Source organism: Drosophila grimshawi, unplaced genomic scaffold, assembly GCF_018153295.1.
Source record: "Drosophila grimshawi isolate 15287-2541.00 unplaced genomic scaffold, ASM1815329v1 contig_311, whole genome shotgun sequence".
Classification (NCBI taxonomy): Eukaryota; Metazoa; Arthropoda; class Insecta; order Diptera; family Drosophilidae; genus Drosophila; species Drosophila grimshawi.
Window position 1 is genome coordinate 20028181 of NW_025063098.1, and position 65492 is coordinate 20093672.

The following is a 65492-nucleotide window of genomic DNA, read 5'->3' on the forward strand; positions in this document are numbered from 1 at the left end:
TCGCATATCAACAGACACACACAGACACACACACACATACAGACAGATATACACTCGCAGAAATGAAATTTAATTTCGACGTGCAGTTTGATGGGGCAAACGGAGCAGAAACACAGCTAACCCAGCCAGCAATCGAACTGATCCAAGGCAAGTTGCACTAGCAGCCAACAAAAATAACTGCTAGATATTAATAAAGCAAAAAAATGCATATGAAATTTTAATATGCAAACGAGCGAAAAGCAAAAGGCAAAATAATAAAACGTAGAAAAATACACACTAGCGAGAGTGAGGGAGAGAGACAGAGAGTGAGTGTGAGAGAGAGAGGGAGAGGACTGGCAACAGAATCAAAAAGTATCGAAGCACATAAATCGAATGTGCAGGCATTTGGACTTAGCCATGGGAAGCAGCTTGCCATAAACGCATATTACATTACGGACAATCGAATAGACTGAGGGATAGACAGCTAGACACTTGGACAGGCGGACAGGCAGGCAGACGGACAGACGGGCTGAAGAAAGGGAAATTTGCTGTAAGGATTTTTGGGCAGACAACGCAAAAAAATGGCATGTATGTGTCTGAGTCAATATATGTATGTGTGTGTGTGTGTCGTTGTTAAAAAGGATACTGCAGACTTAAATTAAAATGAGCAGCAGACGATATAAAAAAAAATGGTTTGTGCTTACGTTGAAAGTGCAGAAGCATAAGTTGCATAAGTAAAATCCAATTGGGATGCAATCCAAAATAAATATAAATAATACATGACGTGTATCTAAACCTGTAAGTAGCTTTAATCTGTACAACGTTTAGATAATTTTATATAGTATTTTAATATAGTATTTTAACCACTCACCTGTGCAGCAGGTGTTTTATTTATACACTTTACCCATTGGAAATGGCTAAAAGAAATACTCTCGAACCCTATGAAGTATATATATTCTTGGCCAGAATCAACTGCCGAGTCGATAGAGCCATGTCCGTCTGTCTCTCTTCGTATTACGAAAATAATTTCTTTGTTTTTTACTTTTCCGATAGCAATAAAAGCCAGCAATTTAAATGCAGAGCATTACAATTGACATTTAATGTACACTGGACGAATTTCATCAATACCAGATGAGAGACCACCAAGTCATACTCCAAAATGTATTTTCATATTGATCTCATTGCTATCAGCGGGCGCAAGCATTTTCAGTTCAGGTTTGTGAATAGTTTTCAGTACATTCAAAGAGTATTTATAAATAAAAAGCCTGCCAATCTGTGGAATAATATTCACTGTATATTTCAAACGAAATTTGCTAAATCTTTCGATTATTTTATTCAGAATAATATGCCACATTGAAGTGCAACTACTAGAAACTGTGATTATTAGCTGGCAATGCTTACTAAAGCAGCGTCTGTTTGCAGTGTGAACTTTCCTGGAAGTGATTACAGCAGCTGCCCATAGCTTATGATCCCATAAGCGCATTAACGCCGGCAACATGAATCACCGAATTGCACAAACAAAAATAGAGTTGTGTGCGCGATACGTATACGCAGCGTGGCACCATTTGCCAAACAGCAAACAGCAGACGGCATGCCAAAAATACAACAAAAACAAAAACAACAACAAAAACAACAAGAAAAGCCGGCTGACTGCCGGCTGCCTGGTGCCACACATTTACCCAATGCCAATGCCACAGCGTGGAGGATGCAACAAAACGACTTCGAATCTGACGCTTTTGCTCTTTTTGTGTGTGCGTGTGTGTGTATGTGTGTTGATATGTTTGTGTGCGTGTTGCCATCATCGCCCCAATGCCATAGATATACATATACAGTTGCGATGCCGGCCTGGGCACGTTTGCGCCAAAAATAACAACCGCCAGACAAGCAGCCAGACGAGCAGCAGGGCAGCCAGGGCAGCCTGGCAAGCCTGGGCATCCGGCTCTGTGACCATGAATGGCCAACGGTTTTGGGCGTTTTGTTTGACCAAAAAGTGCAGCTAACGAAGGCGAAGGTCGAAACGCAGTCTGCCAACTGCCAAACAGCACAGAATTTCATTAGACAGACGCAATGCAAATGTGCAGCAGTTGCTGTTAAGTGGCTCTACAACTGCTGCTGCTGTTGCTGTTGCTGCTGTTGCTGCTGTTGTTGGTGTTGCTATTGTTGGTGGAGGATGTGGCAAGGGACGAGTTTCACTGGCCCAAAAGCGAAAGCGAAAGCTGTTGTCGGTGGCACGATGTGCGTGGGCCATGGAACCAGCCGCCGCGTAATCATATAATCTTGTCTTTATCATTGTTGTTGTTACTGTTGCTGCTGGTGCTGTTGCTGCTGTTGGTTATGTAAGTGACTTACTTCAATTAAGCATTGCTTTTGTGGGGCCAGGACAATCAAGTTGTCAACGCAATGCGCGTCCTTCTCATGGCATTTTAAGCAGCAAGAATGCTAATCGATTTATGTACATTAAAATAATCCAATTGAGTTGATATGTATTTATAGGACAGTTACGAAGAATGTCTCATAGGTGAGCATTAATAATTATTATTTAATTATTGTTTAATTATTTTTTGATTAATTCGGCATAATAATTATGTAATCAGCCCGAACTGTTCACTATTTGGCAATTCTTTCTTTTATTTCTGAGTAAAACACCTTTTAGTTTCTGTCATCCTGTTTATACGAAGAACTTTTATTATTATTAAGTAGTTCAGATTTGATCAACCAGGGATTATTTAGTTTAAGTTCCATATTATCGTTAAATACAAATTTCTAGCAAAATTCCGTATAAGACTAAATTTCACAAAAATGTTATTTTTGTTGGGCCAATGTTGCTCTTCTTATTTTCTATAAAAAAACAGACTTGAACTTACAATTTTACAATTTACAATGGCATTTTTGTTTCTCTTTTATTTGGCTGATTACAATCTGCCCAAATTGAAAGTTACTGTAAAGTCTAAATAGCAATTGTTTCGCTCGACTTTCAAAGTATAGCGAATAATGGTGGCAAACCGCTTTGAGAAGAGCAGTGGGACTATTTGCATGCCGTGTAAACGTATTTCAACTGCTTATTCGTACATTGCACAGTCACTTAACCCCACAAACACAACTGTACCAAAAAGAACAAAGCTACCCAAATGAAGGGCATATAAAAATGGTGCAGGGTACGAGTAAAAAACACACACACACACACACACGCACACACACGAAAACAAAAAAATGAGAAGAAAAACATACTTAGCCGTACGAAACGATAGGAGGATACGTAAAAAAGTTTGCCACTCAACGGCAGACGCCAACGCAGAGCCCAGAATGCAACTTGGCACACGTAGACAGGGGCCATGTGTGTGTGTGTGTGTGTTAGCGAGCGAGGACTGATAGGTGATGGGGTGTATATGTATTCAAACATGGATATATGCAAGCGGAGGCGGCAAGGTAGACAACTGGTAACAATAACGGCATTTTCGACGATGCAGAGCAGAGCAGCAACGGCAGCGACGGCAACGTTGACGAAAAGGACGCGCAGGATGAGAGCTGGTTGTCGTCGACGAGTTGCCAACAGCCACTTGACACTTCCGTCGTCACATGAATGGAGCCGTAAAAATGTGACGCTGCATTCGTTCCCCTCTCTCTCTCTTTCTGTCTCTCTCTCTCTCTCTCTCTCGCTTACACATTTTGATTTTTTTTATTTTCGGGCTAGTCGAGGGCAACTTTTTATTTGGGCAGCAATCTGAATAGAAGCGCTTTGCACACACACATAAATAAATGCATACGTATGTGTATATGTATATGTGTATGTGTATGTGTGCAAGTATGTATGAATAAAGCAAATACATTCGTGCATAATTTTTATGGCACGTCTATGGGGACTTGCAACGACTCTTTACATGTGTACATTTGGGATGCCAAAACGTTTTATGAACACGTTTCATATTTCGTTCTTTTTCTCTTTCTTTTTTTCCTTACACTTAATGTGGGCTTACAAGCTCCAAAGAGAAGTGTGTTTGGGGGTAGGGGGAATGTGTGCGGCAAGTCATTAGCGCAAATCCAAAGTGATGATTAGTTGAGGTGGCCAGGGGTGGTCAGTGGTTAGTGGTCAATGTACTACGCCCAAATGTAAATAGGCTGGGCGCCAAGGTAGGTCAGTGTTTGGGGTAATGGGTTATTGGTAAATGTGTTGAGGCCTGCTTCTTTGCGCAGCACAGCCAACAGCGAGAGTAGCAGCCAAGTAGCCAAGGAGTAGCCATTGTTTGTCTCGGGGGGCAGGCTATTGGGGTGCTATGTGCAACGTTGCATGCGGCACAGCACGCACTTGCAGCCTGTCGAAGGGGGGCAGCAAACAAGCCGAGCTGAGCATTTATTTTTTTATTTGTACTTTTCCTGTACTTTTTGGTTATGATTGACTGATTTCTGTTGAAACTTTGGCGTCTGCGGGCACGCATGAATTACAATTTTCGAGTAACGAAAACCACATGCACCTACACACACACACACACACACACATACATATACGCACACACACATACACAGAGATAAACACAGGGAGTGCCACAATTAGCACTTTTTGTGCTGGGCTGGTCGGATATTTCAAGTGGCTCTGATAAGCTGCAGAAACGGAAACTCAACCACATTCGCCTTGAGCCAGGCGCTTGAACTCAAACGCCCCCCCCCCCCCCACACACACGCCCTGCTTTTCGTTTCTACTTTCCCCTTTCGCCCACACTCTGTGGTGTTGGAGCGTCAGTGGCCTGGTAGCAAATAGTTTTGCGGCCTAAAAATGACACTTTCCGCCTTAGTATATTTTCTTTTTCTTTGCTTCTACGTTTTTTGTTGATAACAAAGTTTGCTCGAAAAATGGCGCTGTCATAAAAAAGTAAAGCCCAAAAGCAAAGCCTATTTGCGCACCGCATTCTGTCCGATCCGGTTGCTAGAACGAAGCGCACGGAGTGCGTTATAAGATAAACATTCGTTTTTACTTTTTTCATTTGGCAAATAACATAAAATCGTTGAACTCACTGCACGGCAGACAGATACGCATGGAGACAGAGATGGATGGGCCAAAGGGGAGCAATGAGAGCACTACGAGTGTAATACAAAATGGTTTAATACACACTCGGAAAAGAGTCGCCATCAAATTATGATAATCGCAATAAAATGATATGAAATGGCTACAAAATAATATTTTAATTGACAAAAAGTTTAATGAGAGAGTTCTGTCTACACAGACTACATTTTTCCAATAATATACTTGAAATATGTCTAAAGCGCTGAAAATTACAAATATTGTTTCTCAATATTAATTAATTAATTAATATTAGTAAAAGTGTACAGCGACACTTTCTTCTTATTTTCAATATTATAACATATTACAGAGCTTCTCTTTTTTGTTACTTATAATATTATCTTTTAATATTTTATTCAGTTCATACTCAAATAAAATTTCTCCAATATCCTGGAAGTGATACAAATTTTTTCTTAATTTTAGAAAGACACAACAGAAGAATTATACATCCTAAATAATAGGTTAAGTTACGCTTGGCGCGATTTCCTAAGTTTAACTGATTGTAAATCAAAAAATCTTAAGATTTAAGAAATGACGAACAACACTTTTATGAGAATTATATTAAAGTACTAATTTGTTATATTTCCTTTCTTATATTGGAAACCCATTTCACATATTTTTTTTATTATTATTTGTTTGCTTGTTTTTGGCTTTACTTCAATTCAATTAGAATTGTTTTAATTTATTAAAAAAGAGAAAAAACTAAAAATATGTGTGCATATCGTAAAGTCGCACATTAAACCCCTAAGCTACTCCAGTAATAACGAAATTATCACATTACTTTCCTAGAATTATATACACACACACACACACATACACTATACACATACAGGGACACACTTCAAACAAAGAAAGTCCCACCAAACCGTCGTCAGTCGGTGGGTGCGTCAGTTGGCGATTTAGTCGCCGATCTGAACCCCAAGTGCTGAAAAGTTGATTGCACTGCATGTCTGACTTATGCCAAAGTAAATATTGTTTAATAACAGTTTTAAAAATAAAATTACTGATTACACGACGACGACGACGACGAAAGCGACAACGACGTAGGCAATGGCATCGGCAGACCTATCACAATAAAGCAAGAAATATGCCAATCGGAGCGATGATCGGCAAGGCGAACTCGACAAATGTTCGATCCCTTTTGACCCACAGCATGGTGTATTCATCGCCCAGCGTATCCTGAATGCAGTTCATATAGATGCCCGGATAGAGCAAGGAGATCCCAATGCGCCACATCAGTGCGAAAGTTCTACGAAAAGTGAAATGGAATGTCAAAGGTCAGCAACTTAAATAACAAATGATTTACGCCATTATCTGCCCAGGCTTGCAATTTCCCCACTTAAATACTAATATTTATTGAGTTCGCTGCTTTAGTCAACTGTGACTGTTTTTATACACAGAACACAGAGTTTGCTTAGAATTTCAAAATTTCAAAATTGAGAATATTCTGCTTAACATTTAAGAATAAATCTCAGAAACATATTTTTAGCTTTTTTAAAAGAAAACTGAAAGCTGGTTTGAGTCTTGGCTAACGTATAAGCAAATACACAAAATGCTAGAATGAGCCGACTATACACGCAAAGTGCGTGCCATAGCAGCTAGCTTTAACATGTGCACACATAGAAGCGTTAATATTTTAAAAAGTCAAAATTCAATGCACATATGAAAGTTGAAATAATCAATCAAAATACAGATAAATACAAAATTGTTTTAAGACATAAAAATACGTATTTACTTAGACAACATAATTAATGTGGCCCAAGGACCACAAATCACATTATAATCGTAATTTGCAGGTGCATCGTAAATGGCTTCGAATTTGTCCAAATATGTCCGTTTTTCGAGCTGTTTGCCCAACTGACCATGGATTGTCCAGCCACTGCCCCAAACCCGACCACAGCTGCGCACCAGCAGCGTGTGCCGCGAGCCAGCACATATCCTTAAGGGTGAGCAGACAGCATCAGCATCCGCATCTTGAGCAGCTTCACAGCATTCGGGCAAATCATGCAGCTGAGGCAGTGGATAAACCGTGGGCTCCTTTAGCAAGCCACCGGGTTTCAGGACGCGCATACCCAGCTGACCATTGCAATTGGAGCCCCACGTATAGAGATCGCCAAATGCTGAAATTGCCGCACTATGCCAACCACCAGCGGCAATGTGTGTTATCTACAAGAAAAGTAGACAATAGATAAGGAGTGACGAATAATTGGCTTTGTTTACCTTAATGCCGGCAAGCGCGTCGATGAGTCGAGGCGTTTCTTGCACGCCCAATGCCTCGTGACCCAGTTGGCCGCGCCTGCAAGAAAAATCAGCATGAGAATTACACTCATATTTAAGGGTCCTCAACTCACAGGCCGTTGCCCCAGCTGTAGACATCTCCATTGCCGTTGAGCAAGATGGCATGCTCATTTCCACATTCCAGCTGCTGCACTCGCCACTGACGCACCGGAAACTGGTGCAGGCAACTGGGTATGCTGTAGATGGCATTCCCAGCACTGATGGCCACATTGATGTGCGAGCCACAGGCAATGTGAGTAATTTCACCTGGCGACCCACAAGCAATTCTCTTTGCATCTCCAAAAATAGTCCGCTTGGTGGCTGCTGCAATTGGAGGATTTTCCAATTTGATCTGCACCAGTTGCGCCCGTAACTTGGCTGCCAGCTTGAAGAGCTCGCCATTCTGCAGCAGCACCAGGCAATGGTTGTCACAGGCAGCCAGTGCTTTAATCCTCACAGCTGCCTCCACTTCCAGGCATTCCCCCGGCTGTGAGTCGAACAATCCTTGCAGAAATAGCCTTTGACCCACAGCATAAGCCGTGTAACGCCAGCATGGAGCAATTATCATTGGGTACTCATTGCTGTCGCGTGGAGTACATATTTCTAGAAGTAAATTGAAGGAATTTGGTGTGCGTAGGAAATTCGAACTGTTTTGCACTACGAACCGGTTAAGGCAACAACGGGACCGGAAGTGCGACAACTGTTGTTGTTTTTGTTGATATTATGCTGCCCAAATGCATTGAAGCCCGTAAATAGAAACTGTCGCATCTTCCGCTTGTCCAGAGAGCGGTTGCGCAGCGACGAGCACAGCGGGCAAGTGAGTGGTGAGGGGTAGGGGTTCCCCTCTACCTGCGGCGGTTGCTCTATTGTTTGGTCGACCGTTGTTTAGTTGCTAGCTAGCATTGCACCTGTAATGTTGTCTTTGGTGGTGATTTCTAAATTTCCAACTCGAATCGTGTTCAAATTGAAGTGCTAAAATTAGTGCTCGTATTTAACTGATCGTGCTGCATATTTATTTATTGTTATTTTAAAAAAATGGTAATTTTGCCAGCTTGTAAAACTGATTATCTAACATGTGGCTATAACCGTAATTAAAATATTGAAATTGCTTCTTATTATCCAATTTAATATTTGTTTATTATTTGTTGTTGTCATGGAAACTCGTGCAACTGCTGGTATCGATAACTTTTGCATGTACAACAGCTGAGTACAAAAAGTGTGACCAGCTGAGTAGCACTCAAAATAGTATCGATATTTAAAGTTTACCCGCCAATTGATAAGATTTTAAAATACAACTTTTTTCTTGTTTTTCTTGTGTGCAATTTTAGGGACTTTTATCGCTGTTGCGCAAACTTCGCCCGAATCCTGAGAAGGAGGCGCGTATTTTGCTGCTTGGCTTGGACAATGCCGGCAAGACAACAATTCTCAAACAACTGGCCTCTGAGGATATTGAAACGGTGAGTATAATGGAGCAGATGCGCTTTTGCTTTCCTAATAGTCGTTGCAATAATTCACAGGTGACGCCTACTGCGGGCTTCAACATTAAATCGGTAGCAGCAGATGGCTTCAAGCTGAACGTGTGGGACATTGGCGGTCAATGGAAGATACGACCATATTGGAAGAACTACTTTGCCAATACAGATGTTTTGGTAATCCAGAAATTTCTCCAAGTTTCATAAACAATTGAAATATTAAAATATTTCTGTAATTTAAGATCTACGTCATCGACTGCACGGATCGCTCACGTCTTAAGGAGACGGGCAGTGAACTATTTGAGATGCTGATGGACAACCGATTGAAGAAAGTGCCGCTTCTGGTCTTTGCCAACAAGCAGGACTTGCCCAATGCGATGACCGCCTCCGAAGTGGCCGAGGCACTGGGTCTGGTGCAATTGGAAGAGCGCACTTGGGAAATCAGAGCATGCACAGCTGTCGATGGCACGGGCATCAAGGAGGGCATGGACTGGGTGTGCAAAAATATGAAAAAATAAAATTGTAATTATAAGATTAATGCAATCAACGTATACCTTTGGCCAGTAGAAATTAATGCAAAATATGCATATTGTGAACGAAACCAATGATTAGTGCACATATCAATGCTTAGTTATGTGAAATAAAATAAATAAAAGTAGCGTAAGCATTTCAGATCTAAAAGTTTAAGCTTAACCAGTTTTTAAAACTCAGTAGTAGCACGTTTAAGGCTCACACCTAAAAAGTAAGCAAAACATTCAATAAATGTCCAATTTAAGCAAAAGGGTCAATTCGTTCCTCGCCTTATTCCGAAAGAAGCCAGAGCAGGAATTTAATCTGCTAATCTTGGGCCTTAACCATGCCGGCAAAACAACTCTGGCTGCCCGCATAGGTTCAGAATCTGAGGAAGCAGTAAGAACATAAAAATTATAAAATATCTATCGAAAATGATTTGCGATTTCTTTTCCAAGATAAGGAGCATTACTCCCACAACCAATCAGACCGAAAAGCATTTGAGATTTAAAAAGTTAAAGGTTTGCATGCGTGACGTGAGTGGTCAATGGAGGATGCGTCAGACGTGGCATACCTATTACCAAGAGGCCAATGTCCTGGTATTAGCCAAAATTTGTTAGCAGTTCCAAAAGTCTAAGCAAATATATTCCACAGATCTTTGTCGTCGATAGCACCGATGCGTTTCGCTTGGCCGAGGCACGCTGTGAGCTGTGCGATGTGCTGCTGGACGAGCGACTGTCCGAGGTGCCACTGCTGATCTTGGCCAACAAGCAGGATGCACTGGGTGCTCTGCCCAGTGCCATAATAACGGACTTGTTGGGCCTCAGACAGTTGGGGGGTCGCCTCTGGCACATACAAGAGTGCTCTGCGCTGGGAAACGATGGCATCGATGTAAGTATGAAATTCGGAACTGAATCTATCTATATATCTTCAAATTACACATTTCCCATGCCAGATCATCAATAATTGGATATACACAAGACTAAAACAACTACGGCCAAAAAGCTTATTTCGAAAACTTTTAATCCCTAGTTTCTAGCCAACATAAGTTGTTCCTAGCTTAAATTAATTTATGTAACTGGCACGAAATAATCCATTCACGTCGAATAGTATTCTACAAATGGGGCGTGACACAGAATAAGCCAGAGAGACAAAGAACAAGAGAGAGAGAGAGAGAATTCCAGACGAAATATATAAAGTGCCTCATCCATTTAATTTCAGTTAAAAAATTTGCATCAAAAACTATAAAAGCAGAAAAGAAAAAAAGTTGAGACATTTTTAAAGAGAAACTCCACTTGACACAACGAAAGCGAAATACACTTTGAACTTTTCGGAAGAACCACAATGAAGATCAAACATGATTAATTACTTCGTATCGAAACTCGTTATAAATTGAAGCTGTGATATTTATAAAAAGAAAGAACAATATATAAATATAAAATAAAAATAATCATGATCAGTTAAAATTGTAGTAATACAAACAAGTTGACAGAATGTTAATGCCCGCGACTGAGTAACTTTTTAAGGCACAGTCTTTTATTTATATTTATTTAGACTTGTAAGTATTGTCGTAATATAATAACTTTCTGCGTGATTATGTTTGTATTCATGCACAAAGAACCAATGAAGCTGAAGATGATGGAAAACATTGACTTTGACCACGCCATGCCCCCAAGAGTTTTTTCAAAGCTACACACAACATGAGTGTGTGCGTTAAAAAGAAAGTGGGTAGAAAATATAAACAAAATGTAATCCTACAACAGTGCCATAGAACAGCGCAAAAGCATTTCTCATGAATACACTTACACACACACACACACATTCACATAGTAGTAGATTCAGGTACATATTTTACATTAAATTTGTATGCGGGCAGCAAACTGACGTGGCCATCCCGCAAAGTGCAGACGTAAAGAATGACAAGATGGAGAGAGAGTGCGCAAAAGAAAGATGGAGAGAGAGAAGGAGAGAGAGAAAGAGGAGCGCAAAAAAAGCGATCACAGCTGAGCAAACACACAAATCGTTGCAACATGTTGGTCGGGCTCACAGACGGGCGACTTAAGAAGTGTTACAAACTGTCTCCGAGCCACAGAAGAAAGAAAGTTTTCGGCTGAGCTGGCTGTGCCTTACACGCTGCGCTACGGCTTTATTTTATATCCCACTCTGTTAAAAGAACAGCAGCGCATTTTGCCGCTTTGCCTTGCAATTTTCAAGCGGTTTTTATTTTGCGCAGTGAAGCGTCGTTCGCGTTACTTTTGTTGTTACTTCTGTTGTTGTTGTTGTCGCTGTCGTCGTCATCGTATCCGTTTTCGTCGCTGCGTTGCTTAATTGGCCCAGCAAAAAAGGCAATAATAGCAAAGCAAGCAAGCTAAAAACAAAATATAAGAAAAAAAAAGTATCTCAAGTGTGTGATTGTGAAAGTTCCTGCCCAAAAATGTACATGAAACGAGCGGTGTTTCTGCTGGCGCTGCTCTGCGTCCAGCCCTATGGCCATTTGGCCAGCGAGGATGAGTCCAATCCGCTGCTGGACATGGCCTCCATGTTCATACAGGAGGCTTTGTCCAATCAGAATGGCGGTGGCGGTGGTGCTGCTGCTGCTGGCGGCGGCGGTGGCGGTGGTGCTGCTGGACTGGCAGGTGTCGCCTCCCTCATTGGCAGCTTTATGCAGGCGAATGGAAAAGGCGCTGCTGGCGGCGGCGCCGGCGGCGGTGGTGCCATGCAAATCCTTGCCAGCCTGGGCAGTCTGTTGGCCAACAATGCACGCGGCGGCAATGGTGGTGGCGGTGGCTTCGATCCATCCATCATTAGCAATGTCCTGGAAATGTTCACACAAGGCGATGACGAGGATTCAGGCACTGCACAGAAACGTAGCAACGGCAACGGCGGCGGCGCCGAATCTGGCATTGGCCTAGACACAATTCTACAAGTAGCATCCGCCTTCATGAACACCCAAGGCGGTGGCGAAGCCCCGGCCACACAGAGCCATCATCATCATCAACAGAAGAGATCCTCGCCCGAGGAGCCGGAGGCGGAAAATGGTTTCATGAACCTGTTACCGCTGATAATGCAGGCAGTCAGCTCATTTGCCGGTCCCGAGGGTCAGATTACTCAGGAGAAACACAAGAATCATGCCTGGGTGTTGCCACCCTTCCTGGAGCATATTCATGTGATGTGGGATCACTTCTCCAACTCGGAACTAGCCGATGCACTGTATGAAAAGTCAGGCGTTAATAAAATAATGAAGGTAAATACTACGAATTATTTGCCAAAAAACTTATGAAAACCTAAAAAAAAAATTCATAAAATGATTTAAAGTTTCAATTGAAATAATTAATCGATTCACTTAACTTTGATATATTTGTCATTTTATAGGGCTTCAAGGGTCGCGATGGTAAAGTGGATTATGACAAGCTATTCGAGTCTCTGAACAATCAATCCTTCCGTCGTCGCTGGATCAAGTCGGCCACATTATATTTGGCTGATTGGACCAGCTATTTAGCCAATCCCGAAAATTATCTAAGGTGAGTGTGTGTCGCAGCTTTTTACATCTATTGAAATTCTTAGACATGTTGTGGCAAAGTCGTGAATTGTGAATCACGTTGTGCTTTCTTAACGGTTTACGGCTGTTTAGCACCTGGCTGTGATACGATTCGGATTCTGAGCGTTACGTCTAAATGCAATACAAATGCGAGCAACATTGGCTCGAACAGCTGCCACTTATTGTGGTTGCTGTTGAGTTACCGTTAACTACTGCAACCTGTTTGGCATCGAACATGTTTGAAGCTCTCTTGCGCTGCTTACCTTTTGACACACTTTTGGTGCTGACGCTTTTAGAACATGTCTGTTAATCTGCCTGGTCAACAAGAAGTTAAAAAATAAAAATCCAACTTCAATTCCTGGGTTCAGGTTTTTGGGCTTTGAATTTGGCTTTAGCTTTGTGTGTGCTGTGTGTGTGTGTGTGTGCTTTAGATACAAAGTTGATGGCATCATTAAAACATACAAATAAACAAAAACATGGTACGGCCAAGCAGAACGGTTCATTGTGAATGCGATGTAAGAATGTAGTTGGGAGAACCGGTTTGATCAGGAAGTGTGCCGAAGGCAAAGTACAAGTCGAATGTTTGGGCTATTTGGGTCAAGCCAGCAAACCAACATCAATATATAAATGCATACATAAATAAATTCATATATACATTTTTCGAATTTTTCGCATCTTGTACGCCTCATCATTATTAGACAACAACAACAAATAACTTCCACTTTCTAGCGGCCCTTTCACTTGACAATGCTGCGTCATTATGGCCAACAAACAACAACTCATCAACTCAATTGTTAAATTCTTCTGTTTATTCCACTTTCCACAGATATTTCCAGACGGCGCAAATCATGTTTAATGGCCTATTAAAGTCTCAAGGTTATCCCAAGCAAACCTATTTCGATCCGGCACGCCCCAGCGAAACAATATCCAACCTATTGAACCATGTGGCCAAGCATCATTTGAATGTGAAAATCGACTCGCGACAATATGTGAAGCCAGCCGTCGGCTATGCCAAGGAGCTGCTGAAACTGGGCCAAGCACGTGGTCTGCTGCAGTTCAATGCCACCGAGATCAGTGATAGATTAACGGACACGCTCAACCTGGAGGTAAGCATGCTAACAGAATTGTATTCCTAAGCAATTAACACGCCACTTGCTGCTCTACAACTAAAGCAAAAACAAAAACAAAAAAAAAACTAAACTAAACCAACAGATAGCACAAATTAAATTAATTACGCTACAATTTTCTCTTTTGTTTTCCATGGCGCACGCATCCATCCCCAACAACCAACGAACCAACCAAACAACCCACAATACAAATCGACAAACAACAAACAAACATTCAACATTCAACATTGAACATCCAACAGGTTATCGAACCGGTGCTAAAAGTCCATCGCGCCTACAGATACATCTCGAAGTCGCCGCAATGTGATCGCTATGTGCTCTGCCAGCTAAATGCAGCTGCATTGGAGCAGCAAAAGCAACAACAAGAGCAGCAACAGTCCAAGAAAATATCAACTAACTCTTCGGCTGCCGGTCTCATTGCCGGTGTTAGTCCGAAAATTGTTAAGATCGGCAGCATGGGTGCAGCGATCTTCATTAGCACAGAAACCGGTACACCATTCTGGACGCTATTCGGTGTAATCAATGCGCCATATAATTGCGAGGTGAGTCCACAATCACAGTCACATTCACATCCGCTTAACCAGCAACATTCGAATTGTAACCGTTACTTTTCTTTCGAAATTCATTGAAAACAGGAGAAATATCCAGTGGACTGCATTGGGTTCCATGAGGGCGAGGCCAAGGTGACCACGGAATACGTACACAACGAATTGTAGTTAAACTGATACTGCCAACAGGACTGTTAAGAGTGCTTCTTAGGACGAATTAGTTGTAATTGACTTAATGATTTCATGTGTACATAGTATTACGGATCGCAATAAATTTTAATTTAATTGATAATTTCAGCAATTGAGTGATTTAAAAGGAAACTTCATTAAATCAAACAACTTTCTCTAATAAAATTCAAAAGTATTTATTAACCAGAGAGAGAGAACGCTTTGCCTAATCTAACCTAATTTTGAATTCGTTTCTTTTGGAATCGATTGTGATTACAATTGCATGTCCTATTTATAAGTCCAAGGAACTTGTGAATAATATATGAATAATTACGTTATAGGCTTAAATATAGGATTCATCCAGCGACAACCTTACAACCAAGGAAATTCATTCGAAAATCGATTTCGTTTTGACAAAGTTATAATATAATCCTTTCCGTATTGATAGTTAATAATACAACTCTTACCTAATCCTTCCCATATGTGCACTTCATGATACAACGATGTGAGGCTTTACATACTTTTTGCTTTTAAAATGGGTCGTTATAAATTCGGATTGGTTGGTACTCAAACTAATTATTGTCTGTAAGGGTCTGCAATTTACTATCATCTTTTTCAAGCAATTTTCACCTCTCTGTTTCCACCAAAACAATCAACTTTACGCTTTGCTAACGTCGATTTGCCGGTTGTGTACAATGAAGATATGAAGATAATAATTGTAAATTATTCCGCTTGGACGTAAATAAAGCCAACTGAGCAAAACTTTACAGTTTGAGTGAGGAAAGTTTTGGGAAAATACAGCACTCTTTTTATACACTGAACCCATTGAAAATGGGTAAAATGGCTATAATGGTTTTATGCGGCTGAAAAAAGAATCTGCATTATTAGAAGGTATACATTTGTGATCAGGTTCAATAGCTGAGTCGATATAGCCATGTCCGTCTGTGCGTCTCGGACACTAAGAACTGTACCATATAGGAATATAATTTACTACATTTTATCGATAACTGTCTCCATTACTCGAATATATATTTATATTTTGATTTCCGATATCTAAAAATCCCAAAAATTTTAAAGGCAGAGGCCTATAAATAATACCTCTAAGCAGACAACATCAAGAATATAAATAAAATTCAATACTTGTGCAAAACAAATGAGAAATGAGATATGAATTTTTCCCGTGTCCAAACACTTTCTTAACATACTGTATATGCACCCGTTTTTCAGTTTGTCGACAGTCAGTTCGGGTTAGCTCGGGCGCTGCGCTGCCTTTGTTTTTATTTTACTTTTCAGTGGCAGTGCCAGCCATAAGAAATGAGTGCACTTCCAAGCATGCTCACATTTGGGTGGAAAACTTTTTAAAAGGAAATATGACAATAAGACTATAATATATTTAACAGGGTATATGGTAGTCGAGCCCACTCGACTACAGCATTCTTACTTGTTTCGTTGGTAGGGTAGATATTTAATGCACTTTACAAAAACAAAGATTGCATTGAGCCGGTTTTGGCACAAGCCCATTCAAGTTGCGGAACTCTTAGATGGATTCCCGTCGACGTCACTTTCACCGCACGTTTGGGCTCAGTTTTCACTTGAAGTTTGGTGTTGGAAGTCAGTAGACTGCAGCTATTGAAGGCCAACGGTAGCAACTCCAATTGCCATGCAGCTCATCTATCGAGAACTGGATGCGGATATTGTGCGTCGCACAAATGCCGTATTTCCTGCGCAGAATTGCTTTGTGGAAGTGTTGCCCGGTCATCTGATCATTCCACGCAAATATATCGAGGTAGGTGAATCAATCCGCAGTCTGCCCGTCTACGAGGACGATGTGTGGATGGTGTCGTATCCACGCACCGGCTCGACATGGGCCCAAGAGATGGTCTGGCTGCTGGGCAATCAGTTGGACTATGAAGCTGCCAAGCAGGATCTACGTATACGTTCGCCATTGATTGAGCTGTCCGCGCTATTTAGCACCGATCATCATCAGTGGGTGGCGTACGTAAAAAGTTCAATATTTTTCTTATGATTTAATCTAAATAGATATTTGGCATTTCACAGTGATTCTTATGGAAGTACAGTTGAGCAGGTGCGCAATTTGCCACGTCCACGCTATGCCCGATCCCATCTATCCTGGCAGCTGCTTCCCGAGCAATTTGAAACCGTCAAGCCCAAGATTGTGTACACAGCTCGCAATCCTAAAGATGTGTGCGTGTCTTATTATCATTATTGCAAACTGCTGCATGGCATCAATGGTGACTTTGAGCAATTTGTGGAACTGTTTTTGGACGGTCACACACCCATCGGTTCCTACTGGCGGCATGTGCTGCCGTTCTGGAAGCGCAGCTTCGATGACAACGTCTTGTTCATCAAATACGAGGACATGATCCGCGATTTGCCCGCTGTGGTTAAGCACTGTGCCAAGTTCCTGAACGTCTCCACACAACTTGACAATGCCCAATTGCAACGCATTTGTGAGCATTTGCGATTTGACAGTATGCAAAGCAATAAAGCCATCAATCTGGAGAAGCATCTGCCCCAGCAGGACATCAAATTTATACGCAAGGGCAAAATTGGCGACTGGCGGGATTACATGACCGATGAAATATCAACACGATTTGATTCCTGGTGCGACGAACATTTCCGGGGGAGTGGCTTGACATTTGATTACGAATAACCCATTTTGACAACAATGCTATACTTTATGCTTCAATATATGACTATCACAAGTAATATTAAAAGAGTTCGCCTTCCAACAAACTAATCAGTAACTCAATATCAAATTTGCCGGATTTTTGTCCAGCTATTCTGGGTGTCTTGCTTCATTGGATCATAAAATATAGTTAGTAAATACAACAAATATTTGCATTTGTATACTATCTATCGGGACACCGAAAATTTCATATCATTGGAGGCAAGAGTCAAATTGCTGTCATCTAAATTTGGTTATAATCCGACTGATTATTTCTCGGAAAGCTGTTTGATATAGTAGCATGATCCCAATGATTTGTTGTGACTGCCGCTTTCCCTTGTGACAACAACTGGTTCTCGCAACTTTCCAATTAACAAAACTTTTGTAAATAAAAAAAGAACAATGAAGAGTTTTTCGCATTTGCAGCACGAGCATGAGGCTTATTTTTAATCACGAGCACTTCGTGGAGTCCACACTGAATCCCCGTGGACTGAGAGAGTTTGACACACGTGCGCAAGCACATCATAAAAAATAGTATCTGAATAGAATTACCTTTCAATATTCTAACAGTTTGAAGCCTGTTTTCAGATTGTCCGTTGGAGTCAAGAAAGTTCAATTTTTTTCAGTTCGAAACGCATATATCATTGGAATATTCCAACTTTATTTTTCCCGCGAATTGTTTTAAGTGATCAGAAATTAGCTTAAAATAATTTTAAAAACATTGAGTTATCGATGTTACATCGATGTTTCGTCCACCACTAGTTCTCGCAAAGTGCGAACTATTAAAATTTTGCTAACCACAAAAAGATAAGAAGTTTAACATTTTTCTTCTGTTTCGCATCAAAAACCACGCAGTTCAATTTTACAATTGAGGCCAAAAACAACTGAAGCAATAAAAAAGATATCGAGTCCACCGATCAGGTTGGGACTAGAATCGAAGACACAAACATGGGCGACACAACCGATGCTCTCGGATCGCTCGTTACACATCACAATGCCTTAAACACACCCAGCACCAGACCTGACTATGTGACCAAAATAACCACCAACCGATTTGCATCCCAGTACAATATGACGCACAAACATCGAGGCATGGCACTCATTTTCAATCACGAGCACTTCGATAATAACTTGCAGGCGGCCCGTACTGGCACCAACCTGGACTGTGCAAAACTGACGCATGTGCTGGAGCAGCTGGACTTCGATGTCACCACGTATAAGGACTATCGTTATGAGGAGATCTTAAGTACCGTGAAGTATGCGGCAGCACAGAAACACGATGATAACGACTGCATTCTGGTGGCCATTCTCTCCCACGGCGGAATGGGCTACATCCATGCGAGGGATGAGATATATAAGCTGGACGAAGTTTGGACTTGCTTCACAGCCGAAAATTGTCCTTCGCTGGCTACAAAGCCGAAGCTCTTCTTCATACAGGCCTGTATGGGTGATCGCTTGGATGCAGGAGTCAAAATGCAGATGAAGCGTATCGAAACCGATGGCGACTCCAAAATGAGCTATAAGATACCCAATCATGCGGACTTCCTCATTGCCTACTCGACCGTACCGGGCTTCTACTCGTGGCGGAACAAAGAGAAGGGCAGTTGGTTCATACAGAGCCTCTGCGAGCAACTGGCTTCCAATGGCAAACGTCTGGACATACTCACCTTGCTCACCAGAGTTTGCCAGCGTGTCGCCCATGACTTTGAGTCCAACAATTCGAAGGAACCTGAATTCGATCAGAAGAAGCAAACACCTTGCATTAACACAATGCTAACGCGCATATTGCTGTTCAACGATAAGAAAAAGACCCCTGTAGCTGCAGCTAACTGATTGTCTTGGGGATTAGTTGCTGCGTGGACTGACTAACTCATTAGCATTGTGATATATAGAAACGTTAGCCATGCGACAGCCAAACCAAGATTTTTAAAGTCAAATAATACTCAAGCATCCAAAGTCTGTTTCTAACTCGTTACAACTACCAAATAATATCAACAGTGATGCATTTGAAATGACCGCCTGCTGCCACATAAATTTCAAAGTCTATTTTGTGATAAACAATTAATTTAGCTGCCCCACTTCACAGCTACAGTTAACTCTGGAATAACGAACAAAATCGGCTATACTTAATATTTTACTATATAGTATTTTATATATATATATACTACATAATATTTTACTATATAGTATTTTATATATATATATACTACATAATATTTTACTATATAGTATATATATTCATTCCTCAAACTGTGAACAATAAACAAAAACACATATATATTTTATATTTACCATTATGTATATTATCTGTATTTATCTGGGACTTCGAACTGTTACCCAGTCACGGTTAACCAGTCACGGTACTTCCTTTACCTGCGCATCTCTGCTCAGAACATTAACATAACCACAAAAAAATAGCTGTACTCTGTAAAGCATCTAGTATGAACCTATTTAAAATTTGCATATCTTCAATCTTAATACCGGCGCCGTTCGACGTGTCCAAAAACCTGGTCGTCGAATCAAACACTTTTTCGTAGTATACCACGATATGTTAATGTTTTTAGAGTGTAAAGTTGTCAACTGCAGTTTACCGGTAAATAAAAATACTGCAGGCTGTTAATAACAGTGCAGCACGATGTTAAGTTGTTGCTTGCAAAAACCATAACATAATACAAACAAAGAGAGAAAACTAGCAAACTGCAACAACGCAACTGCACTGCAGTTTTACGTCGCTTTCCTTTGTTATCGCAACGAGATCTCGCAACGTACGCATTTTTAACAAACTTGTGAACTCAAATTAAATAAGTGAAGAATTTTCGTATTTTTCCATTTGCCCATTTGCCTGGACATTATCAAACGCCTTGTGTGACTCATCAAAAATTTCACAATGGCGGCCAACAACAACAGCAGCAGCAACAACGATCTCAAGTCCGTTGATCAGGTGGGGATTAGAGTCGAAGTGGCCACCAATACGGACGACACAACCGATGCTTTTGGATCGTTGGGCACTGGCAGCAGCAGCACCACCACCACCACAAGTGCATCGACCTCGACGTATCACAAAAGCACCTATGGCACTGGGGCCATCGGCCAGCTGGCCTTGAACGGATACAGCACCTCATCCAACTATCAGAAGAATGTGGCCAAAATGGTTACCGACCGGCATGCAGCCGAGTACAACATGAGGCACAAGCATCGAGGCATGGCACTCATTTTCAATCATGAGCACTTCGAGGTGCCGACACTGAAGTCCCGCGCTGGCACCAACGTGGACTGTGAGAATCTCACGCGCGTGCTAAAGCAGCTGGACTTCGATGTCACCACGTATAAGGACTATCGTTATCAGGAGATCTTAAGTACCGTGAAGTATGCGGCAGCACAGAAACACGATGATAACGACTGCATTCTGGTGGCCATTCTCTCGCACGGCGAAATGGGCTACATCTATGCGAAGGATACGCAGTATAAGCTGGACAATATTTGGAGTCACTTTACGGCCAATCATTGTCCCTCGCTGGCGGGCAAACCCAAGCTCTTCTTCATACAGGCTTGCCAGGGCGATCGCTTGGATACGGGCGTCACAATGGAGCGTGGTCGCACCGAAACCGATGGCGACTCCACAATGAGCTATAAGATACCCATCCATGCGGATTTCCTCATTGCCTACTCGACCATACCGGGCTTCTACTCGTGGCGCAACACCACCCGTGGCAGTTGGTTCATGCAGAGCCTCTGCGCCGAGTTGGCCGCCAATGGCAAACGTCTGGACATGCTCACCCTACTCACTTTCGTTTGCCAGCGTGTCGCCGTCGACTTTGAGTCCTGCACTCCGGACACACCTGAGATGCATCAGCAGAAGCAAATACCTTGCATTACCACAATGCTGACACGCATATTGCTCTTCAGCGATAAGGGAAAGGTTCCGGCTGCTGGACGTAACTGATTCACCTGGAGATTAGTAGCTACGTGAGCTGACTAACTCATTATGTGCTGGTGCAGCTGCGGGTAGTGTGATTATATATATCAAAATGTTAGACATGCGACAGCCAAAACATGAATGAAGAACACAGTGCGAATTCTCACAAATACTAATATTACATAATTTTGTAAACTATTCCATTGAAATAGCCCACTCCTGCCATGTCTGTATATCTATTAAGCGTCCAATTGTCCATAATAACCATATATATTAGATTACTTTTGTATCGGCTCTATATGTTTTAACAGCAAATCATAATATTTTTCTATATATTTATATATAAATTACACACATTATATATGTGTGTATAGATCGCTCGAAAATTTACGATTTTAAATATTCAAATTATAAAAAACGAAGAGGATTAAAAAAAAAGAAAACAGAAAACAACGAAGAGAATGTTCAAAAACAATTGATCAAAGTTCGTAAAATCGGTCGATCATCAATTGTATTTACTCGAAATAATTTTAGGAAATCTTAGTTTGATTTGATGAAAATAAAGTGTGAAACTGAAAGCCATTCATCTGACCTCTAATCTCTTCTGACTAGCTCATTCCATATAAGTTGGAGCAAGAACACAAAAAAGTAGCTTAATTAGAGGCGCTGAGTTTTGGTGCGTCAAGTTGAGTGACGATTGCTGAAAAGGAATTGACGGAATCGTTCAATGGCTGACCTTGTGGCAGACTCGTGCTTACTTCAATCACTTCAATTTATTCGTTAAGGCTGGACACGACAGATACCAAAATAAGACAATTAATTTGACTTAAAGTGCTAGGGGGAAAACTCGCCGATCAAATAAGCAATTAATCTAGGCTAGATAAATGCACATTTCTTATTATTTCAACTGCATAACGTAGAATTTCGCTTACACAATTTGATTTGAGGTCTTAGACGTGACCGCCAGCTTTTAGCTTGGCAACGAGAGCATCTACGTCGGCGACAGCAGCGCCAGCTTGGCGCACGGGCGGATCCTCAACGGAGACAATTTCAATGCGTGGCGTTGTATCAACGCCCAAATCTTTGGGAGTCACCTTCTTCAATGGCTTCTTCTTCGCCTTCATGATGTTAGGCAATGTTGCATAACGCGGCGTATTCAAGCGTAAGTCAGCGCTCAGAACCGCTGGTGTTTTGGTTTTGATCGTCTCCAGGCCGCCATCGACTTCACGGACAATGGTCAAACCCGCATCCGTCTTCTCTATCTTGTTGCAGAAGGTGCCCTGTGGCCAGTCGAGCACAGCGGCTGTCATTTGAGCTGTCTGGTTGGCATCATCATCGATCGCCTGTTTGCCCAGTATCACCAGATCTGCCTTCTCATCAAGTGCCAGCTTGGCAAGTATTTTGGACACATGTAACGGCTGCAGCAGCTCGTATTCGGCCGCCGACACCTCAACGTGAACACCGCGATCTGCACCCATGGCCAGGGCAGTACGTATAACCTCCTGCGATTGAGTGGGACCCACGGACACTGCAATGACCTCGGTGGCCAGTTTCTTCTCCTTCAACTTGACGGCCTCCTCGACGGCAATCTCGTCAAAGGGATTCATTGAGTGTTTCACGCCCTGGGTGACAACACCATTTTTCTCGGGCTTAACGCGCACCTAAATTAACGGAACAACATAAGAAATTACTTAATTGGTAATAAAACAAAAATAATAAGTATTACGCAAACCGAAGCTCAACAAGTGATAAGAGGAAGCAACAGGCAATTCTTCATTCTTTCTCTATATTTGTGATATGCTCACCTTGACGGCATAGTCGATAACACGCTTTACTCCAACCAAAACACGAGCCATATTCTAATTTGAGAAAAATCAATAATATAAAAATATTTATAATTTTTTATTAATCGTAAGATTTACTTCTAGACCGACCCAGCAGCGTATATTGTCTAACTTAAAGAGAATGGTCCAAAGGTTGCATGCGCCGCAGCGTTGCCAGACCTCGGTCCATATGGCCAGGCGAGCTGGCGAACAGTATGCTGATCATAAAACCAAATTGTCGACAATAAATGCAGTAAGTTTTTATGCGAAAATTGTAACTCTTTAAGTTTAGAGGTGATAAAAATTGACAAATATTTATCTTATCTGGAAACCCGATGTATCCATTATTATAAGCTAGCTATAATTTTGCTTATATAATTTTGCTGGCAAAGACATTGAGCTGCGTACTTAGCTTAACCGCGATGGCCACAGCTGGTTTGTGTTCTCTCAACGAAAGCAAAGTGAATAGAAAGTAGAATAGAAAAACTATCCATTCCACACATCTAGAAAGAGTCAAGACTATAAAATGGCCAGCAGCACTCCACTAATTATGCGCATCATGGCATTGTCCATCAACACGGCGAAACGCGCCGGCGGTATCATACGCGACGTTCTGAAACAGGGAGATCTCGGCATTGTGGACAAAGGCATGAATGATCCACAAACGGAGGCAGATCGTTCTGCCCAACGTTGCATCATTGCCTCGTTAGCGAAGAAGTTCCCCAGCATTCAAATCATTGGCGAGGAGGGTGGCTCCGATTTGAATGTGTGTGCTGATTGGTTGGTCGGTGAACTGGACGAAGCATTCCTGAAACAAAACTGCCCAACTGACTGGCAACATGCACAGCCCGAAGATTTTGTGATTTGGGTGGATCCCTTAGACGGCACTGCCGAATACACACAAGGTACGCACCATTTGGGTGATTGACCCATTCAAACAAATTAATACTAATCACCAATTCCATGTAGGCCATGTGGAACATGTCACTGTTCTCATTGGTATCGCCATAAAGAACTCGGCTGTTGGTGGCATTATTCATCAGCCATTTTATAAGCAATCCAGCGGTGAGCTCGGGCGCACAATTTGGGGCCTTAAGGGTCTGGGCACTGGAGGATTTACAAGTGTGAAGCCGCCAGCTGGTGAATTCATCATCACTACCACACGCTCACATTCCAATGCGCTGCATCAGAGGGCTGTCGATGTGTTCAATGCCAGTAAAGTACTTAAGGTGGGCGGCGCAGGCTTCAAGGTGCTCCAGCTGCTGGAGGGCAAGGCACATGCCTATGTATTTGCCACGCCAGGCTGCAAAAAGTGGGACACCTGTGCACCGGAGGCGGTGCTGGAAGCAAACGGCGGCACCCTAACCAATATCAATGGCGAACACTATGAATACAATGCGGATGTGGAACATGTGAATCGCCGGGGAGTTCTCGCCAGCTCAGGAGATAATCACACAGAGCTGGTGGAGAAGATTCCGATTGAAGTGCGTCAAGCAGTGGGCACCGTGTAAAAACTAAAAAAAATCCAATCCGTATTTGTTCAAAGTTTATTAGTTTACATTTATAATTTACGTGATAACACAAAAAATTTAGGTGCGTATTGTGAATTTATAAAAAGGGAATATACATGTTAAAACTGTCGGCAGACATCATTAAAAACGTGAATGTGAATTGTTCAGTGGCTAATTTTAGCAACTGGTGTTGCTGGACGCTGAGGCATTGTTCAAGTAACGATTCCGCTTGGCCTTGGCCATTTTGCACGAATTGACGGATGCGGCAAAGCGCAGTGATTTGACCGATTCGTGAAAACAGTCTTGAAACGGTGACACATTGATGAACATAAGTGTCTTGGAATTGCCGCCAAGCGATGGCATCAACAAATGTGTCAACTTTGAGTTACGATATGGTATATGATCCTGCTTTTGAAGCAGTGCCAATATAACATTTGTTAGCTCCGAGAGGGAACGATTTATGTTTTTGGTTTCGGTCATCCGGACGCTGGTCTTTGGCGACTCTGAGCCAGCCAAATCGACCAGATTGATGGAGCCCACCGACATCTCGTCCTTCTCTGCATGGTAGCCGATAAGCTCCAGCTTGGTGACCGCATGCGAACGTGACGAACGCTCATTGCCCGCTGTGGATGCCGTGGCACGATTCGCTTTGGCCAAGTCCATGAGCCGGCGCAAATTATTGGGATCCGTGACAGTTTCCTCAGTTATATTGGACACATAGATGTCATTCTTGTTCGCACCTTTGGCCATACGAATTTCCATCTCCTTTTGTTCGTTGCTCAGCAGATCGTAAAGTACCTCATTGTAGATTTCCAAAAATGTCGCCTTAATCTCATATTTCCAGCCCGTTTTACGATAGGTTGAGATCGATTCAAACAGTAGATCGACAGTACGTGGAATAACGCCCACATTATCTGGCACACCGTCCATCGTGTATGTCTTGCCGCTGCCCGTCTGGCCGTAGGCAAATATGCATATGTTGTACCCATCTAAAGCGGATTGAATTAATGGTGCAACTGATGCGAAAATATCCTCTTGCAGCGAATTTGGATGGAACACCTGATCGAAGGTAAATATCTGCTGACCCATCTTGTTCTTAGCCTGACTATCCAAGCTCTGCAACTCCACTGTAGCCTCGTCGTAATACGTCCAAGTGCAGGATAATCGAGACAACTCATAATCCAGTGGCGGACGAACACGGCAGAAGACGCGTATATTGCCACGCAAATCCATGACGGTGTTGTGCAACTCCTTTCGGTCCATGTTCGATTGGAAGAGCTGCTCCTTGTATATGTCTCTCTCGGCAGTTAGCTGCTCTTTCTCGCGGATGAGCATTTCAATCTGATCGCGCTGCTCCAATACCTCCGCGGAAAGCGAATCATGTTGGCTTTTCATTTTCTGCATTATTGATTTGCATTGGTTAACGGAATTAATATTGAGCTAACCGATTGGACTTACCTGATGTGTGGTCTTTAGCAGATCTAGTTCACAATTGATGCGACCTAGTGTGCCAGTAATTGTCTCAATTTTACTGGTTTGCTGATTGACCTGACGCTGCAGGCACTCCTTATGGGTCAGTGTGTTCTTCAGCGTTGTCTGGGTCTCAATGAGTTTATCCTGCGTTTCTTCCAGTTGCGAGGGTAGCGATTCCAGGTCGGTCATGTCGTCCAGTAGCTTCTCATTTTTCGCCTTTAGCACTTTGTGCTTGTCCAGCAAATCGTGAAAGCGCGCCTTAAAATCGTAGGGAGCAATGCGCTTTGGTGCAGCAACTGTCGAACTGCTCCCGGTTGCGCCTGCGCCCGCACCCGCGCCTGCTTTAGGTTTGGTCGACTGTGTCGAAGTCGAACGCAGCAATGTACGCGCTGTTGTTGTTGTAGTTCCTGGAGGGGGACGTTTGACTGGCACAGTTGCGACACGCGTAACTGCAACTGATGCTGTTGCTGACGCGGTCATACTCGTACTTGATGTTGTGCTACTATTGCCAAATCGCTGGAATTTGCATGGTATGCTTGGCATTTTGGGTGCGCCTGGGCGCTTATTATTTCGCCGTAATTCGTTAATGTCATTCACCGAGCGACTGCGTCGCAATTTCACTCGATTCTGTATTGCACTCGATGCCTCAGGAGATGCGGCGCGTGCTTTATATACAAACAGGTTGTTAATCATACTCAAAATCAGCAATCAGTGCGTGCATTTTGCATTAAAAACTTACCTCCAAAGCGCCTCATTGCTTGCGGAATGTTCTGCAAGTCTCTGGAAAGAGGCTGCATTGTTGTATTTGCACTGATGCTGTTGGTGGACGCCTTTATTCGATCAGTTGGTAAAATTGGCTTTATTGCTGGCGTGGGCCTTTTCAGACCCGTAGGCTTTGGCAAACGCGATTCCATAACAAATTTTTATTTTCTTTTAATTTCCTATTATCAATTGAAGATCTGTAAAATGAAGCGACGCCAGATTTTTCCGCGCGCCGTTATTTTTGATTGTAGGGCTGCATTACAAAGTAGCGATAGTTCCGAGTTGTCAAAACTTTTGATAAAATGTTCTTATTTCTCAACACTGTTTTGAAAGAATTTTTTGCTTTAAGCAAATTATAACTTTCTTTCAATTCATTCCATAAGAATTTAAAAATCCATACTACATATCTGTTTAGTTTTATTATCACCGCAACTATATATATATGAATGGCAATTCAAAGATTTATAACAAAAAAAAGACTTAGAATTTTAGTGTGGACATTTATCACATGTCTTTATTTTAGCAGCAAAATCAGCTTAGAATACATTTTTGTTTTAAATGAATGATAAGTTTTTTAATAACAAAAACTTCGATAGTAAATGCTTTCACTGTTTATCGCATATGTCCGATAGTTTTGTAAATGCGATAACAAAATGTTTGCCATGGAAACATGGCAATTGTAAAAAAAATTAAAATTTGATTTGTGCAACAAAAAAGAAACGCTACAAGCAGGTCCGAGCAGCCACCAGCGTGCAAAAACACTTAAGTGATGGCGGTGCATGTGCATGCCGAGCTCAAAGATTTGCAAATTTTTGAGCTTCGTCCGCTGATTACGAACTTCAGCTGTAAGCTATCCGCCGTCACCGTCACACCTTTCGATGAAAAGCAATTCCTGTGCCTGGTCAGCGAGGAAAATGAGATTGTGCTGCGCTACATCAGCGCTGGCGGCGGCCAGGAGGTGCTCAAGATGATCACCTGGTTCCGGCGCACCAATCGTGTCATTCACGACGTCTGCTTCGATCCTGCTGGCATTTGGCTGCTAGTCCTCTGTAAGTACATTATTGGACAGTACGTGGGAGTTAAGCTTGTGGATGGGGCATTGGGGATTGGGTAGCAACATAGTAAAGCCTTAAATTACTTTGATGCTGCTGCTGAGTGCTGTCGCGTGTGCGGCGTGTATGTGTAGGTGTTTGTGTGTGTGTGCGCGATTAACATTATTGATTTTCTGTAGCTTATTTTGTTTTGATTCAGCTGCTTTTGAGCAGCAATTGGGAGGGGGGCGGGGCAAGTGTTACTGAACCCAGTTTGTTTCTTTACCATACCATACTCGGACCCCAACCTATGTGTATATATATATATATATATCAACAGGTTTCGACAACACACTGCATATTGTGCCCGCTCTGGCGCTGGTCGACAAAACCTACAGTTTGGCCGCCTGTTCGCTGTACAGCACCACACAGGTGACATCCTACATAATACCGTTTGTGGGTCCACACGAATGCCCCAATTCAAAGAAATGTCCCAATCATTCGACGGCACGCAACGAAAGAGCATACGAACAGCAAGAACATGTCGAACAATTGGCGGAACAACTGCAGCATGTTAAGCTTGACAAGGCGGAGGCTGACAATTTGGAGGAGGAGCCGTTGGGTCAGGAGGTGCCCGAGCATATGTTGGCCAATGGTCCATCGGTCGAAGCAGTTGGCGAGCAGTCCGCTCCACAGCCAGCAGCTCCCTTCGATGCGACGGGCAACAGTCAAGTGATGGCTGCCTCATTTATGGCCTCCAAGACGTGTCCGTATCCGCTGTCTGTGGTTTGGTGGAAGACGTATAATGGCTTAAATCGTGCCATCATCGGCTACTCAGATGGCTCCATATGCTTTGTGGGTCTCAGTCCCAACTGCCCAATGATCGCCAGCACTTCCATTCAGAATGGTTCCGTGGTGCGATTGACAATCTGCAAGGATAATACCTTCGATGGAGTCATGTTGCTGGTAAGCTCCCACCAGTTATCCACAAACAAGTGCACTTATTTTGAAATCATGTGTACTCTATCTATCTGCAGATTACATCGTCGCTAAAGGAACAATACAAGTTATTGCTGGAGCAGAAGGCCATCATGTATGTGTATCCTGGCGATAGCTCACCCACCACACGCGAAGGCGCCTGGCAAATTGTCATGTCCGTGCACTCAAAGCATCAGACCGTAGCAGGGAACGATGCACGGCAAAGCAATAGCTCTGATCCGGCCTCGGACAGTAGTCAGCTGGAGGAGGATGTTTTTGCGCCACCAGCCAGTGATGAAATTGCGCCAAGCACACAAACCGTTTCACTTGCCACGACTGTGTCGGCAGCAGCCTCGGAACCACCGCCACGTGCGCCGACACCCAGTGATGCCAACAATGCGCCAATGCCGCCATCGCCGCCATCCTACAGCGAAAGCACCGGAGTCCGTTTTCAGCAGCAGCAGCTGGCCGTCAATAGCTTCGATGGCATCTTGCCGGCGACACGTGCACGCCTCGCTTCGCTCAAAAGCCTCGGCTCCAAGAAGCTGCAGGCCATCAAAATGCGTTTGTCGGATCAGCGGCAAAAGATTGATGAATGTATGTATTGCCCCCATTTTATATAACCAAATATCCAAAATATGAATTGATCTCTGCGCCTCAGCATAATTACTGTCATATCAGTCTGACGGTCTGGCTATCGGTTTCTTTGTAAACTTATCCTTTCAAATGACGCCTTAATCCCAATCAGACTTACGAATTAAGATATAGACTCTACTATATCCGATATCTACTACTATAGAAAACATCCCTTTACGGCTAAGATCAGTGATATATTGTAAAATATTTGTTGTTATTTACTTGCAGTTATGCCTGAGACAAATATGGGCACGTTTGCTATAATGGACTCGCCGTCGGTCACGCCAGAGCCGTTGGGCAATACAAACGGATCATTTTATACCATACAGAACCTGCGTAGCACTTATCTGCTGAGCGCATTGCACAGCAACAGTTGCAGCCTGACGGTGCACAGCATCGATATTAATTTGAAGCCCTTGTTTTTGTACAAAATACCCAGTCATTGTGTGGAAATACTCATTAGCTCCAACATTCTGTATGGAATACAATATGTGGATCTAAATAGTCGCAGCGATTCAGCCAGTTCGACAGCGGTATCATCGCTGGAGGAGCCGCTAGTGGCGAACACTGAGAAAGAGAGCTTAGATGCAGACACTGAGAAGTTGGAGCAGACGGAGGCGGGCAATACTAGCCACAAGAGTGATGAGACGAGTGCAACGACCACAAGCGCATCGAGTATCGATCAAAGCGAAATGCCCACCAATGCCATCAATGCGGTAAGCGTCATCAGCAGCGCCATGGCCTCATTGCGTACCGATGATGATGTAAGTGTTAAACAACTCCACCCCCCCACCCACTTCCAAGTAGATACTCATTGTGTATGACACTTTTGCACGCAGCGCTTCAATCATCAGGCACAGTTAGCGTTATTTCGCTTCGAGCAGGAGACTGTCCTTCATTTGCATCAGATGGCACAAGTGCGCTGTTTCGGCGGCAACAGCAATATCGAAACACTCACCAAGGAGGAAAAGGCAAAGGCATTCGAGATCAAGGACATACACACACCGATGGACTACGTGCAGTTCTATGAGACAACCGATATAAGTAATGAGTTTTCGTTACGCCAAATGGAGATTATGCAGGCAGAGTTTCCCAAAATCAACTATGATCCATGCTATGTCATAACCAACAAAAATGTCTACACCATACAGCTGAAGTGCGTATTTTGTAAATCTTGTTATTAATAATTTAACAATTTTGTCTGTTTTTCTTTCTTTTTTTTTGGTTTCGCAGAAAAGAACCATTTGAGCTGTTTTTGGACGCAGCGCTGATAAGCGAATGGAATCAGTGTCGGGAGTTTTGCAACACGTTCGATCTCTCCTATGAGCACTGCATTGAGTTTGCCGGAGATTATTTGTTGCGTCGCAAGAAGATTACTCAGGCGTTGATCACATACAATGCGGCACGAGTGAAGCCAATACGAACTGCTCTCAAGCTGGCCATGTATGGACACACCTATGCCCTGATGCAGTTGAGTGCTATGGCTCTGAAATCATCATACTTGCTGCGATCGCGCTATTTGTGTCATCCTCTGCTGAAGAGCATCCAATCGGATATAACCTATCGCCATTCGGAGGATGTGCGCGACATTTTGCCAATGAATGTAAAAGATTTGGATGTTGTGGTTAATAGTGGAGTCTCATGCAGCGACTATCACTACGGTGTCGACGAATCAATTAGTGCACTGCAAATGTCACCCTCATCACAGTTTCATTTGGCCAATTTGCTGTTAATAACGCTGGCCGAGAAGGCTGTCAACGATAAAAATTATTTGCCATTGTGGTAAGTTTAATTTGATTTGCCTTCTATAACCATTCGTATATAAACATATCTTTTGATTAACTTTCAGGAACTTTTTGGTGACCAATACCAAATACCATACCAATATGACGAGCATTGTCCTCTGTCAGAGTGGACTCTTTTCGGCAGCTATCATATTGGCGAAAGTGCGTGGTGTTTGTCTGGACACCTTTAATGCATTGGTCAGCGTTGTTGCCCAGGAATTTGGCTGGTACAATGAGCTCAATGTCTGTTTGTACAATCTTAGCGAATGCATATTTATGGAGACCATCACATATTTGCCTCTTGTGTCAATGGACTATTTTACGTTCATACAGGAAAAGCTGGAGCATATCAGGCCCTGTGTGCTGCAGGTAAACAATTTGATATATTCCCATTTTTTAATCGAAAATTCAAAGTTACGTTTGGAATTTTTCAGCGTCTTTCAATGCAGCTTAATCCGTTTGCACCTGCACTTCGTCCAATTATTTCGCACAGCAGCGGCAGCTCAATCAATGATGACAATAATGAACATATATTTGAGTTCTGCAAGTGCCTAATCGAAACCTATTTGGCCGTGCTTATACATATGGAGTCTCAGCGCGTCAAGCACGATTCCATTGTAAATGCTTTGTCAAATTTTCGCATCAACTACGAGGACAATCAGGCAAGTGCCAGATCAGAAGATCAGCAAATAATAATCTTATCTAATAACTTATAAAAATAATTTTGTGATTTTTAGTTTGCCATTGAATCATCACGCTTCAAGCCAATCTCAGCTGGTTGCGCTTATTGCGCCTGTGTGGTAGATGGTGTCGCATATTTCTGGGGTTCCAGCGGCGTGCCCTGCTGCTTTAGTGCCCAGAAATCAACAGGTGAGCTTTCATACTGTGCTCCATTCAATTTCTCTTCGTTATGTTCATTATTATATATATCTCACAGAACCACCGGAGCCCGCACATGCTGTGAAATCATTGGACCTGCTTGCACAACTTAATTTGGTAGTGCACGCGCTCAAGTGCGGACGTCAGCATACTCTCATCCTGACAAATAATGGCGTAAGTACTTTGTGGCACTGTCCCTAGGTGGTTATTTGAATTTGCAACATTCCTCTAGCTGTATGCGATGGGGAACAACAGTCTTTGTCAGCTGGGAGTTGGAAAACACATGCAAATGGCTTTACAACCCATGCTCGTGACGGCTTTGGATGGCATGAATATAACAATGCTGGAGGCGGGTCAATATCACAATGCAGCCGTTGCAGACGGCAAGCTCTATATGTGGGGGTGAGTTGAAAGATTGAAATGGGAATATCATTTTATATGAAAATAATCGAATCGTGTTCTTATAGTTGGGGCATCTATGGTCAGTTGGGCAATGGTAACTGCGAGAACCTTGCAACACCAACACTAGTCAGTTTCTTTAAGTACAAGGTGCGTATCAAGTTAATATATATTGAATAATTCACTAAAAAAAATTATTGTATTTTGAATACTTATAGAAAATTTTACAAATATCGCTTGGTCATGCGCACAGTTTGGTGCTTTGTCAGGCAACATGCAGCAGCAACAACTACGCAGAGGCTAATCGCAGTTGCAACGAGCTTTATGTGTTCGGCTCCAATCATTTTGGCCAGCTGGGCATTGGTGAGCCGGATCAGGCACAGACAGAGGGAAAGTCGAGTCTGCCGCTGCGCCTGGATTTTGGTGACTGCAGTTTAAGACTGATACACACGAAATTTTTTACAAATGTAAGTGCAAAATCATAACAATGCCCTATAGATTTGACTCATTCGTTTGCATTTATAGCTAGTTGTAGATGAGGAGGAGCGCATGTACACTTGGGGCAGCTCACCACAAGCACTGCGTCTGGCCAATCAAATTAAGCGACGTGCCAACGCCAAGCAAAAGCTGGAGGAAAATCATCAGCGTGAAATGCTGACCAGGCGGCTGGAGGAAACACTGCTGCCAGCGACCAGTAATAACAGCGTGTTGGTGGAGCCAACTACTTCGTATGCCGCGGTTGTTGCTGGCGCTGTACCCAAACCCACTGCAGACACAACCAAAGAGTCCACACAAGATGAAGCTGTGCAATCGGATGCTACCGAAAATATTACGAGTATGAACACAGAATCACTGCCGACAGCACCAGCAGCAGCAGCAGCAGCGGCAGCATCAGTCTCAGCTGCACAGCTCTCCAGCGAGCCAGATCCGACCGAACATATGCAGCCACATCTAGTAGACACAAGCGAGGTGGCTGGACAAATACTCCAGGTAAGTCAGTCTCCCTCTACCTACTAGCTTCTGTGATTATTTAATTGCCAACATTTACCATTTAAAGATCTCCAGCGGACTGTTTCATTTCGCATTGATATCGTCGACGTGCACATTGTATACTTGGGGCAAGAATCTTGAGCATCAACTGGGCACCGAAGATAAGGATCGGCGTGCCGTGCTCAAGCCATCACCCATCGACAGCATCGAGAGACCCATGTATGTGGATTGCGGCGCTGATTTCACACTTGTAATGACCACCGATCACATTGTCAAGGCCTTTGGTGGCAACTCGAACGGACAGTGTGGACGCGATTTGGGCGCCAGCCTGGATCGTATGCGGCAGCGCGTCGTATGTCTGCCCACCACCAAACGGCTAATGCGTTTCGAGACACAGTGTGTTGAGGCGCCTGTGGAGATCAATTTACCACGACCACGCATTCGATTTGATCAGGAGCCAGTGCGCTACTTGAAGGTAATGCCGCCTTATCAGCCGCACTTCTTGCAGCAGGCGAATATTAGCTTTGAGCATCGCTACTCGCCGGCAACGCTCAACTATAAATCAAGCACAGAGCAGGCGGCCACTGGCCAAGATTCGGATGATATGCTGAGCAGCCTGGAGAACCTAAGCCACAACGATGCTAGCTACTCATTCAATGCACCACAATTGGGCGATGCAAACAGCTCGCTGGATCTGGACTATTCGCCGGAGGAGCAGAGCTATGTGCCGTTGCCAAATCAGGCTGTGACGGCTGGCACGAGCCATGCCGTCGCTCTGCTCGGCGATGAAGACGATGCCAGCACCTGTACGCCCAGCTCGGACGGCGCCGATGGGAATGCTGCATTGCAGCCGTTGCGCCATTATATACATTACTGCCTATACGCCTTCCATGGGCTGTACAATCCGGATAAAATCGGCGAATGCTCTCGTGCGCAGCGTAACGAGTATCGGATTAGGATTTGTATGCTCAACTTCAGGTTCGTGGAGGCATTCCAGCTGTGCCTGCACAGCTGCGATACTGCGCAACGCACCCTCAAGCTATTCGAGTACTTCAGCAAGGACACGGGCTATGTGCCCCTGCATCGCTCAGATCTCAAGCATCTTATCTATCACATGTGTGTGCACTTTTTGGAGCGCAAATTCGATATGCTCGAATGCGAGCGTTACTTTATGGCCGATCTGGATTACTATCTGCTGGAGCTAGCATATGTATTTTACTTTAACAACAACAATTCGGCTCTTGAACAGAATCTCAATCAGAAGTTCAAGATGCTGATTGCAGCGGCGGATAGCGATCAGTCGTCGGCGAGTGCGCTGCAGGACACCGATGCCATTTTCGATAGTTTCACGGTCAAGTTCAAGACGATCCTGTGCCAGCGACTGCTCAGCTACTGTGATCACGATGCCAATGCCAGCAATTAGCAATGGGCCCATCGGCCATGGTGTTGGTCAAAGGACTTATGGTTCTTGCTTTGAATTTTCTTAGTTATTTTTTCATTCAACTCGCTTAAGTTGAAAGTTGATTGTGTTTTTTCCCCTCTTTTTTTGGTTGTAATTTAAAGTTTTTACGATTTGTTGTGAGTTCGAGCAGGAAACCAAAGATCATTAATGGCGTTGTTTGCTGTATCCACTACATCATCACACACACACACACACACATACACCACACACACACACACAAGTAAATATTACATATTATTGTCTATTAACCGCCCAGACGTGTTTATACTTAATTACATAATTGTTGTTTGCGGTTTTCTGCGCATATTTATATGAATAGCTTTTATAGCGATGTTATTTAAGGAAACTATTTAAGGCAAACAAATTGTTTAAAGAATTTAATTTTTGTAGTACTTTGTTTGCTGTTGGCTTTACACGCTTTTTTGTTTACTCAATAAAAATATAATAAAAATGTTTATCGAACACACATACAAAAATACCAACACAAACACCCTCCCACAAGGGATGCTCACAGATCATTTCGATCTAAGCGGGTTCACCTTACAACCTAATGCCAATCCGAATCCTAATCCTTAATCATAATCCGATGTGTGTAGGCAAACATTTTCAATTGATATTCAGCTTGTGATTTGCAATTATTTAATACATAAAGTAATATTATAATAATGATATGTGTATACATATGATTAGTAACAAAATAATAAAAACAATACATTTATACAGAAGTCTTGTGGCGTCGCTAGCTAAAGCTTCAGTTTGATATTGTCCGTTGTCCAGCGTTTGCTCTGCAGCGATTTGAGCGCATTTTCACAATAGAACTGTTCCTCGGATCTGTCCGGCAGCGTCTCCTTTAATTGTTGCAGTTCCTGTTGCTGTTTCATGCTCACCATAGCATCGATGACGGCCTTGACGCATTTGACACGTTGCGCCAGTGCCAACTTTTCGGTGCTGTTGTTCATCTTGGACAGAAACAATTGCAGCACCGTTGATGGTGCCTGCAGCTCAAATAGACGCTGCACGGCCAGCGCCAAATCGAAGCTGATGTGAAACTTCTTCGACTTGAGCGAATGCCATGTGGGTGCGCGCACAAAGATGCACTCCAAGTCGCCATAGGCTTGGGCATGGGCTCGCTCATTGAGCGCAGTCCATTCGTATTGGGCCGATGAGATTTCCTGATCGGCGGCAAACCGTTGGGGCGAGGTGAGCTTGAGCATATCCTGTTCCTTCCAGTTCTTATTCTGGGCACAGCACACATAGAGCAGTTCAATAGGCGTCGGCTGGTCGCTAAGCTGTTGACTTAGCCCACTGGTAATGGTTTCCTTTTCCTTGACCAACTGCAGTTTGAGTGCTGCATGAAAGACCTGCTCGTAGAGTGGAATGATGCCCACGCCGGCGGTGGCATAAGCATCCACGAGACGCTTCAGCTGCTGTTTACGCGTGACAACATCCGTGCATGCCAGGGCAGCCTGAAACTGCCTGAGAGCCGCTTCCTGGTGACGCCCAAAACGCTGCAGCATCTCAATGTAGAGGCTTATGTCACCACTCTGATTCAGATAGCTGAGATAGTGCTCCAACGCCTTGGGTCGCTGCTGTAGTATACTATGAAACTGGTTGGTGTTCAGCGTGCGCTTGAGAAACAACAGCACTCCAATTACTGCATCGCCGCCATTAGCCAGCAGCGTGTCCAGCAATTGTTGCTTCTCGAGCAGTGATTTGAACAATTCCAGCGGCGCTACTTTGCCGTGCTGCAGTTTCTGAGCCGTCGCCTCCAGATTGGGGCTGTACAGTGTACTCTGAATTTGACGTCGCATCAGCTTCAGTTCTTCCTCGGGTGTAACGCCCTTGGGCATGACATGATCGTCCAGCGATTGTTCTTGCAAAACCAACTTGAGTGCTTCATCGCTCAATATGGCCTTGATGGAGAGATGATTCAGGGTTCCCAGTGCGGCACTATTATCGAAACTGGCCTCCGAAATGGTGTCGTCATTGAATATTGCATTATTGTCCCATTTATCGTTTTGGTTCGCTGGTCCTGAGCTAATTCTGGCGCCAACATCTCCCAGATCGATGTCATCTTCGTCATCAAAGCTGAAGGCAGCTCTCGAGGAGCGGTTCCAGTAGTTTTCGCTGTCATAAATATTATTTTAAGTGCCCGAATTGAGATGGTTCCACCGAACTTACTCTGTATTATCAAATTGTGACTCCATTAGAATCATTATTATTAAGAAGCAGCTGACAGTGTGACCAAATATTTGACAGCAGGGATGGATTCGCTATTCAAATGAATTCAGATTGATCGTTAAAAAAAAATATACAAATATATTCATGAATTATTGCTTTGAATTATAAATAAAAAAAATATTTAAATATTTTAATTACTTGAATTATTCAACTTCATTTCAAAAAATAAAATGTGTTCATTCAATAATTTGTCTGGTAATCGATTGAAAATTTGATTTCCAACATTTCAAGTCTCTTTCCATGTCAAACAAAAGAAGCAAATTAGAATATTTTTCTCACTGCCCATTTTTGTTATTCTTTCTTTGTCATTCTGTTTCACTTATACCACACACACACACATACATACATTAAAATATGCATGTATTTGTGTAGGCGAAATCTTAATCAAAGCTGCTCTTAAAGGTGATATTGATAAGGCAACATCCAATTGTTTTTCGCTTGCTCGAGTGTGAAGATGTGGTTTCTCTGGTTTGTGCTGTGTGTGGTTCTGGCCAGTTCAGGCACTCGAGCTGCTAGTTTCTGCACCAGGTCGGATCAATGTGCTTTGGGGGGAAGTCCTGCGGCACAGGCACGCTACGATTACACGCGAATATATAATGTGGAATTGGCCACTGCCAAACATGTGCAGGTATTTCAGGCGCTGGAGGAGGCTAGTGATTCATGCAGCTTTATGGGACATGCGCGTGTCGCTGGTCAGAAGCTCACGATTATGGTGGCCGCACCTAAGGTGGCCGACTTCGATGATCTTCTGCAGAGCTACAATGTGAGCCATCGTATACTCAACTACAATTTCCAGGAGTTGATAGACGCTAACTATCGGGAGGTGGCGCCAGAGAGCACACCGGCGGATCAGTTCGACTGGAAGCGCTATTTTCATCTGGACAACATCTACGACTGGTTGGAGAAACTGGCCCGCGAGGAGCCCCAGGTGGTAACTATGCTGGACATGGGATTGAGCACTCAAGGACTGCCGATCAAGGGGGTGAAAATTGCCTTTGCTAGTGAGAAGAATCAGACTACCGTGTTCATCGAGAGTGGCATCCATGCACGCGAGTGGATTGCACCAGCTACTGCCACATATTTTATTGAGCAACTGCTGCATTCCACTGATCCTTCGGTGCAGAGCTTGGCCCGCGCCCACAACTGGTTGATCTTTCCCACTGTCAATCCGGATGGTTATCGCTATAGCTTCACGGGGGATCGCATGTGGCGCAAGAACCGCAATCTCTTTGGCATTTGTCGCGGCGTCGATCTGAATCGCAACTTTCCACTTAGTTGGAACACCACGGGCGCCAGTGGCAATCCCTGTAAATATGATTTCTCTGGACCGTCCGCGGCCAGTGAGGTGGAAACGCAACGCATTATCCAGTTCCTGGAGACACATGCCCAGCCGGAACGTATTCGTACCTATTTATCACTGCACAGCTACTCCCAGCTCATCATGTTCCCCTATGGTCACACGGCAGAGCGCGTCGAGAACTATGCGGATCTCAAGGCAATTGGTCAGCTGGCAGCGGAACGCATCAAATCGCTCACTGGACGCATCTATAAGAGTGGAAGTATTTTTGAGACAATATATCCCTCCAGTGGTGGGTCAAAAGACTGGGCCCACAGCCAGCTAAAGGTGCCAATTACTTTTACGTTTGAGCTGCGTGGCCCGCCGGAAAGCGAGGAACTATTCATCCTGTCGGCCAAGGAAATTGAGCCAACGGCCCGTGAAGCCTTTGCAGCTGTGCAAACAATTGTGGAGGAGGCGGGTAAACGTGGTTACTACCAGTAAATGTCACAAAATATTTTCATTAATTTTTATTAATAAAAGAAATAAGATAAAAGGCGAGTCTTTGAAAGTTATCCCTCAAAGGAGGATATGAGTGGTGTCGTGGTTTCTACCATCACCAATACGCTGTGTGCCAGAGGAAACACATCATTCACCTGGACATAGTATCCACGTTCACATTGCTCCTTAGATGAGTACAGCCTGAGGAAGGAGAAAAGTAACAACAATAATAATATAGTTTATTAAAAGATGGTTTCTAAAGACTCATCTTACGCCAATATATCCACTGGTTCCATAATTAATTCGGACTTGTAGACCGATGCCAGGAAATTGGTAAATGCAGCCGTATTGTTGCTCAGCTCCATTTCAGCATTCGGATTGCAGACCTCCAGACCTAAGGCACTGCTGCTGGACCCAATTTCCGGCAAACCATTACGGGTGCCCCACACAGTGATAATATTATCCTCCGAGGCAACTATGGTGCACTGATCATTGCAATTTGCTTTCTGCAAATGAAGGATGTTAATTACTTTGAATAATCGTTTTGTATTTCGAAAGTGCTGCAAATATTCCAACCACAATGTAACGGGAACGTATTGCATCCACCAGGGTGGGCTGCTCCATAGTATTGCAATGCCGGATGCCTCGTTGTCCTTCCTTATTGCGGCCCATTGTGTAGACATAGCCACCCTCAATTAGGAACACCGAATGTGTGGACGAGAAACATGCCTTTAGCACCTTATGAGGCAGTTGTATTTTCTTCTGAAATACAATATTTGAAATCAAATGCATATTCGTAAGTTGTATTTAGATGGTACCCACAAAAGCTGTGATCCTTGCAGTACGATTGAAGCCCAGTTTGTTGTAATCATTGCTGCCACACACATGCAGTTCCCCATTGGTAAAGAGTACGGCTGAAGTGTCTGGTCCGCAGAATATCTGCATGGGTTTGCTCTTCACATGCGACAAGAGTATCTTTTGTGGATGTTTTCTGAAGAAGACGGAATTGGATATTAAGAAAATTAGAGAATGTAGAGTTTCTATAGCCTAGAAATTATTTACTGTTGTTGCTGGTAATTTCCCAGTCCCAGTGCCCCCGTGGAGCTTGTGCCCCACACGTAGACGGCACCTTCGCGACTCAGGGCCATAACGTGATGCATTCCGGCCGTAATCTGCTCGATGCGGACATCTGCCAGTTTAACAATTAGCTTGGGCGTGAAATAGTCCCTTTGTTCATCCTGGCCGAGAGCAAACTTGAGATTGTTGCCACAGCTGAGCAGATTGCCAGACTGTGTTAGGAATACAGTGAAGCCATCGCCGGCACAAGCGCTGACCATGTGATAATTGCGTACACTCTGCACCAGACCGGGATAATGCTTCCAGGTCTCCAGCGAGGTCAGACCTAGTTGGCCGTGAGTGCCCTCGCCCCAGGCATATGCTGATCCATCATCGTTAATCACCACAAAATGTGACTCACTCATCGCCACACAGACAATGAAAGCCTTTGGTGGCAGTTGTATGGGACTCATACTGAAGCTGTTTCCAAATGACTTCAACTGGTACAGAACAGAACTACAAATGATTTTAGTAGTGATGTCATTTGGGATTCAATTATTCAGCTTACCGCTTCTCGATAACCTCATGTGGTGCAACAGTCTCGGCACTCATCAGCTTCCTGGTCTCTGTTTGGGCGGTGGGCAGCTCCATGTCCAAATTACTGCGGCTGGCAAAAAGTGAATTTGGTGCAGCTGACAAAGAGCCATTGCTGCTCACATTATCCTCATAGGTGTAACTACCAGTGGAATCCATGACGATGTTAAGAATCTCAATTAATGCATTTGCACGACTCACCCTTTATTCTTGCCTAGGCTGCGAAATATTAAGGGTATCCAATAGACCAATACCTCGGATGCAGTGGGTCGCCTTGGCGCATCCACCTGCAGTAAATTGGCCATAAGACTGCGCAATCCCGAAGTGTAGCCGAGTGGCACAGCTGTATAAGAACCAGCCATGATTTTTGTCACCAGCTCCGATAGATTGGAGGCGGCAAAAGTCTTCTTCAAGCAGCACAGTTCACCCAAAATACAGCCCAAGGCCCAGATGTCACTTTTATTATCGTATTCCTTGCCCTCGCACTGGAAATGTTACGAGAAAATAAAACTTATTTAATAATTATTTGAACAAGCTAAATAATACGGTAGATTAATTCTGGTCCTCTAGATTGAGAAGTTGCTCTACTAGGTTGCAAATAAATCTCTTGTGGGAAACCTTAGTTTGGTAGATATATATTGTTTGTAAACCTTTTTTATATTTCAAAGTATTTAAATTCCTATGCAATTTAAAATATATAAAATAAATATGATTTAAGACTCTTACCATCTCGGGACTGAAGTAGTAGGGTGTGCCAAGCACTGTTTGTGCGTGAATCTTTGCGTTCATAATCTTGGATATGCCAAAGTCACCAATTTTCACAATCCCTCGGCCGTTGAGGAACACATTCGCTGTCTTCAGATCGCTAAGAAAGAGATCACACAACTCAATGTAACGCTCTATTTAGATATATATAAATATATACTATTTGTACCGATGTAAAATGTTCTCAGAGTGCATATAATTAATAGCGCTGGATATCTGCTCAAAGACCGCAATAATGTAGCGTTCCGGAAAGGGTTGTTTGCCCTGTCGTTCGGCAATGATGTGGGCCAGAGTGCCGCCATCGGCATACTCCATTTCAATGAGCAGCGTGTTATCCTTGATGAAGCTGCCCAGATAGCTGACTATGTTGGGATGGTGCAGCTTGGAGAAGACCTCCACCTCGTTCATGGCTAAATCGCGACCCGGCGGCGACAATTCACTCAAATTGATTTGCTTAAACACAATGTGATGACCATCAAATTTGCGCCTATAGAGGATGGCAATCCCAAAGGAACCTTGACCGACAACGCGCACCTTTTCGTAGTTGGCCAGCTCGGTGCCGGCTATGTGAATCACCTGCTCCTCCTCCTGCTCCTTCGGCACCATCAATTGCTGAAACGGTTGATCCGGGGATTGCGGCATTTGACTTGTGGACATTGCCTCAGCCAGAGATGTACTAGGTGCCCCTGTGTTGCCGTCCGTAATGGTGAAAACTGTGGGTAAGGCCCGGGAGCTACGTTTGCGAGAGGAGGGCGGATTCTTATTTTGTGCAGCAACCAGTGGCAGCTGCAGCGATGTTGTTGTCAATGTGGTTGCGTCTGTAATGCGTCCATTGAAGATTGGCAAGGAGCTCGCTTTATTCCGAAACTTTTTCATGTCATCCAAGTGAATCGTGACGATTGTCAAAGCAGCCCAAAAATCCAACTACAACTGGTATCTCTTTCTAAGAGATACATTGTCACGTATCTTCGTTGTGGACAAATTGTGGTTGCTAGGCGCCACATATATACAGATGGACCCCAGGATATCATAAGGCCATCAGTGGTAATTGACAGTTCGATTGATTGTGATTGACAGCAGTTGCGCTACTGCTATGCATAAATCATGAATATTATGAAATTAAAATTGAGCAATTGGGGTTTTTTTTTGGTTTTCTGTTTTGTTGTAATTCGTATGCAAGTATGTATATATATATGTATATATATGTATGTATAATTGATCAGATCCAAAGCAAACCAAAGTCCATTGAGACATTAAATTTGCTTTACTTTAAAAGTTTGTAATTGTAACTTTAATCGTTACAGGCGGCTTACATTCAGATTTTGCGTAGAACTTTATAGCTATGTATATACGATTTCTATACAATATATATATTTGCATATATATATATATTTAATATATAGACTTATTTAGCTTATCGAGTACACGAGTTAGTTAATGTAGAATTCATGACGCGACTATAATCGACTATTATTATTTATGTATCTGCACGAATATGCTAAAATTTTTATGCTATTCTTGGACTATCTTAAAAATGCACATTCTGTACGTTTTACATAGGCTTGACTGTTCTCTTTGCTCTGCTTTGATGCATTTAAAATATTTGTTTGTTTTTTTTTATCGTTACACATCATAATTATTATTGTTATTGGTAATAACATGCACAAACTTGGCTACATGAATTTCTGTTGCTAGTTGTACAATGCCTTCCAAAACTTTGGACAACTTATTCAGGTTACAGCGACGACACGAACGCATTGCTGTCGAGGACTTAGCAGGTGCAGCGATTATCGCCGGATAGACTGCCCAGACTAAAGGTGCCCAGACCATTGGAACCCGGTGATTTCTTGTCCTGCTTCTCGTCATTGTCGAAATTGTCGCCCTATTAATAGAATGCAATTTAAACGTTACACACATTAAATGAAATTAGATTTTGTTTTTAACTTACCCGTCGTTCGCGTTGTTCGCGTATTTTACGAGCTAGCGATAAAAATGCATCCTCGATGTTTATGTTGGATTTGCAAGAGACCTCGAAAAATGGCATCTCAAAGTTTTCTGCAATCTGAAAATGACGCATTGCATTACAAATTTAGATTCTATTTATAAGATAATATTAATTAATTTCGCACATATGGAAAACTTTTAAATATACATGCAATGATTGTTCAGAAATTATAAATTCTTGAATTATATACTCTTATTTTTGAAAATGAAATGTTGCCATTCTGTTTTTATTTTACAAATCTGTGACGCACCTTTTCACCTCTATCCTTGTCCACCATCCGCTGTGTCGTCGAGCATTCACATTTGTTGCCAGCCAGCACCTTGACTACATCGGGTGAGGCATTCTCCTGTATGTTGCGCAACCAATAGGACAAGTTATTGTAGCTCTCCAGATTGGTCACATCGTACATGAGCAGAATGCCCATGGCGCCGCGATAGTAGGCTGTGGTTAGTGTGCGAAAACGTTCCTGTCCGGCCGTATCCCAGATTTGCAGCTTTATCGGCACACCATCTAGGTTAATGAGCTTCTGTTTGAAGTCAATGCCTAAATGGGAACGCAAAAGAAGAAAAGATAAACACACACATAGACACACGCACACAGACACACAACATTTACATATATTTCTTACTCATCTCGTTTGACTTACCGATGGTGGAGATGTATGTGTCGTAGTATTTCTCATCGCAATATCTGTGGACAATGCATGTTTTGCCCACGTTGGAGTCACCCAGCACGAGCACTTTGTAGGTGGCCACAAAATCCAATGCCATATTGCGAAATGCTCTCGAGCGGGTTTTATATTACAGATGGGATTGTTTTTTCTTTTATTTTTTTTTATTCTTTGGTGGTGTCAATAGACGTGGTGGTGGTTGTGTTGTGGAAGTTTGGCCGTGGGGGTTGCAACGTATTTCGTGTTTATATGTATCTGTTTGTTGTTGTTGTTATTTGATATTGTTACGGGAATAGAATACGCAGCTGTTTTTACAAGAAGCTGACGCTGGGTTAATTATTGTGATGCGCATTCATCGAATTGTTATTAATTTACACACATTTTCCCTGGGCATTTTATCAGCTGAGCTGCGACAACAAAAAAAAAGAACAGCTATTGAAATTGGCAACGCAAATCCAAAAGGAATTTGGAATTGGAGAAGAAAACGCTTTACGCTTTTTGGCTTATTTATATGATTTTTCTTTATTTATATTGATATATTTGAAGTGTTTTTTTTTTCACTTAGGAGGAATTAAATAACGTCGTCCGCGTTGCACACAGCATGAATCAACATCGACATACTCCTGCTGCTGCTGCTGCTGTTGTTGCTGCTGCTGTTACCGACAGCGCTGCCACGAAAAATCAATAGAGTTGCGACGGCGCAGCGACGCCAAGCAAATGCTGGACGAAAGAATTATTTAGTCGTAATCGAAATTCAAATGCGCAGTTCTTGTTGACATGTGAAGCGCTACTTAATAAATACGTATATATATATATGAGTTATACAAAATATAGTCTTTTGCTTAACATAATGATAGTACAGTAATCGCTTGAAAATTAAGCCGATAATATTTGATCATCGAATCACATATTACGGCAGTCTTTTACGGCAATTCAATTGAAGGAAAATTAATTGAATCATAATATCCAATAAGTGCTTCAGAACTGAGGATAGTTGAGCGATAATAAAGTTTTCCAGCGACTACTGTATAAGGATTTGATTTTAACAACATCTAGGGAGCTGACATTGTGTGGTCAGCTTACATGATAAATACTTTGTCGATTTTGGGTTTGGTAAACTTAACATTTGTAACCGGGCAAGTAATGGTGCCATCTTCTTTGGTTATCTTCTGCAGTGCGGACCGACCATAGATCTGGCCATTTGGCAACATCATCGGGTGATTGTGCTCGTTGAGTGGCTTGCCGGTGACGCGACAAATGAGTCGACTCTGCACACAGTGCGAATATGGCAACTTGAGCGCAATCCGATTGAGATCCTCCTGACAGACGGGACAGTTGAGATTGCGGCAGGTCTGCGAGTAGCATTGTGGCGTCTTCAATGCTGATAACCCCGCTTGTACGGCTGCTGAGAAGACTGATGTGTTCGACAGCTGGAAGAGGCGATAGTTTTCGTGACGAAAGTCAAGAACCAGCTGCTCCCAGCGTTTGGGATCTGTATATTTTTTGTAATGCTCGATATCGGTGTCAGCCGGATAGGCCAGCAGGGCCATGACGTGACAGATCTCATTCAACTGGGTCTTCTCGTAAGCGGGAAAGTAGCGACGAGAATGCTTGACAGCCTCAAAGCGTTGATTTTGACGCACCAGCTCGACAAATTCCTGCACACGCAGGCTGAACTCAATGGTTGAGTTGATTTTGCGCAGCTTTGACTTGTTGTCAATGCACCAGAGCACACATTTCGTTGTGCTGTGATTAGCCAGATCGTCCTCCACTTCGCGAGACGTTTGAAAGATGTCCAGATTGGTCAGGTGGCGCACATCCGAACGGGCTGCCAGCTCTTCAGCCGTCTCGTAGTAACCCATGCGCAACAGATGCTCGATGACCAAGCGATCGAGTCGAATGCGCTTCCACTGATCAACCGAACCCAGGCAAACATCACCATTGCTGCGTGGGATTATGCCCTTGAGGTGCTCCAGCTTGCGCTTGCAGATTTGTGTGACGTTCAGCTCATCGTTGATGCTCTCGTCGGCCTTGCGCTTGAGCACCTGCAATTTCTGCTCAACATTGGCCACTAGCTTGGTCATGTCTGATAGAATTGGAGGTTGCTGGGCGTCCAAGGCCTTTTCCACTTGACGGGAAACATTCATTACTTGATCGACTTCACGGTCGATTATCTTTTGGGCTGAGCGGAAGCGTTTGTTCAGTATCTCGTATGGCACTTTTAGCGTGGCGTGCTCCAACGCCTTTATTTCCGACATTTTGGAAATTGCGTTTCGTTTGATTTGTTATTTATTTTCGCTTTTTTATAATGAGACGCAATTGGTTGCTTTGTTCCCCAGCTGTAAAATTATCGATGATACCAATAAATCGATAATACGTTGTGGTACAATATGATTTGAACGCCAGCCGGGTACTTGTCCATATTTAGTGCAATTTTCGTGCAGAGAGTTGATTTGAAGTAATCGATAGTCAAAGAAGTACTCGCTTATGTAGAAAATGTAAAGATTGAAGTTATATTGGAAATAAGTCATGATATAAATGATGGTTGCTTCTAAGCTCTTCATGCGGAATCGCCTGATAAGAGTTTTTAGAGGAATCACACAAATAAGTGCAGCGATTTTATTAAATATATTCATCGATATTAATTTTGAGCAACCCGCTGAGATGGCAAAGCAGTGCGACGGCCATGTTATCGGTAAAGCAGGGCGCTGTCTTTCTTTCTTTTTGACCACGTTCCGTGCGAGTCGTATGAAATGAACATGAACCTAAACATTTCGAAGAAACGTAAGGTAATTAAACGAAAATTGCTTTCAAAATTAGTACAAAGAGTGCACCCAAATTGTGTTCACATTTTGTGCATCGAGTTGTGTGAGCAAACAGTGAAGCTGCCTCAAAAAACAATACGAAACCAAATTTAACCTCAAATCGCGGGCGTCTTCAATTGGCGTGGAGCACAAATCCCGAATCAATTGTGACAAGTGATAATTTTTTGTGGCTGTGGGAAATATGTTATGACTAACATTTGGCTATTCTTTTCTTGCACCATTTGCAGTTCGTCTCCGACGGTATCTTCAAGGCGGAGTTGAACGAGTTCCTGACTCGCGAGCTCGCCGAGGATGGCTACTCCGGTGTTGAGGTGCGTGTGACTCCCTCCCGCACTGAGATCATCATCATGGCCACCAAGACGCAGCAAGTGCTGGGCGAGAAGGGCCGTCGCATCCGTGAACTAACCGCCATGGTGCAGAAGCGTTTCAACTTCGAGACGGGCCGCATCGAGCTGTACGCCGAGAAGGTCGCCACTCGTGGCCTCTGCGCCATTGCCCAGGCGGAGTCGCTGCGCTACAAGCTGACCGGAGGTCTGGCTGTGCGCCGTGCCTGCTATGGTGTGCTGCGCTTCATCATGGAGTCGGGCGCCAAGGGCTGTGAGGTCGTTGTCTCTGGCAAGCTGCGTGGTCAGCGCGCCAAGTCGATGAAGTTCGTCGATGGACTCATGATTCACTCTGGTGATCCATGCAACGACTATGTCGAGACAGCCACACGTCACGTCCTGCTGCGCCAGGGTGTGCTTGGCATTAAGGTCAAGATCATGTTGCCCTATGATCCCAAGAACAAGATTGGACCCAAGAAGCCGCTGCCCGACAACGTGTCCGTCGTTGAGCCCAAGGAGGAGAAGATCTATGAGACCCCAGAGACGGAGTACAAGATTCCCCCACCCAGCAAGCCTTTGGATGACATCGCCGAGGCCAAGGTTATGTAAAAGTTTAAGTTTTATAACAAGAGCAACAACAACCACAACAACAACATCAGCAAGTATGCATTGATTGCGTTAAATACAACAACAAAACAAAAATAGAAAAACCGAAGTTAATTCAAATGTGTGGATTTAATAAACAAATGTAATTTTTAGTAAACATTCAACTGTATAGCCTAAAATATGAGTCGCAGTTTTGTGCAGTGTAAATTAGACGAATGCTTTTGCTACCAGAAATGTTTCGAATGTATTCTAATTAAAATTCAATGATTTTTTTATTATTGAATAATGCTTTGCTACCAGAAATGATTCAGATGTACTCTAATTTAAATTCAATGCTGTTTTAGGGTTATCCAAAAGTGTTCGTAATACGAATGTTAGATTAGGTTTGTAATTAATTTCAAATTACGATTATATATTTTGTTTAATTCAAATTTTAGTACTTTCTGCACTTTCTGATCGATCAGCAAATTTTACGAGGGCTGCCCCAAAAGCTTGTGTGTCTGTCATTGACATTGTTTTGTGACATGGCCGGGTCCAAAAAACCAGTTTGTAATACTGTAGCTGTCGTCTCTGTTTTCATTTCCAGTGAAGCGGAAATCAGCGATTAAAAAAGGCAACTGATTTATGCGCTTGTCCTTCGCTTTGCGTGTAGCCCCGGACACTGTCCGATAACTGCAGTTGCTTATAGGTCGCATATTTATCATGTTGATATGTTTATTTGAGTACAATCTCCCTCTTTCTCGCTCTCTGGATGCTCGTTGGCACTGACATCTTATGAAGCAAACAATCGAATCAATTTATCAACATTTTACGGGCGGCAATGAGAGAGCAAGAGATTAATGCAGAAACTTTTGCATAGCTTTTCCCAAGGCGCATCTCACCTGGTTGGTTGGCTGTGCACACTTAAAATGTGAAAATCGCAGCTGCGGCAAGCGGCACACGATCGGCTGCATGACAAATGGAGCACATGCTGCATGCTTTTGTGGCGGTGATGCTGGGTGGCTAGTTGCAGATGTGGCACGGCCTGGCCTGGCGGCGGCAACAACATCACGCATTAGGCCAGTTGCGATTTTGCAATATAAATCTAAATTAGCGCATCAAGAGCGGTTCCTGGGCCTGGTTCAAAAAATGAATATATGTGGACTGGCTGCGCCTGGCTGTGGGATCAACTGCGTCCTTTGGACAATGCCAATCAATAAAATACACAGCTTATCTTTGAGGACTGTGAGAAATTTTGTTGCAATCATTTTGGTATTTCAACGTGCGCATAAATCATAAAGAACCTTTTTAAACACGACTTCTGCGAACGTATGATTTCAACACAAATTTGTAAATAAATTAGATCGTGATTATGGTAACATCAATATCATCAGCAACGAATGCACATCAGCAACTTGGCCAGTCAGCCAGCAGCAACATTATTAACAAGCCAAGTTATCTGACATGTGCTGTTGTTTTTTTTTTGTCTGCCACGAACCATTGCCAACCTCTCATATTGACAGCAATAACACTAACTATATATTTTAATGGCTCGAATAGCAGCAGCAGCAACAGCAATAACAACAGCACCAATGAGGCAAACATTTATTTTGCACTTTGTTTACCAAACTAGGCCATACTCTATATTTACTGTTTCAAGTACTTAATCAATAATCAATTTTACAACTTTTTCTTTTACAAATTTATTTAAAAAACAATAGGTGTGTTATCGGTTTATATCAACATCTATAACAGTTTAGAACTTCATAGATTCATGGAGAACAAGTCAAGAGATCATTAGAAATTCCACTACTATTTGATAGCTATAAACTTTAAATAGATATTCCATAATCAGTGAAATCAAAATCATTTTTGACTTAGAAAGCTGCAAAGCAACATTTTTTATTTTTATAGATTGTTAAACATATATACCCCACTGCTGCAATGCGCTGGGTATAATAAGCCAGACAAGACAAAAGCTGCCGTCAACAAGTCTGCGGCGGTGGCTGGCAACGTGTTGCTAGTCATTTTTGTATATTTGCTACGTGCCTCATGCATATGGCTGATTTAGCGTCGCAGGTTCATAACTTTACTGCCTGGTTCGGTTCTGGCCATGTCAACACTAAGAAGATAAAAAAAAGACGAAAAACAAAGCTTGCCGAACATTCAATGCCCTATCGCAATTATTTCCCACAGTTCTATTAAAGTTCTGTTTTTATGGAAGTTTAAAGTGTTCCTAGGAGAGTTGATGCTCCTCCATGGGACAGATTGAATGACCAAATTGATTGGCTCACGCTTAGAGTATAACAACAATGCGCCGTAACTGTAAGCGTAAATATCTATAGATCTCTGTGCACATATATATATATATATATTTGCTTTGATTTATCAACATTATTGTGAGGTTTGTGTCATGATTTTTCCATCATTATTGAACATTAAGAAACGACGGCGCGTAATGTGTTTTTCATGTGAACTGCCACAGAGCAAACGACACATTTATCATCATCAGATGCTGCTGCCGCTGCTGCTGCTGCACCAGTTGCTTACTGAATGTTGAACTAAAATCATGATCATTTGTGGCACTGAACAAATTTCCGTTCTCTCCCGACCCGGGCAACTGGAGTGGAGCGGCCCAGGTACACTTTTGGTTCGCTTTGCAGGGTTTCTAGCGGCTTGTGTTCTTCGACAGCAGAAGATCCAAAGTGCCCATTTCTTCTGACCCTTGGTAATTTAACTTATCTCCAAATCACATGCGATTCTCAGGAAAGCTTTAGCGCAATCCTCGGAATGGAAGGAGCATCTGCAATTGGAGCAGGTGCAATTGCCTGGTGGCTTTTTTCACTCCGCGGATGATTAGGTCCTAAGCACTTAATCCCCCCATGTGCTGTCTTGTGAGCACCTATGGTTAGGCTCGAACCAGATTTTCAGCCAAGAAATGCAGGCGTTTTCACTGGCGCCATCTATGCTGTGTTGGCAACTATAATTTCCTGTAAGTTATAGTTCAGAATGTGATTTTGTTTTTAATATGTACATGTATTGCAGTCAGAGCAGCAGCAGATCATTGAGGTCGGCCAACACAATTGTTAACTTCTGGCCAGGCACGAGCGCCTTTTCGATGGAGCCTCACCTCTTCCCGTTCCTGGAAATGCAACACTTGTTAGCGGCTTTCGTGTGTGATCTTAGCGTGCCTGATCTGAAAGAGTTGCAGCCACCTCAGGGTCACCCATGCAGCGCCCGGATCAGACTTTTTACTTTTGCTCCGAGTGAAATTTATAAAGCAAATCTATATAACAATGGAACTAGATAGGCAAGCGTAATAAAATCTGCTCTCATTTTGAGGAATGTAAAATGTATGCCTGCAACACACTTATTTATTAGAAACGAGGAACAGCAATATTTGGCTTAGATTGTATATTTGTAAAATGTGTTGAACATATCTCGCGGCCCCTTTGGCAAAATGTTGTAATGAAATCAAACGATTTATGAGTGCCTTTCATAACACATCATTAGTAACATTTTTGTCAGAATTTATAGCGCAATGCAATCTGAAAACGTTTAACGAGCTTGTTCTAAGCTTTTAGTGGCAGAAACCATCCAAATTCGGACGGCGCCGGTTGGCCACGAAGCAACGCGACGCGACGAGACGCGACGCAATGTTGCGTTGCCAATTACAGTTGCACTTTTATGCACAATCATACACATGTATGTATATATATATATATGTGTCTGTGTGTTTGTGTGTGTATAAATTTGTCGCATGCCCGCTGGACATTGGGTCAGGCAATTGCGATGAGCTTTTGGTGTTAATTTATTACACTAGAAATACATACAAATGGCGTCTTTCTTTCCAATCAACCAGTTGAGCTTTAACTGCTGCTTGGTTTGTGGTGGTGGTTTTGAACTGCTTAAACCTGCTTGTTGGCAAACAACAGCAACAAAAACAGCAACAAAAACAACAACAACAAATGAAGTTATGCAACTGGCAAGTGCATACTGCCAAAATGTATTTCTTGTAATAGACTTAACGTGACTTTGACTTGAGAAACCAATTACAGAGCCACATTAATATTGCCAACAATTTGCTGTAGCAAAATGTTGCTAACATGCAAGAAATTTTAATTAAGGACACTTTGCCGGCAAGAGCAACAATGGCGGGGGTGTTGCCAATATATTGCCAAATTTTTCCCCAGTCGGTGCATGCATACAATAGTCTTATCAACATTTAGGCAATTAGTTTTGGCTTCTTATTTGAAGTCGCAACAAGTAGTTGGCCACGCTAAAACAGAAGCCGATGCATGCCCCCCTGTTGACCATAAAAGCATTTTAATTTCTTTATTTACAACAGCCATAAATCATTGCTTTGGTGTTTCTACCATATTTTAAAACTACTCGCATTCGCATTATTCTTCAACGTTTCGCTTCGTCTTCGACTCGTATTTTTTTTATTTTATTACTAATGGAAAATGGCAACTGGACCGGTGAACAGACCCCGGCTCCGCTCCGTTCCGGCCCCCCCTTTTACCGGACTGGGGTGTTGTAAAAATTCCAAAAATACCGTCGCACCACGTTGGTCAGGTTGTGTGCTCTGGGCTAGTGGCCAGTGGCCAGTGGACAGCAGCTTCATTAGTGCCTCAGGTACATATTAATTTAAACGTTGCATTTATGGACAGCGGTCCGCGGCGACACTAAATCATCTCCATTTCAGTCCAGGGCGTCGTTTGATCCACGTTTGTCACCAGCATGTGCTGCCCATATGGAAATCGTTGCACCATTGCTAGGCAGCACACGCACATTGCATGTGCCACTTAATTGGCAACACGTTGTTCAACAATGCTGCTAACGATTATGTTTTCTCTAGTTTGCAGCCAAAATGCATTTTGTGCCATTTGGAATGCATGGACGATATTTGAAAATTAAATTCAAATTAACAGCCAAATCAAGGAAAAAAAAATTCCACAAAAAAGTTAAACAAAAAAAATTCAATAATAATTGCATTGATTTGAAACGTCAAGATCATTTACGTTGTGTATTTTTTGAGAATTCAATTCAATTTGAAATATAAATCAAGGAAATGTCAGAAATTTGCCATGACTTGTCGCCGTGGCGTGTTGCCTGTCGATGTGGCATGTGTTTTCGCTTTGGGCGCGCAAATTAATGCAATTTTGTGTAAATTACTCATTAAAAATGAAATAAATTTCAGTTGCAGGCATAAATCACAGACTATAAATTGTAACAAGCCACACAACACACACAGTTGCCACAGCAAATCTACTGGCAAAAGTCTCGATTACTTTTCGACTACCGAACAAATACGAATCGTACAATGAAATTTCATTTCTCGACTATAGTTGGGTTGGTCTACAGCCATTATTGTTGTTGTTGCTTAAGAGACGCCAATTAGATGTTTTATTGCTAATGTGCGCTTGTCAGCTGTGGTCGAGCACCCGGTTCGAGTGTCCAGTTGGCTGTCCAATATGTACGGACGCTGTCTACTTCAATTAAAAGTGCATTTGACAATAATATTCGCTTTGCTTGGGGTCTGTCTTGTCTGCACCCATTGCCGGGAGGCAGCCTGATCACCGATCAGTGATCACAGTCAGAAATGATTCCAATTTGGGCAACTAACTATCGACTATTCTGATTGTTTGATTATACCAGATGTATCCGGCCAGTTTTCTTAATTTTATGTATCACAGCATACCAAATATTTGTTAAAATTTTCACCCAGACTTAAGTATCTATGTGGACGTTGCTGTCACAATGATTAAGATACACAGTGGCTGCATTAAGTATTTGGACAGCAACAAGCAGCCAACACTGGCAACAAAAGTTGCTGCTTACAAATTATCAACAACCAAGCATGGCAACAAACAGCCTCGGGGTGGGCAAACATGCAGCCTGCTTGTAGACTAAAGCAAATGTTAAACGTTTGAAATCGTAACCAAGTTGCATGCGATGTGTGGCAATATCTATGACACACACACACACATAATACACACACAATACACACACACACACACACACACACATCACACACACAGACACATACACACACATCACACTCAGTGAGACAATGACCATATTTGATTAGCCCAAAACTAATGATGTGGCTGTGGCTCGGGCTTTGGCTACGGGCTGTGTTTTAATTGTGAAAATTGAAATGCGGTGCAATAAATTGCAAGATGGCCAAAAAGATCGAAACGAAACGAATCGAATCGATTCGATACGAATTGAATGTGCTGAAACATTTCGTATCCTGAGCGCAATGCAATTACAGCTCAATTTCATGGCTGTGGCAGGCAGAGGTCCATTTAGAGCGCATGGCGACAATTTGTTTATGGAACCGCCATGGACTTTAAATGGCTCGCCGCATAAATCATGCCGTCCACTTGGCGGCATTGTCAATTGCACTTGCCTTATAATTGGGCTAGGCAACATCAACATCACCCACCACCAACAGCACTAACAGCAACAATCAGCAGCAACAGCAGCAGCAGCAGCAACAACAACTGTAATAGCAGCAACTTCTGGCTTCTGCAATATTTCGTACTGAACGTGCTTACGCCCTTGGGCGTTTCGTTGTTAAATTAAAAATCGAGTTTGCAAAACAATTTTTCATGCTGCTCCATTTGCAATTAGATCGGCGTGCTGTCCGCGGGCCTGCAGTAATTTCGCTGCAACGGCAGTGGCATGTTGCAAGGCCCTGGCGCTAAGTGTTGGCAAATGCTAACTTCTTAATTTTAATGTGAGTGTCTCTTACCATTGCACTGTCGGGCACTGGCCATTTAATACTAATGACATCATTTGCTAATATGATCTCCAAAAAAAGTTGCATATATTGCGATATCTTAAACGATAGCAATTGCAACTGCAACGACAGCAGCGGCCATAAGTGGCGACTTGCTTGTGGCGTTGCTTGAAACACGAAGTCAAAGCGTAACTCATAAATGTGGCAAACGCAAAACGACTTCCTGCTCCTCGAACATGTCATGTCGTGGCAGCAGCAACAAAGATGCAGCAAACACTGCAACAGCAACACCATATTTCATACACGCAGGCGCCTCTTCAAAAGCAACACGTCTGCCACCTCCTCAATGTGGCGGCGGCCTCTTCAGTCAATAAAAACCAAATCGTTGGCTAAAATGTTGCTTACGAAAACTCAACCCAACAGCGGCAGCAGCAGCAGCAGTAACATCACCAAACACCAGCAACAGTGCGACCAGCCGCATGCCAACATGATTTTCCTTGGTTTTTCATTATTATGCTATTGCGACATTTTTGTGTTTGTTGCTGCTCTGCGAAATCAAAGCACGCCAGCAGCAACAGCAGCATCATCAATTCAGCATGTTGCAGGCGGCGTTTGGCAGCAAATCGTTGGTAAAAATGTGCGCGCTATAAATTTATGTTGGAAACATCAAATCGACGTAAATTACGCGCCAGAGTTGCTGGCAGGCGGCGCTTTGGCTGTTAAATTCTTGACTTGTCTTGACTCGCAATTTAGCAACAACAGCAACAGCAACAACTACAGCTGCAATGGCAACCGCTGCAGAGAGGACTTTCCAAGATGTAGTGACTCGGGCAAGACATTAATTCGCGCTTACTTAACACTACCATCTCGTCGTCTCCATGGGCAGTGAGTGTCATCTATCTGTAATACAAACGCATGCCTTGATTAAAGAGGAGACGGTGGCGGGAATAACGTGGCTGGAAAATTGGTCTTTGTAATTGATTTAAATACAATGATGATGCGTGGCAAATAACTCAGAGAAACAGTTAATTATACTATATATATGTGTATATGTATGTGTATGTATTTGGTTGCACATTTCTGTTTAATTGTTGGCCAATTCTTTGCGTTCAGAACTTTCCCAACGCGCTGGAAAGTGGTTGAGTCAACTATCTGGCGTGAAAGCCAAGCAACAACAACAACGATAACAACAACAGCAATAGCAACAGCAACAGCAACAGCATCAGCAACAGCGACAGTAAAACAGTTGCCAATTATCAATGTGATTAATATGCTCTGTCAAATTGGGTTTTCGTAAGCGCTTTTCACAAATTTTCCCCATCGGTTATCATGAACGCAAACAAACAAATTTGCAATAAACTGCACAGCACTCGGTGAAAAGGCAATTTTCCGCAGGGTTAAAGGCAACAGCCATTCAAACAACAACAGGCAAACAGCAACAACTTCAATTACAATCACGTCAACAATATTTCCAACGCAACGAGATATATTTCTATTAGCCGATTTAATGTCAGCATAATTAATCACATCTTATAATGTTCATTGGCAACAACAACAGCAACAGCAACAACAATAACAGCAGGGTCAAAAGTTCGACTTATGTTATTGGTTACTTTTTTTTTGTTGTTTTTGTTGGGATCGCAGCCAGCCACTGAGAGATTGGCCCGATCGAGACCTTCACACTTTGTTAGCTGGGAATCACCAGCTTATTTATTGGCCACATTGCGTAGGTTGTAGCTGGGGGCATTTTGTTTGGCTTGCCTAGTGCCAAGTGTCAGTTACCGGTTGACTGTTGGCCAAGTCTTTAGCAAGACGAATTGGTTTAGCAGATATCGCTGACGGGTTCATTGCAGCAAAAATGATTAAACAGTAATATTTTGATCATGGGAAATGCATATCTATAGCAATTCGAGCACAAGTAAAAGGCATTTATATTCTTCGAGCTAACAACACCTCAAATATGGTATATAGGAAATCTTGATAGAACATGCAGTAGGCGACGCCCAATGTAACTTTTGACAGGGTGTTGCTCTTAAATTTCAGAACTGGCTTAACAGATATGACTGAAGGGGGCCGCCCAGAAAGCTTGCCAATTGGAGCAGAGGAGTTTCATTTTTTCAATGGTAACTCATTTTTTATTTTTTTTTCGTTTACATGACAAGCAATGCATTATCAAATATTTTAAACTAGCAATTGATTTATTTCGAAACATTTTTCGTATGGCGCTTACAGCATGCTGATGTTAATCAATTTGCGCAAATTGAAAATTAATTGCAAATTTATGGCTTTTAATTTTCTTATCGTTGAATTATGCCACCAAATATCAAAGCAACAAAAACAACAGCAGACACGCGTTGCCAAACATTTTGCAGCACTTAAAACATTTTAAAGCTATGCCATTTAATTGATACTTATATATGGAAAAAAATCGCACCAGTCAATTGAACTATTTGTAGGTTTTTCTTTTTCGCCAAAGTCTGTAAAGAAAAAAGCTGTTTAGCTTGAGCTCGATTTGGATAATAAAGAAATAACTCGGAAAGAGCACGTCAATGTCATAAAAAACATTAATAAAATGCATTAGGCACAGTTGCAATTTGCGTTCGCCTTTTTTTATTATTTATTTTAGACTCAAGTAGATATAATAATGATATTCAAATATATACGAAAGTGGAGCTGGCCAAATTATTCAAAAGCTAGAAGCCAAACGACTGGGCGAGCAACGGCTCCTTGGTCAATTGTTTGGCCGGAAGATCAGTGGACCATTGCCACCAAACGCAGTCGCAGTCGCGGGCGCAGCCCCAGTGGGCCAAAAAATTTATGCAGCAGGCAGCCGGCAGCAAAATGCAACAATAAATCTCATTTTATGCAGCGCAGAGAGAACGGCCCTTTTATAGGTAACGCTAATGTAGCCCAAAATTGAACTTGACATTTGAATGCCCAATTAACAATGACGTGTGCGCGAGCAGAACGTCCTCGTCCTCTCGTCCCCAACCGGCATCCGCATTCGCATCAGTATCAGCATCCTCCTTTGTTGGACAGTCGCCACTGAAACCGCCACCAGCGCCATTGGGGTCAACTTTTGGGCATTCCAATGCGTTATGTTTTATTGGACCAATGTGCAATGTGCACTGTGAACACTGTGCGGTCCCCAGGCGGATGCATGCACGGACACAAATCGGTTTTCGCCTGCTAATTAACCCACTTTCTAAGACGCGCGACCTTTTTTATCTGTGCCATTCGAATCACGGTACTGCCATGTGCAAAAATTTGCCTGCCATAAGAAAAAAAAAAAAAAATAATAAAAGAAAAAAAAATGTGGTCAGTTGCGGCTATTGACTATTGGCCATTGCATTGGTTAGTTGCTCTGCGTGCAATTCTCACGCATGCCAAATGTGGTTGTTGTCGCATGCATGTTGAGCATGCAAGGCAAGTCGGTTGTCTTCCTCTTGGTATTTTTGGACAGCCATGATTATAAAATCACGATAAATATTTATACCGCACTTAGATTTATGGTGATTCGTATCTTCCGAGCAGAAGTCATCGGCCAGTGGGCATCAGCAGCGGCCATAAATATATTTATTAGCAATAATTGCAGAATTTTCCATGTGGTTAATTTGCGTGCTCCGGCTAAAAGCGTCAAATCTTTAGATAAAACCATTAGTTTACTGCCTGCCAAATTTTTTCATTTCATTTGTCATCAATCACCGAATAACGGCAGTTGGTCAATCTATGGCTGCTTTCTTGGCCTTGGCACGATCCACGAGGCCAGAGACTATCTATACTAATCGATAATCGGCAATTGCACTGGACCCCAAGGCGACCTTAAATGTGTTTTCAGCTAATAACCATAATCGCAAAAAAGCCTGCAAATTGTTTTGCTAGCACATTTAAATGTAATATTTAGATTAATAGAATTATGGGCAATAATTTCGTTAATAGCTCAACTAGCCAACAGGTCCCACGGCCACGATCGAAATCCATGCAAATTCAATTAAGCATATACAAAGCACTTTGAAAATAATACTGTTTAATTTAGTTAATATATTTTTATTAAATGGACTTCAGTGATTGCAGTCTTTGCACTTTAGCTTTTTAATGTGAAACTTAATATTACACTGCATAAAATGAATGTAAAATTTTTATCGCAGTTTTGAGATATCTATTAGGCATTAGTATAATTTTGCAACTTTGTACATATTATCAGTATTCTATTCAATGTTATGCAGATTTATATTCATTTGTCCAACCTTCAACTCGCGTTAGTTCCAAATAAACTGCTGATCAATGACATATGTCAATATCGTAAACTGTGATAATGTATTTGGAAATGTAATTGGGGTTGCCGCCCGGACCTCGGAGCCTGTGGCCCTGTCAGTCGCGTAAGTGCTGCTAAGTGTTTTGTCTTGTAATTTACAAATGCAAATTGTCAAGTGACAAAATTCATTTCAATTGCAATTTATTGCATGCTTTGGCAGTGCTTCCTTTTGCCCCAGTTTATGTGCGTTCGACTAACTGGCCTAACCAAGCATCCTCCTGCAATGGAAAACTAGTTTGGAGTTTCTTATTTATTTTTTCTTTTACGCATGCATTGCGTATGTTAACATACATATATACATAGATACAAGTATCTGTATGCGTATATGTATGTATATTGGCTTATGTGTGCGTATTGGCCTTGATCTAGAATTTCGATTTTCCGATGTTTTCGTTTTCGTTTTCGTTTTACGAAAAGAAAAATGCCATCGAGATATGTCTGAACGCTGTCTACATTTGTATGTCTAGAGCGAGTGGTGTACAACGCGTCGTATGTGTGATGGTATGTGATGTGCGATGGTTGCGTAATCTTGCATCGTGTACTAAGTACCGGTTTAAGCGTCGGACCAGTTCACAGTTTACTGTCTTATACATCTAAGTATGCAGCAGAGCTGAGTTTCGTGCCGTGCGCTATACGAGCATGTATGTGGGAACGCGTGCGCCTTAGCACTTATAATTTATTGAAAAATTTAATTGAATTCGTTTGCTAGCTTGCTAGGTAAGAAACCGGCCAACCGGTCGAATAATTTTTGACCACTGATTACTGATTGAGCAATTGCACTGAACGTCACGTTTTATCTATGAAGTGCTTTCGAATTGCTCATAAGAACTTTTTACAACAGCTTTTCCAATGATAAATGCTTACTTGTAAAACAGATTGCAGTGTTTTCCAATCAGTTGTTGTCCCTATAAATGGTCGTTGGTTCTTTTAATTTCTTCAGTAGCATTTTGTATTGGACAACAGCTGCGCAGAATGTCGCGTTTTATTGTTCTATTTGTTGTAGTGATACTAACAGTGGTCGTTATGGGCCAACTCTCTGATAGCATGAATTTTGAGTACATCAAACGACAATTGCACATGGACAAAATTAGCAAAGGTTGTATTTTAATTTCAATAATCGATCATTTTGGTGTATAATTTTGTCATTTACAGTAATTTGCGGTATGAAGCCTGACTATGGCAAATGCAACGGAAAACGCCCGCTGTGGTATTACAATAAATATAGAAATAAATGCGAAACTTTTATCTATTCGAATTGCGGAGGAAATCGTAATCATTTCTTTACCAAAAACGATTGTGATAATTTTTGTACTGAGAAATCGAGGCGCTGGAATCTGGCATCTCCCCTTCGCACCAGACGATAAAAATCTTTTTCTCCTCATATTTTACATATGTATAACAAAATCTGATTTTGAAATAAATTAAGTACCTAAGCACTAAAATAGGTGAAAATAACTAAAGACTTTAAAAATTCTTCTTAGCAACAGTATTTAATAACAGCTCAAATCACATTTTCATTAACTGAAACAATTGTATACAATGAAGTTGAAGTTTCAGTACTGTGACATAATTCGATATTCGATTTTGCTTGTCTCAAGGAGAATGAAGATTTTATAGACCGGAACTTTAAATAGAACATAAACTGCTATTCAATATTATGGCCGTATAGGCATGTAAACGACATACGTTGACAAGTTTTTGAATACTAAAACTGCGGCGGCAATCGCAACAGGTTCTTTCGTGAAGATTGTTGCTCGAATATTTGCCTCGGAAACATATGAAGCTTGTCTTGTCCCACGGCACAACTTATGGGAATAATGTGATTTTTAAAGATTCTAGTTGAAACTGATGCTCAAGTAAAATACCTAATAATAATAAAAACATTATTTATTATACAAGTTCCCATTCACGCTCAAATCGATTGAAAGAAAGAAAACTGCTTGTTGAGCAAATCGGTTCGTTAAACAGAGCGCAACTGGGATCGGGTTTGCTTGTGGAACCGAAATCGTGAATCGCTAGCGTTTCGGGTACTCGCCAGATGCGAGTTTCAGTGACGAACGGCGATTTTTTGGTACAATTTTCAGCAGGCGCACAGCAAATGAAAATGGCATTCAACCGTGCCTTGTTAATTTAAAATTTGCTCAAGCAATCTTCATGTGGTAATGTGTAAACACACACACACACACATACACACACATGCGCACACACACACTGGGTTATTTCGTTTTGACAAGGGCTGGGCAAACATTGCGCTGCTTGCTCGCATTTGGAACAGGCGAACAGCTCGCAGAGTAAGCTGTCTGCTTTTTGCTTTGTGCTTTTCATTTTGTTTTGTTTTTGTTTTTGCTGCAGCTGTTGCTGTTGTTGTATTGATTGCCGCTATTCTCGCTGTCAAAACGAAAGCTCGCCAAAGTTTTACGTGCATATGTATGTAGGTCTCTGTCGTATACACCTTGTACGTATGTACGTATGTATGTACGTATGTATTTTTGTATGTGTGTACAATTAAACTGCAAAATGTGCAAGTTTGGCTCTTTCCTTTGAATGGCAACAATGGCAATGCAAAAGCGCGCAGACATTACAGAAATGGCGAAAAGGAGAAGAATAAAGTCACGCAATTTCAATTACAAATAAACGCGCAGCACATCACAGCAGAGAAGAGGACTGGCGGCGGCGGCAGCTGTTCTCCACATATTGTGAATTTACTATGGCAATAGTAATAGTAATAGTAATAATAATACTTGTAATAATGAAATTGTGATAAGCTGTGCGCCACAAATTGCACGCTAGCGAAATAATTTAAACCGTTAAGCGCATGAAGTGGCGGCATGAAGCGGCGGCTGCATCAAGCACACGATGGATGCGCCGAGCAGCGTCGTCGTCGTCGTCGTCGTCATTCTGGCTACTCGCAGCACCCAACTAACTAACAGTCCCCCCATTCCTATTCCCATTCCCATTACCGTGCCCGGGGCAATTGCTATCGTGTGTATTGCTTGGCAGTATTTGACGCACGCCGCAAACGTATTGCTGGCAACATTCGTGCGTGTGCGTGTGCCACAGAGCCGAGAGTCGAGGAGTCGACAGTCAACAACAGCGTCAGTGTTGGAGTTGTAGTTGTAGTTGTAGTTGGAGTCGAAGTTGTGGTCGGTGTCGGGGCCTGAGCTGCGCTTTGGTGTTTGCCAATTAATATTCGTATGATCAAATGCTTAACGCATTTAGCCTTATAAAAACCAACAAGACGTTTCACCAAACCGGCTCGCATTCAACTTGTGTAAATGATCTCCGTTCTGGCGATGGAGTTGGAGTTGAAATTGGTGTTCGGTGTTTGTGGCAGAGGCCTGTGGGAAAGTGCGCCTTAATTGACACGAGGCGGCCACAAATGACTCGAGGATAAATACTAAAAATAGATAAACAACTTGTGGCTTCATTTAATTACATATATATTTATGCATTTATTTAGTACGGATTTGTATAAGGTTTGTCTGTTAGTTGTACATATGTTTGCATCTACACACACACACACACACGCACGCACACTCACACAGATACTCACACACTCACACACACACACACATTCACACATATTTCGTGTATGCATGTATTTGCTCAATATTTTAATAAGTTTTTTATTTTGTTTTGGGCTTAGTATGTTTGGTAAACTAGTTTATGCAATTTGACGAAGACAAATCAGGTTTACAGGTTTCCATTTAGCTTTATTCGGTAAACATGTTATTTTTTGTTTACTATATTTATTTATGCATAGATCGCTATTAAATTTCATTAGTTATGCGCTAGCCTGTATGTTTGTATGCATGTACGTTTGTTTGTTTGCATGTATGTATGTATATAGTTCTTTGAATTGTATGTATTTATGTATATTTTGTAGTGCAAGTGGCATAACAAATTTGTAAAAATGCGTACAGAAAAATGCACAATTATTTGTTGTTGATTAGTTGATTTTTCACATGATTTTTATGGATAGGTACTTCTTATGAACATTGTTGTACCATAAAGCAGGCTAACATTTAAAGCATTGCACACATCGAGTGGTAGAAGTGGGTAGAGCTTCTTTGAATAATTGTATTTAAATAATAATTAACTAAAAACATCATTAAACAAATGATAACAACAAGGCTTTGCCTCAAATCAATTTTAAATGAAACAAACCTATATATGTATGTAGATGCCCCGATAACAACCAAAGGACTAGCTTAGAAGTTTTCAAATTGTGTGAACAATATACAAACGCTTGTTGTACACCAATATTATATGTATATATATTAATATTTTCCTTTTTTTTTATATTTATCTCTTTCGTATAACTCGCTGATAGTTTTAATTTTCTTATATTTGTATTTTGTAAGCAGATTTGCTTATAACTTTGTGCGTTGTATTTATTTTGATTAGAGTTGACGTTTTAGCGTTCGATTTACTTTTGTTAATAAGAATTTATTTAAAATTATATAACAACACTCATTGTCTCATTTAATAATGATGGGATTAGTTATATATAGTGTATGTATACATATTTATCGCTTGTATATAGCCAATTTGTATTTTTGTTTGCTGGATATGAATTTTCATTGCTTTTGTAAGCAATTCGCTGCTTTAATAGTTTTTCATACAGCTTTTAACATTAATAAAATTTTATTCAAGTGCCAATAATATGTTAATAGATTTATACTTCTTTATATTCGATTTATGGTTATAGATAGAGCTAAAATTTGCTAAAACATTTTATACGCATGTAAGTATTATGTAATTAAATGCAATTGCTTTTATATAGATTTTTAAAAAGATTTAAATGCATCATTTTCGTTTGAAATGATTTACGTTGATATAATGAATGTTGTGCGTTCAGTTGATGATACTCAAAACATTGCCGCTTAAAAAAAAGCTGGAGTTTATTGAGTGGTTTTCTTTAAAAAAAATTTGTGCCTTCTGTTAAAAGTCTTTTTGTTCAATGTATTGGTTGTTGTTTATCTTGCTGTTGGCCATTTGAAAACAGAATAATTCCAATTAAATGTCAAACGCGCAATTACTAGGATCAAATTTAGTAGTTGCCCCCGGATTACTATCTATAACTTAAACAGCGCACCGTAGTTGGTTAAGCAAAATAGTTTGGCGCAGAGGCTGCGACTGCGACTGTGACTGCGATTCGATCTGTTAGCCAAAGACTGATTTTGTTGGGCCTGGGCGGTGGCCAACTCCTGACTCTATTTGCTGCCACCGCCACAATACTCGCCCTGAAGCATGCCATTATCAAGGAGCAGCGCTGGCGTTGTGGCAATTCCATCGCGCAGCGCCAGCTGATACGCGACCTCGAAGGCTTGGCCCAGAGTTAGGATAATCTCGCTAGCCAGATCCTGAAATGCAAATAGAGGTTCAATTATATTTATATACCTATTGTATATTTAAAACGATTGATATCTTTTTGAAACACTTATGTTCTTAAAGAATTTTCCAACATTTTTTGGAATCAAGCCAATTATTTTAATTTTATTTTAGGTACTCAAGTTCTTAGTCAATGAATGAGAATTAAAGTTCTTAAATTTACATCTAAAACACAATTATGTTAAGTAGCATGATTTTTTAATTTTTTTTAGAAAAATCTTTTACGGGGATTTTGTAATTGATTTTGAAATTTATTTAGAAATCAAGAGCGATTTTTTCTGCGAATGTTAAGAACAACACGATATTATTTACAAACCTGTTGTACATAAATTTAGAACAGTATTTTTCAATAATAGTTGATATTACTAACCGTGCTTTGCACAAGGAACACGTGACAATAGTGCAAATCCTGCTCCTTGGTTATGTAGGCAAAGTGACGCAGATCCTCCGAGTCCTGACAGGCGCAGTTGATGTTCTGTATCTCATGCTCACAGATAATGCGCTAGAACAATGAATCGCAATTGTATTATTTAGTATGGGTTAGTATTAAATCAACACACACCTTGCTTGCCACATCAATAAACTCCACGCCACGATGACAAATGGCCAGGGATAGTGGTGCGCCCTGCTTGTGAATCTCCGCATGCGTCTGTCCGGCGGACGCCTTCAGTTTCTGTATGGATTTCTTCGTGGACTCTGTGCCACGTAATTCTTTCACAACCGTTGAGCCGAGGTACTAACATGGCCAATCATTAAATAGAGATGTGGCATATGACTTAAAACTGTAGACTTACCTGAACCTCGTATTTAATGTGTTCATTGAGTAGGGTTTGGGCCGAGTGGCGCCATTGGGTGGTGCGCAGATTGACAGGCAAGCCCAGCAACAGCTCAGAAGGTGCGCGTATTTGCAGTGGTGTAGCAGTAGCGGCTGCTGTCTTCTGTGCCGGTGGTGCGGGCGGCGGTGGTGCCGGACTGTCAAATAAAACACATTTGACTTAACTTAATTTTTGACTAGTTTATCAAACATACCGATTCTTGCGGTAGCCCGTAATGGAATTGCGATGCGGCAAAACATGTGCGGGTGGTTGTGTCGCACTGGTTGACGCTGTTGTCTCCCTGTTGCCATTCGATGTAATTTTGTTGGTTTCGTTGTTTTCGCCAAGCGGTGTTTTCAGCGATTTGGATT

At 42.2% G+C, this 65492-nt stretch overlaps 19 protein-coding genes across 20 annotated transcripts in view; 10 read left to right on the forward strand and 9 right to left on the reverse strand.

Annotated features, from left to right (window-relative positions):
* Positions 1-6040: 6040 nt before the first annotated feature.
* LOC116805793 lies at positions 6041-6459 on the reverse strand. Its single transcript, XM_032740169.2, has 2 exons — positions 6339-6459; positions 6041-6281 (listed from the first exon to the last, which is right to left on the reverse strand). The coding sequence occupies exons 1-2, from the start codon at positions 6341-6343 to the stop codon at positions 6101-6103; spliced, it is 186 nt and encodes a 61-aa protein (XP_032596060.1). The 5' UTR covers positions 6344-6459; the 3' UTR covers positions 6041-6100.
* A 281-nt stretch (positions 6460-6740) lies between these two features.
* Positions 6741-8096, reverse strand: LOC6567733 (ultraviolet-B receptor UVR8). The gene is made up of 4 exons (XM_032740167.2): positions 7975-8096; positions 7384-7912; positions 7253-7328; positions 6741-7198 (listed from the first exon to the last, which is right to left on the reverse strand). Exons 1-4 carry the CDS (start codon positions 8075-8077, stop codon positions 6764-6766), a joined length of 1143 nt encoding a protein of 380 aa, XP_032596058.1. The 5' UTR covers positions 8078-8096; the 3' UTR covers positions 6741-6763.
* Positions 8097-8285: 189 nt separating this feature from the next.
* On the forward strand, positions 8286-9462 carry LOC6567732 (ADP-ribosylation factor-like protein 3). The gene is made up of 4 exons (XM_032740168.2): positions 8286-8347; positions 8638-8766; positions 8827-8958; positions 9024-9462. Exons 1-4 carry the CDS (start codon positions 8345-8347, stop codon positions 9297-9299), a joined length of 540 nt encoding a protein of 179 aa, XP_032596059.1. The 5' UTR covers positions 8286-8344; the 3' UTR covers positions 9300-9462.
* A 31-nt stretch (positions 9463-9493) lies between these two features.
* On the forward strand, positions 9494-10487 carry LOC6567731 (ADP-ribosylation factor-like protein 3). Its single transcript, XM_001993621.3, has 4 exons — positions 9494-9690; positions 9750-9890; positions 9946-10182; positions 10247-10487. Exons 1-4 carry the CDS (start codon positions 9544-9546, stop codon positions 10328-10330), a joined length of 609 nt encoding a protein of 202 aa, XP_001993657.2. The 5' UTR covers positions 9494-9543; the 3' UTR covers positions 10331-10487.
* Positions 10488-11300: 813 nt separating this feature from the next.
* LOC6567730 lies at positions 11301-14796 on the forward strand. Its single transcript, XM_001993620.3, has 5 exons — positions 11301-12535; positions 12664-12812; positions 13656-13935; positions 14199-14498; positions 14592-14796. Exons 1-5 carry the CDS (start codon positions 11726-11728, stop codon positions 14670-14672), a joined length of 1620 nt encoding a protein of 539 aa, XP_001993656.1. The 5' UTR covers positions 11301-11725; the 3' UTR covers positions 14673-14796.
* Positions 14797-16332: 1536 nt separating this feature from the next.
* On the forward strand, positions 16333-17346 carry LOC6567729 (luciferin sulfotransferase). The gene is made up of 2 exons (XM_001993619.1): positions 16333-16667; positions 16731-17346. The coding sequence occupies exons 1-2, from the start codon at positions 16333-16335 to the stop codon at positions 17344-17346; spliced, it is 951 nt and encodes a 316-aa protein (XP_001993655.1).
* Positions 17347-18223: 877 nt separating this feature from the next.
* LOC6567728 (caspase) lies at positions 18224-19501 on the forward strand. Its single transcript, XM_001993618.3, has one exon. The coding sequence runs from the start codon at positions 18310-18312 to the stop codon at positions 19192-19194; it is 885 nt and encodes a 294-aa protein (XP_001993654.1). The 5' UTR covers positions 18224-18309; the 3' UTR covers positions 19195-19501.
* Positions 19502-20027: 526 nt separating this feature from the next.
* LOC6567727 (caspase) lies at positions 20028-21859 on the forward strand. Its single transcript, XM_001993617.2, has one exon. It carries the CDS (start codon positions 20249-20251, stop codon positions 21302-21304), a length of 1056 nt encoding a protein of 351 aa, XP_001993653.1. The 5' UTR covers positions 20028-20248; the 3' UTR covers positions 21305-21859.
* Positions 21860-22000: 141 nt separating this feature from the next.
* Positions 22001-23255, reverse strand: LOC6567726 (electron transfer flavoprotein subunit beta). Of its 2 annotated transcripts, none has more exons than XM_001993616.3 (3): positions 23200-23255; positions 23083-23136; positions 22001-22938 (listed from the first exon to the last, which is right to left on the reverse strand). In XM_001993616.3, the coding sequence occupies exons 2-3, from the start codon at positions 23131-23133 to the stop codon at positions 22228-22230; spliced, it is 762 nt and encodes a 253-aa protein (XP_001993652.1). In that variant the 5' UTR covers positions 23134-23136; positions 23200-23255; the 3' UTR covers positions 22001-22227. The 2 variants fall into 2 exon arrangements, with proteins under 2 accessions (XP_001993652.1, XP_032596207.1); XM_032740316.2 differs by having other exon boundaries at positions 23212-23239.
* A 278-nt stretch (positions 23256-23533) lies between these two features.
* LOC6567725 (3'(2'),5'-bisphosphate nucleotidase 1) lies at positions 23534-24771 on the forward strand. Its single transcript, XM_001993615.2, has 2 exons — positions 23534-24005; positions 24070-24771. Exons 1-2 carry the CDS (start codon positions 23627-23629, stop codon positions 24609-24611), a joined length of 921 nt encoding a protein of 306 aa, XP_001993651.1. The 5' UTR covers positions 23534-23626; the 3' UTR covers positions 24612-24771.
* Positions 24634-27168, reverse strand: LOC6567741 (protein claret segregational). Its single transcript, XM_001993614.3, has 3 exons — positions 26824-27168; positions 26070-26749; positions 24634-26009 (listed from the first exon to the last, which is right to left on the reverse strand). Exons 1-3 carry the CDS (start codon positions 26996-26998, stop codon positions 24789-24791), a joined length of 2076 nt encoding a protein of 691 aa, XP_001993650.1. The 5' UTR covers positions 26999-27168; the 3' UTR covers positions 24634-24788.
* A 350-nt stretch (positions 27169-27518) lies between these two features.
* Positions 27519-35625, forward strand: LOC6567740. Its single transcript, XM_001993613.3, has 15 exons — positions 27519-27895; positions 28218-28843; positions 28915-29452; positions 29720-30255; positions 30331-30647; positions 30725-31273; positions 31341-31644; positions 31710-31937; positions 32013-32145; positions 32213-32328; positions 32387-32556; positions 32622-32703; positions 32772-33020; positions 33079-33543; positions 33611-35625. The coding sequence occupies exons 1-15, from the start codon at positions 27616-27618 to the stop codon at positions 34964-34966; spliced, it is 5949 nt and encodes a 1982-aa protein (XP_001993649.1). The 5' UTR covers positions 27519-27615; the 3' UTR covers positions 34967-35625.
* Positions 35609-37245, reverse strand: LOC6567739 (vacuolar protein sorting-associated protein 16B). The gene is made up of 2 exons (XM_001993612.3): positions 37187-37245; positions 35609-37132 (listed from the first exon to the last, which is right to left on the reverse strand). The coding sequence occupies exons 1-2, from the start codon at positions 37219-37221 to the stop codon at positions 35749-35751; spliced, it is 1419 nt and encodes a 472-aa protein (XP_001993648.1). The 5' UTR covers positions 37222-37245; the 3' UTR covers positions 35609-35748.
* A 349-nt stretch (positions 37246-37594) lies between these two features.
* Positions 37595-39078, forward strand: LOC6567738 (zinc carboxypeptidase). The gene has a single exon (XM_001993611.3). It carries the CDS (start codon positions 37701-37703, stop codon positions 39024-39026), a length of 1326 nt encoding a protein of 441 aa, XP_001993647.1. The 5' UTR covers positions 37595-37700; the 3' UTR covers positions 39027-39078.
* Positions 39038-42499, reverse strand: LOC6567737 (serine/threonine-protein kinase Nek8). Its single transcript, XM_001993610.2, has 9 exons — positions 41608-42499; positions 41400-41538; positions 40875-41158; positions 40648-40815; positions 40086-40595; positions 39846-40014; positions 39600-39785; positions 39297-39529; positions 39038-39224 (listed from the first exon to the last, which is right to left on the reverse strand). The coding sequence occupies exons 1-9, from the start codon at positions 42312-42314 to the stop codon at positions 39095-39097; spliced, it is 2526 nt and encodes an 841-aa protein (XP_001993646.1). The 5' UTR covers positions 42315-42499; the 3' UTR covers positions 39038-39094.
* A 333-nt stretch (positions 42500-42832) lies between these two features.
* LOC6567736 (ras-related protein Rab-8A) lies at positions 42833-44588 on the reverse strand. Its single transcript, XM_001993609.3, has 4 exons — positions 44090-44588; positions 43694-43986; positions 43387-43500; positions 42833-43320 (listed from the first exon to the last, which is right to left on the reverse strand). Exons 1-4 carry the CDS (start codon positions 44211-44213, stop codon positions 43210-43212), a joined length of 642 nt encoding a protein of 213 aa, XP_001993645.1. The 5' UTR covers positions 44214-44588; the 3' UTR covers positions 42833-43209.
* Positions 44589-44613: 25 nt separating this feature from the next.
* LOC6567735 (E3 ubiquitin-protein transferase MAEA) lies at positions 44614-46490 on the reverse strand. The gene has a single exon (XM_001993608.2). It carries the CDS (start codon positions 46369-46371, stop codon positions 45193-45195), a length of 1179 nt encoding a protein of 392 aa, XP_001993644.1. The 5' UTR covers positions 46372-46490; the 3' UTR covers positions 44614-45192.
* Positions 46491-46787: 297 nt separating this feature from the next.
* Positions 46788-48024, forward strand: LOC6567734 (40S ribosomal protein S3). Its single transcript, XM_001993607.3, has 2 exons — positions 46788-46902; positions 47166-48024. Exons 1-2 carry the CDS (start codon positions 46867-46869, stop codon positions 47868-47870), a joined length of 741 nt encoding a protein of 246 aa, XP_001993643.1. The 5' UTR covers positions 46788-46866; the 3' UTR covers positions 47871-48024.
* Positions 48025-62510: 14486 nt separating this feature from the next.
* LOC6567512 (ankyrin repeat and sterile alpha motif domain-containing protein 1B) overlaps positions 62511-65492 on the reverse strand; it is a 9643-nt gene continuing 6661 nt past the window's right edge. Inside the window, exons 8-12 of the mRNA XM_001993605.2 lie at positions 65336-65492; positions 65101-65278; positions 64869-65042; positions 64677-64808; positions 62511-64278 (exon numbers count right to left, since the gene is read on the reverse strand). The exon at positions 65336-65492 is cut by the window's right edge and continues 134 nt beyond it. Of these exons, the coding sequence (XP_001993641.1) occupies positions 64129-64278; positions 64677-64808; positions 64869-65042; positions 65101-65278; positions 65336-65492 (791 nt within the window). The 3' untranslated portion in view covers positions 62511-64128. The remainder of the gene's footprint in view (positions 64279-64676; positions 64809-64868; positions 65043-65100; positions 65279-65335) is intronic.

Bases quoted from the DNA above. Each gene is read 5' to 3' on its own strand.
- LOC6567726 (XM_001993616.3), bottom strand. From the start codon at position 23,133: ATGGCTCGTGTTTTGGTTGGAGTAAAGCGTGTTATCGACTATGCCGTC. The intron at 22,939-23,082 runs GTGAGCATATCA...CCGTTAATTTAG, and splicing joins TTATCGACTATGCCGTCAAG to GTGCGCGTTAAGCCCGAGAA.
- LOC6567738 (XM_001993611.3), top strand. From the start codon at position 37,701: ATGTGGTTTCTCTGGTTTGTGCTGTGTGTGGTTCTGGCCAGTTCAGGC.
- LOC6567741 (XM_001993614.3), bottom strand. From the start codon at position 26,998: ATGGAATCGCGTTTGCCAAAGCCTACGGGTCTGAAAAGGCCCACGCCA. The intron at 26,750-26,823 runs GTAAGTTTTTAA...TTGTATATAAAG, and splicing joins AGCAATGAGGCGCTTTGGAG to CACGCGCCGCATCTCCTGAG. The intron at 26,010-26,069 runs GTAAGTCCAATC...TCAATAATGCAG, and splicing joins TGCTAAAGACCACACATCAG to AAAATGAAAAGCCAACATGA.
- LOC6567728 (XM_001993618.3), top strand. From the start codon at position 18,310: ATGGGCGACACAACCGATGCTCTCGGATCGCTCGTTACACATCACAAT.
- LOC6567739 (XM_001993612.3), bottom strand. From the start codon at position 37,221: ATGATTCTAATGGAGTCACAATTTGATAATACAGA. The intron at 37,133-37,186 runs GTAAGTTCGGTG...TATTTATGACAG, and splicing joins TCACAATTTGATAATACAGA to CGAAAACTACTGGAACCGCT.
- LOC6567737 (XM_001993610.2), bottom strand. From the start codon at position 42,314: ATGAAAAAGTTTCGGAATAAAGCGAGCTCCTTGCCAATCTTCAATGGA. The intron at 41,159-41,399 runs GTAAGAGTCTTA...TAACATTTCCAG, and splicing joins ACTACTTCAGTCCCGAGATG to TGCGAGGGCAAGGAATACGA. The intron at 39,225-39,296 runs GTAAGATGAGTC...CTCCTTCCTCAG, and splicing joins GAACCAGTGGATATATTGGC to GCTGTACTCATCTAAGGAGC.
- LOC6567732 (XM_032740168.2), top strand. The intron at 8,767-8,826 runs GTGAGTATAATG...AATAATTCACAG, and splicing joins CCTCTGAGGATATTGAAACG to GTGACGCCTACTGCGGGCTT. The intron at 8,959-9,023 runs GTAATCCAGAAA...CTGTAATTTAAG, and splicing joins TTGCCAATACAGATGTTTTG to ATCTACGTCATCGACTGCAC.
- LOC6567731 (XM_001993621.3), top strand. From the start codon at position 9,544: ATGTCCAATTTAAGCAAAAGGGTCAATTCGTTCCTCGCCTTATTCCGA. The intron at 9,691-9,749 runs GTAAGAACATAA...TTCTTTTCCAAG, and splicing joins GTTCAGAATCTGAGGAAGCA to ATAAGGAGCATTACTCCCAC. The intron at 10,183-10,246 runs GTAAGTATGAAA...TTCCCATGCCAG, and splicing joins TGGGAAACGATGGCATCGAT to ATCATCAATAATTGGATATA.
- LOC6567727 (XM_001993617.2), top strand. From the start codon at position 20,249: ATGGCGGCCAACAACAACAGCAGCAGCAACAACGATCTCAAGTCCGTT.
- LOC6567730 (XM_001993620.3), top strand. From the start codon at position 11,726: ATGTACATGAAACGAGCGGTGTTTCTGCTGGCGCTGCTCTGCGTCCAG. The intron at 12,536-12,663 runs GTAAATACTACG...GTCATTTTATAG, and splicing joins GCGTTAATAAAATAATGAAG to GGCTTCAAGGGTCGCGATGG. The intron at 14,499-14,591 runs GTGAGTCCACAA...CATTGAAAACAG, and splicing joins ATGCGCCATATAATTGCGAG to GAGAAATATCCAGTGGACTG.
- LOC6567725 (XM_001993615.2), top strand. From the start codon at position 23,627: ATGGCCAGCAGCACTCCACTAATTATGCGCATCATGGCATTGTCCATC. The intron at 24,006-24,069 runs GTACGCACCATT...AATTCCATGTAG, and splicing joins CACTGCCGAATACACACAAG to GCCATGTGGAACATGTCACT.
- LOC6567734 (XM_001993607.3), top strand. From the start codon at position 46,867: ATGAACATGAACCTAAACATTTCGAAGAAACGTAAG. The intron at 46,903-47,165 runs GTAATTAAACGA...CACCATTTGCAG, and splicing joins ACATTTCGAAGAAACGTAAG to TTCGTCTCCGACGGTATCTT.
- LOC6567729 (XM_001993619.1), top strand. From the start codon at position 16,333: ATGCAGCTCATCTATCGAGAACTGGATGCGGATATTGTGCGTCGCACA. The intron at 16,668-16,730 runs GTACGTAAAAAG...GGCATTTCACAG, and splicing joins GATCATCATCAGTGGGTGGC to TGATTCTTATGGAAGTACAG.
- LOC6567736 (XM_001993609.3), bottom strand. From the start codon at position 44,213: ATGGCATTGGATTTTGTGGCCACCTACAAAGTGCTCGTGCTGGGTGAC. The intron at 43,501-43,693 runs GTGCGTCACAGA...CGTCATTTTCAG, and splicing joins ACAAGGATAGAGGTGAAAAG to ATTGCAGAAAACTTTGAGAT. The intron at 43,321-43,386 runs GTAAGTTAAAAA...TTCTATTAATAG, and splicing joins GCGAACAACGCGAACGACGG to GGCGACAATTTCGACAATGA.
- LOC6567733 (XM_032740167.2), bottom strand. From the start codon at position 8,077: ATGCGACAGTTTCTATTTACGGGCTTCAATGCATTTGGGCAGCATAAT. The intron at 7,913-7,974 runs GTTCGTAGTGCA...ATTTACTTCTAG, and splicing joins TCCCGTTGTTGCCTTAACCG to AAATATGTACTCCACGCGAC. The intron at 7,329-7,383 runs GTGAGTTGAGGA...TTTTTCTTGCAG, and splicing joins TACAGCTGGGGCAACGGCCT to GCGCGGCCAACTGGGTCACG.
- LOC6567735 (XM_001993608.2), bottom strand. From the start codon at position 46,371: ATGTCGGAAATAAAGGCGTTGGAGCACGCCACGCTAAAAGTGCCATAC.
- LOC6567740 (XM_001993613.3), top strand. From the start codon at position 27,616: ATGGCGGTGCATGTGCATGCCGAGCTCAAAGATTTGCAAATTTTTGAG. The intron at 29,453-29,719 runs GTATGTATTGCC...ATTTACTTGCAG, and splicing joins GCGGCAAAAGATTGATGAAT to TTATGCCTGAGACAAATATG. The intron at 33,544-33,610 runs GTAAGTCAGTCT...TACCATTTAAAG, and splicing joins TGGCTGGACAAATACTCCAG to ATCTCCAGCGGACTGTTTCA.